The 60,948-nt window shown below is 39.8% G+C and overlaps 3 protein-coding genes across 4 annotated transcripts; 1 reads left to right on the plus strand and 2 right to left on the minus strand.

The window, feature by feature from the left end:
- Positions 1-1,988: 1,988 nt before the first annotated feature.
- Positions 1,989-5,415, plus strand: rcvrna (recoverin a). Its single transcript, XM_084743846.1, has 3 exons — positions 1,989-2,496; positions 4,247-4,358; positions 4,464-5,415. The coding sequence occupies exons 1-3, from the start codon at positions 2,116-2,118 to the stop codon at positions 4,580-4,582; spliced, it is 612 nt and encodes a 203-aa protein (XP_084599972.1). The 5' UTR covers positions 1,989-2,115; the 3' UTR covers positions 4,583-5,415.
- A 5,201-nt stretch (positions 5,416-10,616) lies between these two features.
- On the minus strand, positions 10,617-42,171 carry gas7a (growth arrest-specific 7a). Of its 2 annotated transcripts, XM_084744838.1 has the most exons (11): positions 41,873-42,171; positions 39,596-39,658; positions 29,206-29,295; positions 25,879-25,994; positions 22,201-22,275; positions 20,889-20,967; positions 18,089-18,220; positions 16,598-16,721; positions 14,325-14,404; positions 13,903-14,001; positions 10,617-11,440 (listed from the first exon to the last, which is right to left on the minus strand). In XM_084744838.1, the coding sequence occupies exons 1-11, from the start codon at positions 42,104-42,106 to the stop codon at positions 11,327-11,329; spliced, it is 1,206 nt and encodes a 401-aa protein (XP_084600964.1). In that variant the 5' UTR covers positions 42,107-42,171; the 3' UTR covers positions 10,617-11,326. The 2 variants fall into 2 exon arrangements, with proteins under 2 accessions (XP_084600964.1, XP_084600966.1); XM_084744840.1 differs by lacking the exon at positions 41,873-42,171 and having other exon boundaries at positions 39,596-39,915.
- On the minus strand, positions 42,073-58,838 carry LOC146309141 (growth arrest-specific protein 7-like). Its single transcript, XM_084744841.1, has 5 exons — positions 58,709-58,838; positions 50,648-50,774; positions 45,886-45,963; positions 43,709-43,794; positions 42,073-42,189 (listed from the first exon to the last, which is right to left on the minus strand). Exons 1-5 carry the CDS (start codon positions 58,709-58,711, stop codon positions 42,187-42,189), a joined length of 297 nt encoding a protein of 98 aa, XP_084600967.1. The 5' UTR covers positions 58,712-58,838; the 3' UTR covers positions 42,073-42,186.
- Between the last annotated feature and the right edge of the window lie 2,110 nt (positions 58,839-60,948).

Consider the following 60,948-nt stretch of genomic DNA (forward strand, 5'->3'; position numbering starts at 1 on the left):
TAAACAGAATATTGTACATAATAAATTATGAGTTTTTAACTAAACATGTATATCTAAGTGTACATAGAATATATTGAATAACAGAGTACCTCTGCATAGTTGATTAAGAAAATAAATGTTATGTTTTTTCTTATTATGTAATCTGCACGTGTTAAAAAATGCTACGACATATTGTGCGTGCACATGCAGCACAGCCTTCAGAATGTTTGCTTTCTTTGCCAGAAAACTGTTGGCATCCATAAATGTTGATTCATTGTCCAGTAAATTCATCTTTGAACCTGACAGCGGTACTCTGAGTCGCGGCCAGCATCTCACGGAGTAATTCCTCTGAATACAAAGAGATTACTCTGAACATTAGCTTTCATGTAATAAAAATGTAAAGACAGGACGAATGAGTCCAGCATTACACTTGATGAAGTAGTAAGCCTGTTGTACAGTGAATATTTCCTGGACTCATCCCTTTTTACATAATAAATACCCGCCAGGGGGGAAAACTCGTTTTGACAGAGAAAAATATAATAAAGTCAGAGTGCACGACTGACAGATGTGAGATTTGAACATCATCCTTTTCTGCTGGGCCTCAACATTCTGTGCATTTTATGACAAAACCTAAATGTTTAGGATGATTACGTAAAAGTGCATGATGAAACTACAGAATGACTCGGGGTTTCCTAATCTGATGTGGCAAAGGTAGATACGCAGATTATGTTCGGTGGCTTAGAGGAAAATAAAGTCACAGCATTGTCATTTCAGCTTAACTTGAGATCCAAATAAATTTGTATTAACTGTCCTTTAAAGTCGTCACATGTGTTGGCGCTCTGCAGGATTGAGCCATACGTCCGCACCGGCGTGTCACACTTAAGCTGTGGCCTCTTGGTCCCTGAGGCATGAGAGGCACTGATAGATTACTGTGGATTAATACTGATGCCAGTCACAATATCGGTCTCACACACATCTTGCTGGGAATTCTGTTGTCCTCTTACTTTTATCCTAAATAAAATATGTTAATGTGGGTCTTTAGGTCTAATACACCAACTTGACCCAATGAACTGGCAGCTCTGGTCAGCCAGCTGCAGCACCGGCAGTGAAGTGAGCACTGGTTAATTTAATTTGATTCGATCTGAAAAAGAGTAGTCCTATTCTATTCTACTTGTGATATTATACAGATGTGGAGGATGTACGCAGAAATTTTACTCAAACAAACTGTGTGAAATGTTCAGAATAAAGGATAAACAGATACGATTATTATATAAAAAAATGTACCTTTATCAACTGTGGATTTGCTGTAACCTTTGACCTGGCTCCACTGTAGGCTAACACTAATACTCAGGTACAATAGTTGATACATTTCAGTGACAAGTGTATCACAGTATAATAAATGTACTTGATTGTGTTGCTTTTTAAAATGTATTTATTTTGTTTTCTACTTTATTACTCCCTATTTTATTTATTTAGTGTATACTATTATTCTTTCACTTCATTGTCTTTTGTTAATTTTTTTTTTGAGTTTTTAACTTGCTTGTTCGGCAAAGTGAGTTGCCTGATTTACTTGCCCGACATGGAATTTTACTTGCCCTGGGTACGTGGTCAAGTCTTGCTATTAACTGGACTGCATTTAAGGAAAGTGAGACAAATTAAAGGCAAATGTACTTTGATAGCAGCTTCTATTCACAATCATGTTTCGTGTGCGATCTGGTGTAATTTAACAGCAGTGAGTTATTAATCCCAGGGTTGGTTGGCAGATGGGAGTGTAGTTTCAGCTTTAATGCTGTAAAAGGCATAAAAAGGTCCCCCAGATGTTGACCTTTACAGTGTTAGCCACCTGTTGTGTTTAATCCTCTGCTTATTTATACCTCCAGTATTTAACTGTGTCTTCAAAAAGGTGTCATAGTGGTGTGACGTGGTTATCCCCTTAATCTTCGAGACAGCTGTCTGGATTTAGGTAGTGATAACAATAATCCCATTTGGCACCTTGAGGGGCGGCTGGAGTGAACACGAGGCAGAGCAGCTCGGAGGAGTCAAGGAGAGGTTTTAACCCCAAACACAGGAAAGTAAAGGGGACAGAAAGAGAAGAAGAAAGGAGAAGTTTCACCTTTGTGAGAGTCAGTTTGCAGGATGGGGAATACTAAGAGCAGCGCTTTGTCAAAGGAGCTCCTAGAAGATCTGAAATCCAACACAAAATACAGTGAGGCCGAGCTCTGCACCTGGTACCAGTCCTTCCTGAAGGAGTGTCCCAGCGGGAAGATCAGCAAGGAGCAGTTTGAAGGCATCTACGCCAGCTTCTTCCCAAACGCAGACCCCACAGAGTACGCACGACACGTGTTCAGGAGTTTTGACACCAACGCGGACGGCACTCTGGACTTTAAGGAGTACATCGTCGCCTTGCACCTCACGTCCGGGGGAAAGACTCTGCAGAAGCTGGAGTGGGCCTTCGCCCTGTACGACGTGGACGGGAACGGAACCATCAGCAACAATGAAATCCTAGAGATTGTTAGGGTACTTAAACCTTCATCTTTCAACACGACTGTGAAGAAAGCAATACATAGCTGCTACTCACAAACTTAACCTTAATTATAGATTATATAATCAGTTCCATTCAGCCACTTTCCAAAAGTCTTTTGCTACCTTGATATGAAAAAATGCTGAAAACAAGATGGTATATTGGTCCAAACTTATTTTCTACTTGGCAGACAATCGCCTTATTTATTGATATTTAGGCCTGCAAAAATGTCTGTAATGTTCTAAAACCATTTCTTCCTTCCTGATATTGATTCCAATACCAGTGCATAAAAAATATACTATTTCTTAGTAGCTGTGTATTACATAAGCTTATTGTACTAACTTGAGGGGGTAAAAGGCTGTTTTTCTGAATTAATTAGATACTGTTTCATGAAAAAAGACAGCTCTGTTTTTCTTAATTCATTAGATTTTTTTTATTATTAAAAATGGCTCTGCTTTTCTGAATTAATGAGATACTTTTTCATGTGAAAAAATAATTTTTTGAGATACATCCAGTAGGTGCTCCAAGCCCAAAGCCAGCCATTCAGAAGACCAGAGCCATTTTTTTCATGAAAATTATCAAATAAATTCAGAAAAACAGAGACATTTTTTTCAAGTGAATGCAATAAGCTTCTGTAGTGCTAGTGTATGCTAATAACCCTGTATGGATGTAATATGATTACTATCATTGTTGCATGGCCAGGCTCAGGTAAAAAAAAAAAAATGGCGTAGAGGACGCTCCAGAGAAGAAGCAGCGTCCTGTTTTGGTGCTAATAATATTTTTCTTAACAGACCAGAGTACTCGCGACAGCTTTTCAGGCTGTATCAGAGACAACTCTGATATTGGGATCCACACTTCAAGTGTGAGTAAGTAATTAATGAACCCAAGTTCATTCATTTTAAACATGTAGGTATGTAACTCTTCTTTCTCTTTCTTTCTTTATTCCCCTGGGCAAACATTTGTCTCACAGCAGCAGAGATACAAAAGAGCAAGGGGAAAAAAACATTAAAAGTTATTTACAAGCTATTAACAATACTAATTCTAATGTAAGAAGATGGTACATATGCATGGTAAAGTGTAAACTGACAAGTAAAAAGTCAAGTGTAGAACAGTTCAAAACAGTGCAAGAGACAGTGTGCATAAATAACACAGAATGTATGAAACATTGTTTTTTTTTTGTTTTTGTTTTTTAAAAGCAGTGTAAACAAACCTGTATACAGCACAAACCCATGCCATGTGGAGGCAGTGCAAAAACAGTGACCACATGTATGAAATGAGATGTATAAAAGAAAAACAGCGCAAAACAATGGCAATATGTATGCAACAAGTGTCCAAATCATTATGAGCACAATAATTAACAGGCTTTCTTGAATAACCTTGAAGTCTAATTAATATAATCTCCTTTAGTCAAACAAACTGCCCCAAACCTCAGAATATTCAATTCACAGATATACAAAGCATCAAAAAGTGGTGTTTGGGAAACAGGAACTGACAGATATTTCCAATATTTCAACATATTCTAACTGGAACTAGGGTTCAGAGAGTAACTAATATCAGAAAAGCCAAAAATACCGGATTTGGTATTGGCAAGCATGTGAGTCTGGTATTGGATCAGTACTCAGTATTGTCCAATACTCAATCTTCAGGTATCAGAGTGAGTATCAGGAAAGAATTATTCTTTTGTGTTATTTTTGGATATTATTCTGTACTGTTCAGGCATTTTAAAAATATGTTTCTCTCATACAGTCAATATTCAACATGATTCCTGTTGAAGACCAGAAGAACCTCCCCGAGGATGAAAACACACCGGAGAAGAGGGCTGCAAAGATCTGGGAGTTCTTCGGGAAGAAGGAGAACGGTAACTCGTACTGATTAATTAACGCCATGAAACGGCCACTTCAAACCTTTTCTTTACCTTCATCCACACGTGTTAATGCGCCTCTGCTTTTTCATCCTTTCCCAGATAAAATCTCAGAGGGAGAATTCATTCAGGGTGTGATGGACAACAAGGACATCCTGCGGTTGATACAATATGACGAGCCTCAGAAAATTAAAGACAAGCTCAAAGAGAAGAAGCAATAGTACGAGAAAGGGTGGAAAAATCGCCCTTTGTGTGGTTTTAAGACTGACTGATTATTTTTCTGTTTACATTCTAACATGATCTGGCTGCTTGTTTTTATTTCATTCATTTATGGACTTTTTTTTTTTACATTTTTGTCTTTGTACCCAGAGAGCAAATCATATTTGATGCTATAAAACAGAAGAACTCCTGAAATGTTAATTTATGTGCAGTTACACTGAGGATCTGTATTAAACGTGTAGTAAACAGCATCATTACAGCCAAAACACAGTAACTACACTTTTGTTGAAAATTTACCAGGACACAACTTCTTACCTTAACATAGAAATTATAGTATTATACCAGTGAATGTATAATTTTTGAGAAAAGAACTAGAAAACAGAGACAGTTGCTGCACTTCAGTTGGTTATGGCTAGCTAGTAAGATAGCAAAAGCTAACTACCCACTTCTGTTGCTTTTACCTCAAACTGAAACATCAATTTTAATGCTCCACCATCTTAGTAATTGAGTTTGTTTTACCACATAAATTAGACAACAGGTAAATCTTAAATTGTAATTGAGAAAAAGACAAACCTGTACCAGATATACTAGTTATGCTAAATGCTAACTAGCCTAGCTAGCAGAGTAGCAGTTGCAGTGTCTGAGGCCTCTGGTTCCAGTGGAATTCACCTGATTTCATGTGCTTACACTACATTTAAATTACAAGTTTTTGTATTGAATTAAAGACACATTTAATTTTATTTCACCAGGATAAATGAGCCGAAGAAGAAACAAGAACATAATTGTGTGCATTTCCTGTGCTGTATGTTTTTTAGGTTTCATGTTAGAACTGTGACAGTGCTTGATAGGTTAACTGTTTAAAATAAATTAATTGAAATTAAAAATAAAATTAAATTTGCTAGGTGAATGTTAGAAGTTGGTTTCTAGATAAAAAGCTGGTGGTGCTTATTTTCCAGTTGGGTGCCATTGAACCACAGCAGAGGAAGAAGGTGCAACAGGATGACATCATTAACTGAGCGCCAGTCAAACTTCAAAGAGTCAGAGAAAGTAAAAGTGTGTGTTCTCTTATACTTCTGTTATAAAGTCCCAGCGCACTGCGGAGCTTCTTCCTGGCATCACCTCCTCTACGTGCTCTGCACTTTGTCACGCAGCGAATTAAGGGTTTATTTGGACCAAACCAGAGTTTGTGATTGATGGAACAGTAGGAAGGTGAACCAGGATGTTTTTGGTGAGTTTTATTTTGTTTCTGTCCAGTCTGAATGCTCCACGGTGCGCTGGGCTGAAGTGGCTGCTGCAGCGCATCACCTGCGCTCTGTTTCTATCACTCTTCTCCACTTCCATCACCGTTGATTTTGTGTTTTTTGGTGATTTAGAGACTTGGTTTGTAAAGTTTACAGCCTGTCACACTGTTGCGTTGCTTGGTGGACGATGATGCAGCTAAAACACAAGAGCTCAAACCTGCCAACCACTCGTTTCATCTTCTCTCATGAGTTAGTGCACAGATATAAAACTACGCTTCCCCTTAGTTCCTCATAGAAATGTTTTCCCTGTGCATTTTGTGAGCTTCTATCTAATTTTATCCTGTTTTATCCTGTAACGCACAAACTGTCAAAAGTAAGAAAAAAAAAGACTGTTGGATTGAAAGAACCTCACTGAACAAATGTTTGACTTTCAAGGAACAGCCCTAAAATACAGATTTCTCTGGGTTAAACACTGTCGGAAACATCTGAGATAATGTAAGTACACAACTCAACAAAACATATAGCATAGGTCTAGTTGTTTTTAGACATTTAATGTAGAAATGTTGCATATATTATACCTTTAAGACCCATGCTTCATGCACATCATAATTTATTTGCTATAGCCCTAAATGTTGTTTTCATCGCACTTTGTTGCTGTTCAATAAACCAACATTTCCACCTCAAAAAATCTTTTTTTTTTTTTTTTTGCAGTTTTTCAAGATTTTTCTTTAAAATTTTTCATTTTTCCACCCATTTTTTAAATGCATGAATTAAAGCTGCACAGGTGAATGTTAATCCATTTGCTGCTCTCTGGCTGTGTAAGGCAGTATCTATCCTAACTTGACGTCTGTACACATCGTACGCTCTCATCATGACACCTCCCTCCTCCCACCTCCTCTGTTTGCATACCAGCCTTTTCCAGGCAGCCAATTTACTCTGTCATGTCTGGCGGCAAACCAGCATGTTTGTTCACACTTGGATTCATTCATTAGGTTGATAGCAATAAAGTCGGGACAAGAGCTCCTTATGAGTGGAATTAGGCTCAGGTTAACAATCCGCCTGTATCAGACAATCCTATTAGGAGCTGAAGGTCAGTTGAGACAAACAACCTCCTTATTCAAGTGTCTCGAGTACGCTCCTCTGGATAGCTTGTATGCTTCACACAGTTTGACTTTGTCACTGATTTAAAAATCACTTTTGTTCAATTATAAATATTCTTCAACGGACCAAGTGATAATGGATGCATCAGTGCAAAAGATTAGAAGAAATAATCTGTTTTAAGCGTAAAATACGACAGCAGTGTGTTAGTCACTGTAAACATTGGCCCGCTACCACAAAGATGGGGGTAATCAGTGACAAGAACAGAAGAAATCTACATCTCTCATGTGCTTTGTGTGTTTCCTTGAGCCCTGCGAACATAAAACACGTGCAAAAGCGACTTTTGTACAAACACTGTAAATGGCATTTTGTTCACTCAGCTTAAACGTTTATTGGAAACAGGTTGCATGCAAAACTTGGTTGGAATAATTTGTTTAGTCTTATTCAAGTTTTGTAAAAAAAAAAAAAAAAAATCAGTTAACTTGAGACTGTTATGGTTTGCAAATGCATGACAACAGCTCAGGGGTGGTGAATATTAAAGGATGGTTATTGCAGGGATGAAAGGGGGATGGAGGTAGAAGGAGTTACTGGGTTAAGGCAGACGGCAGGCTGAGTTACTGGAGCTGAGAGAAAGCAGGTTGAAAACAGGACAAAAAAGCAACACAAGGAAAAATAGATCACCGGAGAAAATGTGAGGCCTGAGCTGTGTCGAAAGCAGCTGGGTTGATAAAGCGGCGCACTGACGGGGTGCAGGTGAGCTGACTGGGAGGGGTGATGAGATGATTCCTGCCAGGTGAGGACAGAGTAGAGGCGGGGAGGAGCCAGAAGACTGGAGAGGAAACACCACGCCCACAAGACCAAGACAGACAGGAGACACACGGAAGAGGGCAAACAGAGGAAAACACTGGGAGATAACAGGAAGCTCTGCCATGGCCATGACAGAGACCTTGTGTGTTATGTTGAGTGAACACTAGGCTTGAGCGGCATCCATTTTTTTCATACCTTCCTGACATTTTACTGGTGTATAAGATATTATGGGGGTATCTGTATAAAACTTGTGTTAAATGGCTCAGTTTGACTCAACTCCACTGCAGACCACACTCATAGCAATGTGCAAATGGGGTTAAAAGGATTTGAGTGGTGAGTAGAGGCCAGAAAAGGGGGAGGAGGAGGAGGAGGAGGAGGAGAGAGTGTCTTATTTGTTTTTTGTCCTTGTTTTTAATATATTTTATAACTAAGACAGAAAGTGAATAAATGTATTTCCCCAAAATACTGAACTATTCTTTTAACATTTGTGCAACAAATTAGTTGCTGCAGATTACTGGACAAATCTCATTATTGCTGCTTTGCTGAACAGGAGGTTGGCTTTTTCTTCTGTTGTCCTAAAGCCTGTTTTGGCTTGGTTTAATACAAAACACACTGTTTCAATGTCCGTCCACCTGCATTACTTTTCCCTCCAATCTATTCTTCCACTGGACTTTGATGAGCTTGTAAACTGACCTACAGGTCAAAGAGTTTCAGCTGATTGAACACAGGGCTCAGGTGGTCTGCCAAACACAATTGTTGAAAACCATGAAAATATTACTTCCCATTTCAGAAATCCTAACCTCCCAATGCAGTTACATAATGACACGCCGTGATATTTCATTTTCAAAGAGGAGATTTATTTTGGACACTGCATTCCACAGTACACCGTCTGGACAGAGGTCACCTATGATCAAACATTCTCAAAACATCGGGAACATCGGATTTAATGCACGTTATGAAAATGTTAATCACAGAAGGGCAGTAAACTCAACCGTTACGTCACCATGAAACTGTTGATTCTTGTCAAGAACATTTAGTTGGAACATAATAACTTGTTACATTTAGTGCACAACATTGACACACACTGATAAAACCTCTACAACAGATATGCTATTTAAACCTGCGCATGAAGCCTTTTAGGTTTAAAGCAAAGTCTGAATGTGCTGAATCCATTCACAATTCAAATAAAGATGACTTTTCTTTATTTAACACAAAAATAATGCAATGCACTTCACGCATTATTAATGTTGGCAATAAGGCAGGTAAGCATTTATATATTTTTTCATAGCAATTCTTTTCTTGTGCCTGGCAGCTGGATTGAATCTGTTATTTGATTGGCTTCGTGCTTTTGAGAAAAAAATGAACAGAAAGAACAGTCAGAGAAAGATTAACAAAATAAACCCAGAACAGATAGACCACAACAAAATGTAAAGACAAAGACAGACACATACATGTAAACACAGACACATACTGTACATGCAGTCTCTGATAAAATGTGTTTCATGTGCATTTGTGCAACTGAGACGAGTCAGTCCACTGGATCGATCAGCAACATCTGGGCCAGATCAATCCACATCACGAATTCACTACCGTATCTTATCTTTTTGACAGCCTGTTCTCACTCCCAACGTATTAATGCAGCAGCCTGGTCAGTGGCTAAAACTAAACTATGACACTGTAGGAACCCCTCAAGCAACATTTCTGGAGGCCCTTTAGCAGCCAACAATGTAAAAAGTTTGCCTTTCTTAATGTAACAAAACTCAATGTAATAACTGGCCAATAATGTAATAAAACTTAAATAATATAATAACTTTTTGTGCACAATTTAATGAATTGAACCATAGTTACTTTAACATGTTTTTCAACCAAAATAAGACCTCTAATTACCATTACCTCTAATATCACAGATCATATTGCAACTGCAATATCAGTCAAAATAATTGCAGTGGGTTATATTGTTTAAAACGCATGTATCTATCCTTGTACGTAAAAAGATCATACATGAGCCTTTAAGTGTTAAGCTAAAGATATACTTTGCTTTTTGACCATGAATTCTTGTACACAACTGGCTGCGTAGCAAAGCAAACTGCAAACCGTCACTGCATTCTGCCCCTAAGCTGCCCCTAGCATCTTGCAGACGTGTTGCATTAATCTCTGAGGATGTGCACAACCAAGGCTCCAACTGGACGCAAGATGCGCGAGGCAGACATCATCGTATGTGAACACGTAGTTAAAAGCAAGTATATCTCTGACCTTACATTTAAGACGACTCCTCCCTTGTCTTTGTGCCTAAACCTAACCAAGAAGATATGTGCCTTTATTTTGAAACTCTATGCAGATGTTGCATATTTATTGTTGGTAACTTCAGTGCGGAGCCCTGCATGTGCAAAACTTAAACTAGAGCGGTACCTACAGCGTCATAGCTTGAAGTGAAGGGCCACTGACCAAGCCGCCGCATCTGACGAGGTGGGAGTGTCAACGGTTTGCTTTTGGAAGATGCAATTTGTTGAATTTTGCTCTCTGCTGCCCCGTTTTTTGCCAATCAGCATCGCAAAGATACTCTCTGTACATTTACCAAAAATAAAACAAACAACGTTGTACAGTACAAACACCTCATCGGCCCAAAGATCTGGGACCTTTTAAACGTTTGACAGCAAAATACATCTAGCCTGTATGTACAAATGTACACTGATGCAGAGTAGAATATGTCAAGGACATTCCAGGTATATAACCGTTAGGCACTAAAGGGTGTTTCAGTGTAACTTGGACCACCTTCTTCCTCCGGACTGATCCAAAAATAGACCCTGGCCTAAATCCGATCGACCACGTGTTGGGACCTGTGGCGAGCGTAATCAAATTCACATTCCAAAACACTGTGTGTGTTTGTTTGTTTGTTTTCCAAAGAATTGAGGTTACTGGATATTAGCACTGTACATGTAAATTCTCATGTTTTTTTTTTTTTTTGTGAGAAAGCTCCTAAATTGATTCTGTCACCGCAGAATACCTTGTGTAAATTCAATGAACTACACCAAAAACAGCCATCATGGTTCCACAAAGTGTGCAGCTCTCCATATACAGTAAAAGCAAGATATTCAAAACATGCATTTCCACCAAAATGAACCAGCAAAATATGAAAATATATCATATTCATTCTAAGATCTCAATATGCTTCAATATCCGTATCTAAAATAAAGGTAATATCAAATAATCATACTTTTTTTGTTGTTTGGTTTACTCAAACTGGAAAAGTTTTGATTGAAGCTAAACTAAACGATTCAAAATACATTAATTTTTTTTTCTAATAGTGTCAACTTTACAACAGGTAAACAGCAGAATATGTTAAATGGCATTCAGTAAGCTAATATTGATTATGACAGGGTTAAAATTTCGAAGGAACATGCTGGTACTTTGATCCATTTCTGTTTCCTGCACTCAGACTGCGTTAAGTATGAACCTTTCCTCCTGATCTCCAGTCAGAGAGAGGATGAGCAGACCTCAGGAGTCTGAACATGCACTGTCCCTGGATCAGTGTTATTACAAGTGTTTCTGGGACTCTGCGGGTGTGTTTTAATACTGCAGACAGAATGGCCGATCCCAGATCTATATGTCCATGTCCACAGGCCGAACCTCGCCGGTTTTGTTCTCCTTCACCCACAGCTCTCTGTCTTTGGCTGGATCCACGTTCTGCAGCAGCTGGTCGACTGGCTCCACCATCTGCAGACACATAAACAACAACATTGACCGTCATGTAGGGGTCCCACAAGGCTCTGTTCTTGGGTCAGTCCTATTCACACTAATAACTTTCCTAATGGATGTCCTAATATACTAAGGGTCTGCAACAGGTGCCAATCCAGAGAAATATTCAGTTTTGACTTTTTGACCTTTGAAATAAACTTTAAAAGGTTTTTCCAAACTAAACTCCTTAGTTGAGATGATTTACTTTTCTTCTTTCTGAACTTGAATCTTTGCGTTTTTTGAGAAAAAAAATTGGTCACAGTGAGCTGTGAACCTTATTCATCATTATTTTGGTGTTAGTTTAGCTTAGTGCAAAGACTGGAAACATAGGCACATAACACTGCATAAAACAGTGAATTATTGTTTTAAAGTTTGTTATTTTTGCCGAATTAAACCAACAAGATGAAGTGTGTTAATTAGTGAGCTTAAGAGGAGCTGGAAGGCTCACTTTCTTATCTTTGGACTGAGACAGGCTGTGTCCTCTGTCCTGTTTGAAGCTAGCTAGGCAAGCTAGGCCTAGCTAACTGAGAAGTAGTTTTTGTGTGAAATAAAGAATTTATTGTTTCAAAAATCATTTAGTGCTTGTTGGATGGTTTGATACAAAGTGAAGTTGTTGGGTTTTTTTTTTTACATTCATTCATTAACACAGGCAGCATAACTTTCCCATCCTGTAATTTTAAGTTGCTTGTGTAAAATCACTTTGACTTAAAGCTGCAAGGGTTCCTGTAAATACTTTGTTAGTTTGTTTAATCTGAGATTAACGACAAAGTAATTTTCCATCCTGACGAGTAAAATTCTGGGTGAAACACTATGTTATGATAAAATATCCCCATTTCAGAAGAGATATATACCTTGAAATGTAACTTCTGCTTACAGGTCATCACATCAGGTTCTGTACTGTATGCATCATCTCTGAGGAATCTGTTCTGTCAGCTGACACCCAGAGGAGCTCCTTGTTGTGGTAGTTTCCCACAGCGCTGACAGAAAACGTCTCGTCAGATTTACAAGGTTTACCTCCTAAATAAGCGGCGTGTGGGTGGGTGTCTCCGAGGCACACAGCGATGACAGCGAGTGAGCTGGATGAAAGGCCGTCAGTGGCGCACCGAGGGCTCCATCTGTCACAACATCTACACTCAGCGACGGGCTCAGCTGAAGTGGCACGCAAATCATGTCAAAGCCACTTGTTATTACCGGTACTTCTAGCAATGGTTTGCTTCGTTTTTTGATGATTAATTTATCAGTTACGAATAAAAATTAGGTAAGCTACAGTGTCCAAGTGGGGAGTAGACACACACACATACGCACCTACTGCCATGTGACTTAGCTGTATGCTACAACTTGAAATTATTAATTATTTATGTTTTGGTAAATTAGCACTAATAAAAGTTGCCAAATTAGCTATTAGCCTTTAATTTTTGCAGTGTACTCATGCATGCGCAGACAGCTATCATGGGATGACTATGACACTGAAGAAAACAAAGTTATAAGGAGCGTCTTTTTATCTGTGATTTTTAAGCTGATTTATGTTAAACTGTGACTCTAAATAAATACAGTTCTGGTGCAAATGAAAAGGTGCTTGAAAATTAAATGGTTTTTAACAGGAAGCGGAAAGAAAATCTTTAAGCACCTAGATAATGCAAAATCAGAGATTCAAGTTTATCTAAAGATGAAAAGTATTTTATTTATATTATTTCAAAACTTAAGAGTTTGATTCAAAACTAAAAAATCTAGAGAAGGAAATTCCAAAGAATGTGGTTGAAGTCTAATTTATTTATTTCACACTTAGCCTCCCTCCTCCTGGTCTGATGCCATGTGTGATGGGATAAAACTTTAAGACAAGGTTTTAGAAACACCCTGAAAACCCCTTCAATCTCAAATTCTCTCCTGGACTTATTTTATATTAAATGTGCCAAATATTCCTTAAATTAAATAAAGATAAAAACAGAACTTTTATCTTGACTCCCTGCCTGTCATTTTTCCTGACACGCTGCACATTTCTGGGACAAACACTCGCACGATCTGAGACTTGGTTTGACGATTACTATTTTTACATCAATGCCTAAAAAAAAAAAAACTTGACAGCTTGAATTTGCTTTTTGCTGCACTGTAAAATATTCAGTGTTGCCTTTTTCTGTTATTTTATTCTCAGTGTCTTCTACAGCACATAACAAAATAAAGACATCCTTTTAACTGGACTTACAGTCCTTAAATATCAAAATGACAAATATGATCATCACCTTGCGTTTCTGGGATGTAAAGGCCACTATGACTTTAGGTTGTGTAAATGTTAACCTCAGCTGCTTCTCTATTTTTGATTAAAATCAACTTAAAGTCTTGTCACTGCTGAAATTCTAATTTTAAAAGATCAAAAGCACAGTGAAGAATATAATAATGTATCTTTAGTATCTTAAAAATGCTGGAAAAATTGAGCAGGAACTCACACTCTGGTTGAACATGTCTGTCTCGTGCCTCAGAGTCGTGTACTGGCGTAAATGTTGCTGAATCCACTCGATCCGTTCAACCTCCAGTTTCTCCAGTTCCTGCAGAGGGAGGAAGACAGTTTACAGTTAGTAACACAGAAAAACTCTCCTGTTGTTCTGTTGACACTGGATTTACCCCACTGACCCCCCTGCTCTATGTGTAGTAATAATAATAATAATAATAATAATAATAATATTTTTTGGATTTCTGGTTTTTGCCTGTTTCCCTATTTCAGATTAATTTTTGTAAGCAAATCTCATAAAATCAGGAATTGTCATTAAGTATAAAGGTGAAACAACAGTTAAGTGTTTCTTATGAGCTGTTAAAGTGGACACTAAGCAGGACATTAGGATTAATCTGCTCCTCAGAGAGAAGGTTTTACCATGCTGGTGGTCACCATCTCTTCAAACCACTTGGACTGGGTCTGGTTGTACAGATCCACACAGCGCATCAGGTCGTCTCCTGCAGAACAGACAAGACAAGAACAGGACAGACAGGTCTGAGCTCAGTCCTGAAGGAAACCTCAGTCTGCGTTCACAAGGTTATTTCTTGCACGTGGAGCAAAATCCCCAAAGGACCAGCAGAGGGCGCCGAGACATCAGATGATCACAGGTTAATGTGGACATGAAGCTGTGGTTGTGGTTTTGAAGACAAGACAATAATTTAATTGAGGATATTATTTAAAACATCCCTTTCTTGTGTGCAGGATACCAAAATTAATTAAGTTATAAATATTGTTGGAGAAGCTCCAGTGGTGGTAGATCTAAAAGCAATATTAATGAAATAGGATTGAATAATTTCTAGACAAAGAACTAGATAAAATAAATTTAAAAAAGACAAAACAACGTGAACAATAAAAACAAAATGATCAGACACCAGACACCTCTAAACCTTAACTCCTATCTGCACACACTCAGACAGGACAGAATGTGGAAATTAAATTGTTCATAATTTAATCTCTTTTAATTGAGTGAAATTAACTTGTTTTAAGCAAGAGCAATGCTTTTAAAATGTTATCTTAAAAAGTAAAAGTAGGATTTAATATGATCTATGAAATAAGACAGATTAAAGCATGTCAGAATCAGTTTTTTTGCAGGACTTCAACTTGTTGTAAAAAATTTTCACAGTCTGTTATTAGTACTTTTACTCCTGTAAATAACCTGAATATTTCTTCCATCACCGCTCTATTCTAATATCTCAGGATGTAACAAATGTGTCAGTCAGTGTCTTCTATTAAACTGAAGCACAACTAAAACAATAGTTTTTTGACGTCCTTTCTCTGACAGCTAAATCTCACTTTTGCCCTCTGTGCTGCACGTTTCTGTGACAAACATGAAAAAGAGCTCAGATTTGTTCGACAGGTACTATTTTTATATCCATGATCACAACCTGAACCGCTTTGAATTTAACTTTTGTTCTTCGGAAACGTGCACAGTGAAAGATTCTGTATTTTAGTTTTCTCCATCAAGCCGGATCACTGTGTAATGTTTGAATATTTGACATTTAGTTTGTTCTGTGCGCAGACGCCACACAAACCTCTACTCAAGTTTTTTATGGTCCAATCAGTTTCTGACTGCTGGTAAAACTCTGCAGAATATTTCAGCTCTGCTCATCCTGAACCGTAACCACGTATCAAACAGAAACATCACAGAAGCTCATTAAAATTCATTCAGTGAAGGTAAGAACACGTCCTCGTCTCCGGCAGCGAGTGCGCTGAGCCGTAATGACATTTGGCCCAACCTTGAGATGGCGGAGTTGATCACCGACACAAGGCTGACATCATTTAAATGTGCCTTATGAGCGGTATTGATTAGTGCTGTGGACTGTGACTAATCTACTGAGAGGAAGAGAGACACGACCAGATAAGTTCCTGCAGTGCTTTCTGTCTATTAAAGCCTGAGCACAACAGAAAACAGAACACCGCCCGACCAGATCTCCGTGAATTCTTCTGGATGCTCTTCAAACACTTAATCCCAGTGTCTTTATCATGCAGACTTTCTTCATGCATGTTTATTGTAAAGGGAAAACTAGCAGAGACTCCATGAAGTTAACATGTGCAAGAAACAGTCCACAACCTAACTGCAAAAGGACAAATCCTGAGGCTTTTGTATGGATTAAACAATTTAGATAGTGAGTTTTATGAGCTTTATTTGTGCCACTATGTGGATTTTCTTGGCTAGCTGTTTTTCTCTTTTCCAGTCTTTATGCTAAGCTAAGCTACCTGTCTGCTAACTCTCAGCAAGAAACAAAGAAGCATATTTTCCCAAATGTTAAATAATTTCTTACAAAAATGACAGGATAAACCAAACTGTGATATATCTACTGTAATAAATCATTTCATGTCAAATCGTTTCATGTCAATTAGAGTTCAAATGAATGCTGAATGTTTGCTGAGTTAGTTAGTGTTTGTTTGTGAGTCGTATGAAATCATTAATAATCTTTTAGAGGCAGTAGATGTTTATAACAGTTAAATTCAGCAAAATGTTAATGGAGTTTGGCAGGCAGTGAGACAGGCAGCCACTAAACTCAAACTGCAGTGTGTCTTTCAGAGCAGTGGGTTTTTGTTTTTAGGATAACAGGCTTAACTTTACACTGACAGACGACTGACAGTTACAAACAGCGACTGGCTCTTATTTGAGCTCCGTGACTTCTGACCTGCTTGTGTGGATTTCCGCCGGGCCTTCTTTATGTCCTCCTCTACCTTGTTGCTGAGTTTGATCTCCAGCTGCTGGGTCTTCACCTCCAGATCCTTCTGTCTGTCTGCCAGGGCTTTACGAGCCTGCGTCGTGCACACACACACACACACACACACACACACACACACACACACACACACACACACACACACACCAGGCAGAATGTGTGAAGTTAGAGACAATGAGTCATTCAGCATAATCCTCAGATTTACTGTACGTACATCTATTACAAGAGTCATTACAGCCTTTTCATGCTGGCTCCTGACATCTGTGCTCTGATCCTGGTCTCATCCTTTAATCTTTTCTTAATCCATGTGATTGAGTCTTTCCTCTTTTTCTTATGAGGCACCTTTTCAAGGTCATTGTGTGATAGTGTTTGAAAGGTAAACACAGCAACAGTAGTAGTAGCATAAGCCAAGAAAATATCTTTTTCAAGAGACGCGGCAAGAAAAAGGAAACATGTGGGATGGAGTCGGACTAAACCCACCGATAAGGTCACTTGCTGCAACGGAGCCAAACGTTTGTTTCTGGCTGGAAATCATTTTATTAGCAGGGAAAGCTTCAGTGATAGACTAAACTGTGAATGAAAAATCGGCAGGTCGCAGACGCTGTGAAAACCATGTTTGACTAAACCGTTCAGACAAGTGACTGATTGCTAACAAGACCATGAGTTGGAGTTAGTCGGCTAGAAGTCTTTTTCATAGTTGAGATAACTTGTTAAAATTATCAAATGTTAAAATATTTTGGTTGATGCGTTAACAGAGACATGAAGAAAGATATTCTTGTGTCCACTTTGTTGTCTTCTTGTCTTATTTCTGTTAGTGTAGACACATCATTCACATACTGTTGATACCTACAGTAAATAAGGATTTACAACATGGCTTTTTTTTTCCAGCCGATACGATAACCCATGATTACCTGCTTCACATGGCACATACTGGTAATATAACCGACAATTATACATTTTTGTATTTTAAGAAGAAGCTCACACAACGTGTAGTTCCTGCACAGCATTTTCCTAAGTATTAAAAAAAAAATACTTTGATATAATCTGTCAAACTGGCGCTTGTTGCACCAGAAAATGCCCTAAAATGAAAATAAAGAAAATAAAAAGTGTGTTGGTGTGTACACAGAGGAAACAGATTCATTCATGAAATGACTTTAGCAGGTGGGAAGCAGCAGCAGCAGCAACAAGGTATTTTATCAAGATATTTTAAGTGTAGGAGTTACTGAAACCGTTTTTATTATGTAATATATCTGATGTAAACAAACACTGAAGTGTAGGTTATTTTCTTGTGCCTACTATTTGCAGGTTCACTTTTGGAAATTTGTGCACTGTTTGGTAGAAAATTCAGGCCAACAGACTACAAATATTAGATGGGTCATCTGAAAACACATGGACCGCTGTGTCTGGCCTGAACGTTAATCTACAGGCATGCAGACTCAGTACCTTCTCCACACCTGTGTAGCGACTCGCCAGCTGCTTCCTGAGGTCGGCGATATGGTGGTCGTACTTTTTCAGGTCCTTCTTGAAGTTGTCGCCCCTGAATGTCAGTAAAGGTTTCTCTACCTCAGTGTGGAGCTGTGAAAACAAGTCGCTCATCTGTTAGTAATTTAACAATAAACCTTTCCAGGCAGCCATATTGATATGAAATAAAACAAATAATAATAAATAATAAACAAAGACAGAATACAATGATTTGCAAAAACTTTTTGATCTATATTTCACTGAACACAGAACAAAGACAAGATGTTCAGACTGAAAAACTGTGGACTCGTCAGACCACAGCACACTTTTCCACTTTGCGTCAGTCCGTCTCAGATGAGCTCGGGCCTCAGTGAAGTCTGCAGCGTCTCTGGATGTTGCTGATATATGTCTTTCTGTTTGCAGGGTAGTGTCTTAACTTGCATTTGTAGATGCAGCGACAAACTGTTTACCGACAACGGTTTTCCGAAGTGTTCCTGAGCCCATGTAGTATCTTTTATACAATGATGTGGGGTCAAAGGTCACAGACACTTTGACCCTTTTGTGCAGAGATTTCTCTGGATTCTTTTGATATTATTATGGGTAGCAGATGGTGAAATCTATGTCCCAACTTGAAACAAGTTGCAAGAATGAAATTCAGAATGAGTGTAAATTCATAAAACAATTCACTGTGTTAGTTTGAACATTAAATATCTTGTCATTGTACTGTATTCAATTGAGTACAAGTCGAAGATGATTTGCAAGTCAATGCACCATGCACAATAGCAGTCAATATCATCTGACCTGAATGGAGTGAAACCTTAATTACTTTGAGTGAATTCTGATGTTTAGGTAGAGGTTTACTCAACATTTACTTTGTCTTTTTAACATGTGAGCCAAAGCTTCTCTCTAAAATCAATACATTGCTTAATAAAGCCTGTTTCCTGTCCCGCAGAGTCACATCCATCACCATAAAGGGAGACAATTACACTGTTAGTCTCCGTTTCTATTCCTCCCACCAAACACTTGTCCAATAATAAGAAAAAGATTGTTTTTCATGACACTTCAATAAACTACAAAGTGCTCGTCAGCAGTGTTGGCTCTCCACACAGAATGCTAATCTAGTGCAAATGCCAAAGCTGGAAGATGGAGAGGAAATGTACGCTCTTAGAAATGAGGGTTCCAAAAGGGTTCTACCTGAAGGGCTACAGTTTCTCCCACAACCATTCGCTTCTAAAGGACCCCTTTTGTTAAAAAGGAGTTGTCCCTGGTTCTATGTAAGACTTCCATTAAGAACCCATTTGATCCAAAGAATCATTTATGGAAGAAAGATAGCTGAACTCTATTGTCAAGGGTTCTTTGTACTACAGTATGAAAAGGGTCTAGGTAGAACTCCCTAGATGAAACCCTTGGAATACAAAAAGGTTCTAGATGAAACCCTTGTGAAAAAGGAAGGTTATGATAAGGGTTGCAAAAGGGTTCTTCCTGAAGGGCTGAGGGAACCCTATTTTGAAGAAAGGGTTTGTCACTGGTTCTTTGGAATATAAAAAGGTTCTCAGTAGAAGACCTTGAGTGTGTTCTAGATGAAACCTTTAGACTAGAAAAAGATTCTTGGTAGAACCAACTGATTTTTTTTTTAAGTAAAACCCTTGGAACAAAAAAAACATTCCCAGCAGAACCCTCTCTGTGGGTTCTAGATAAAACCCTTGGAATATAAGAAGGTTCTTGGTAGAACCCCGTGAGTGTGGTCTAGATAAAACCTTGAAGTTTCTGAAAACCTGTAAAATCCTGAAGGTCTGAGACAACCCTTTTTTTGAAGACAGCGTTTGTCACTGGTTCTATCTATAAAAAGGTTCTCGGTAGCACCTCCTGAGTGTGTTCTAGACAAAATCTTTGGAATATAAAAAGGATCTTGGTAGAATCTCTTCAGAGATTTCACGATGAGTCTAGGCATATAACCCTTTATGTTGGGTTCTTGGTAGAACTCGCTGAAAGTGGAACCTTCCTAAAAGCCGAAGAACCTTTTATGGTTCTAATCAGCACCTTCATTCCTGAGAGTGCAGTTTATTATAAACTCAGAGAGAAAACCAAGCGGAGCTTCTGCAGCGTTGATAAGGCGTCTCATTCTCTGCGTGACGAGGTGTTCGCGTCTCCTCAACCGTCTCATAATGAAGCCGAGTGTCGGAGCGCTGGTGGAACAGAGGAGGAACCGCGTGGTGGGGGCTCGTCAGAACACGTAGCTAATTAATTAGACAACGGAGGGCTATGAAAAGCTCTGAGGCTGCTTCCACGTTATTTAAGGCTGCATCTGAGGCCTGTGTGCCTTTTCTGCATGGCCGGTAATCACATCGCGGACAGGTCATTTTCTTCGGTCAACACTGACAAACTTGAGGCAAACGAGCCCCGTCACCTCAGGATGTGGTCACATCACGTATCCATTACTTCAGGTGATTGAAAACACTTGACCTGAAGGTGCAGAAAAATGCAAACCACAGGCCCCCACACAGCGATGAAAGCAGATTCTCAAACGTTTGTGATTCAGAGAAAGAAAAAAATGCTAACGTAAGCCAATAATTTGATTTTTACACCTAATTTTATTTCAAAATGTATTTGTTTTGTCTAGAAAATGTCAACTGTCAATTTGAAAGCCTAAAGATTTTGAGTTTATTATATAGAGACAAAGAAAAGCAGCAGTTTGAGAGGCTAAAATCAGAGTGGTTATCATTTTTGCAAGTTAATATATACTATATGATTCCTTTCTATCAAGGTTCTTAGCAGATGTTACCTTGCTGGAGAACTTCAGGTGAACTTCGGCCTCATCATGAAGACTCTTCTTCAGCTGAGTCCAGGCTTCTCCAAGAGTCCTGACAAAAGAAGAATGTCAAGTTATTACACTACTTATAATAGTAAATATTTCCACTAATTATAATGCCATTGTACTCACCAAAGTAATTGCTAAGCTCTAAAATATACATGAATGATCAGAAAAGTTGTAAATGAGCTGACAGTTTTGCTAAATTAGTGCCACTTTACTTACAAACAGCTCTTTCCTTTCAAAACTTGTCTGCAAACTCAGTGTAGAAAGCTGGGTCTGTCAGCAGCAGCCCTGCAGCAGAAACACTGACTGTGTGCACAAGTGTGCAAGCTGCAGCTGTTCAGCAAGAACAGCGAGAAGTTTGTGACGGTGAATCATCACTTAATCTGAAGTTACACCTGTTATCTTAACAAAACAAAGGCCCACTGCTTTAAAATTCACATTCTGGAGTTGGAGCTCAGTGGCTGCCTGCCAGACTCCATTAACATTTTGCTCAATTTAACTGTTATAAGCATTTACAGCTTCTACAAGACTATTAATGATTTCTTACAACTCATAAACTGGCATGCACTTATTCTGTGAACATTCGGCATTAATTTGAACTCTAATCAATGTGAAAGGGGCATAAAAAAGAACAGTTATTTCTGCTCAGAGTAGGACTTTCAAAGGTGGACGCTGGTGAGAATTTCAACTTGTTGTTGTTTCCTTAATTGCTGATAATATATCATGGTAATTTTAGGATTTTGGTTTTGTCTTTTTGCATGCCATGTAATAAGCGGACTAATAGACCAAAATAGACCTCATCCTGATGGTGATGCAGGGTGACCTGATTCTATAATTATCTGTTATATTATATTGATTCTATATTGACCCTACACTGTGTCAACATTAGCCCAGTCTTTTTTAGTGTGTAGGACAGTTTCCTGAGAATGAATTTCTCAACTCTGCACACTTAATACACACTGGACTTTTCATTTTTATTGCACACAACAAAAAAAAAGTTCTGTCATTGTGGAATTTCCAGAGCTGGAAAGCAACCAACCTCTGCCGCTTTTCGAGCCAACCCTTATCTCCTCTGTCGACTGATTTTGTGATCTGCTCAAAGATTTCTTTGATGATAGTAACAATCTTTGATAGGTGCATCAAACAGACAGAGTTGTGTGGGGATATGTCTATTTTAAACACTCCTATCTCCAGACACAGTCCTTTTAATTACTAAACGTGCTGTTTTGCAGAGCTGCACGCGCTGTTTGGTCTTACAGCTTGTGTTTGCTGCACTCACCCTTCCTCCTGTAGTGCCAGGGGGCTCAGAGACAGCTTGGAGAGGTTCTTGGCATATTCTTCTTCAATCTTTATCCTGAAACACAGAGAGGCGAGATGTGAAACCCGGAGCAGCCCGGCTCAAAGGAGGACAAAAACTGCTTTAGTGAAGTGGAGGAAAATGCTTTAACACGGATCATTTCAGGGGTGCACTGCAGCAGAACCACAGAAACTTTGACTACTATTTGCTGCAAAGGCTGAACAGTTTATTTTACCCAAAGTGTGGGTCAACCTCACACAAACTGCAACATAATTAAACTCAACAGATTTTCTGTCCTCAATATGTTAAAAATGAGAGGAAAAACAGTCTTAAGGAATCGTATGAAGGGAAAGTTTTGAAAATAGAAAAACACCTAAATGTAATTGTACATAATTTTTTAGTACAGGCATTTTGTGAGAAAAATACCTGTACTTTTTTCTTGTTATCTCTTTTATGTCGTTTTTCATCTTGTCACATCTTTTATGTCCTTTTTGTTTTATTATGTCTTCTGTTTTATTGTTTCTTCTTCTTAACGTCTTTTGTGTCAATTTTTGCCACATAGTTTTTGTCTTATTGCTGTTTATTTCTTTGTTTTACACCTGAAATCAGTCTTGAAAATATATATATAGTGTATATAGGAGAGGGCTCAGATATCACTGCTAAAAATGATTAAAAACCCAGATATCAATACTAAAAATTGCCAAGAACCTCATTATCAGTGTTAAGTGTTTCAATTCTGAAAATTGTCTTTTTATATAGAATCTATACAGACTTTTGTATAGTTGTGATTTTTCTTAATATGCAAATCTAATTTTGACAACCTCTGTCTTGGGGACCACCTATGATTTTTGCCACCCCCTTTAGGGGGGCCTGGACCCCAGGTTGGGAACCGCTGTTCTAAGGGTTAAGAATTTCTGTTTGTACATTCACTGCACTGCATCCAGCTGCATGTCTCATGTAAAACAGTTTCTGGCTGATTGATTGTGGACAGCACTGCAGCCTTTGTATGCACATCAGACAAGGAGACACACATAAACCAAATGACCCTGACCTCGGCACATCAATAATCCCACTGTGCTTGTGAGAAATTCTCCAGCAGTCTTTTACAGAGCGGCTCATTTTCGGTGCGGCTGCTCTCATTTCCATCTCCATCTGAGAGATGGAAATGAGATGTGCTCATATTTGCCCTTAGGGGCCATTCAGCCAAGGTAGCCATGTTTGTGCCCTTTGTGACATTCACTTCCTCTGCCGGTCTCACATTTACCATCCACACCTGAGTAAATCTGTCACCTAAAGAAGGTCACACGGCCCATTCTTTGACTTAATGTTCGGATACTCGCTGCGCCGAACCACCCGGTGAAACAACACAGAAAGGTCAGCAGTGAATAGAAATCTACTTGAGGGATCTGGGAGATGGCGGCTATATTCAGAGAAGAATCCTCATTAACTTCCCACGACCCGAACCAGGATGTGAATGGAGCTTTTGTACAAGTAGGTGGAGCTAATTATATAGAGCGGCGTGAGATCGGATGTAAAAGTTTGAAGTGAAGTCCTACTTATTTATGTTGGGGTTTTTTTTGACATCCTGTTTCAGATTGAGGAAAATAAAAAGAAGGAAGGGACATTACATCACTACAGGTCATTGTGTGCTCTGCTTGGTGCCACTTCCACTGACACTTATGGGAGAAGCACACTATAAGGCTGGCTTATAAATAAATATACTATAAATAGTTAATACTATAAATAGTTACAGGTTGCAAATTGCATGAAACATATTTTCCATGCACATCAAAATATCACCCAACAGGTTTATTTAATAAAAACTGGCTGTCTGGTTGTTAATTTTTCATCCAGCTTGTTGTTTTCTTGCTAGTTTATAACAAGTGGGAAGTGTTTGCATCTTTGTGTCTTATTTCGTATCATTTTCTTGCTGGAAAATATCAGTTTGGATGTGGATCTGCTTAAGGAGGCTGATCTGATGAGCCTCTGGTGAGTGCATCTGCCCTTTGATTGAAGGGAGACGTCAGTATGAAATCGTAACTTGCTATATGATTGTTTTTTTGATAATCACTCTTATTTTCATCATAACTTTATATTAAAGCAGAGCTATAAGTAAGCTAGCAGTGACGTTTCATGAAGTGCATGAGAACAATCTCCTTCTGAAGCATCCAAAAGACCATCTTCTGTTTTATTCAGTTATTCATTTTGATTATAATAAGTTGTCCTCGAGCTCAAATCAGTGAATTAAAAGTCAGCTGGAATAATACAGCATCAAAGTTTAGTGTCATCCTTCTGACACGTTATCAACATTTTAATTGGATGTTGCTTGAAACTTCACAAACTTTGAGTTTTGCAACTGTTGCAGCTGAGTTTCAGGCGAGTTTCAAGTTGTGTTGCAGATGGGTTTATATCCTGCAACACAACTGCAACCGAATTTTACCTAAACTTCAACTAACTAAATTCACATGAAAGTGTAAAGCCAGCCTAAAACCCAACACATCTACGATGTATGACGATGCATGAAAAAAATAAGAAAAAGCACACTTCAGAGTGTAAAATGCTGACTGATTTTTGGCATAGCATGATTGATATTGCAACTCCCATAAGCTTAAATGGACCCAACACTAATGGCTGCAGCATAGACTGTTCTATAGTAATGTAATGTCTTTACCTTCTTTTTTTAGTTTCCTTGTTTCAGACTCAGCAGGAGCTCAGAGACCTGTGCATTTCCTCTATCCTCACTTGTTCCACTGAGATCTAAAGGCACTGTAATTACAGTACTGCATGCAAGCTTGGAGCCCTTCTCCCCTCAGATCTTCTCGTAAACTGAGCTCTCTCTGGACAGATCCTGTTTCGTACCCAAACTCACTCAGTAGGGCTGCACGATTTGTTAAAAATCTCATATTGCGATTGCAAACATGTTTTCTTTCATCTGCAGAACAAGATTTTTAAGCCAGGTCATCTCTGCAGCACTACAGTACCTCATTATACTGCTGTTTTCTCACAGATTTTTCCTTTTTCAAAAAACAACCTTTCCAAACAACAAACAGAATAATCTCTCTACATTGGTTACCTGCATGTTTTGGTACTGATTTTGAAATGTTAATGATTACTTCTAGAGCATGTTTGGAATTGACCACTAATTTTCTCAGTCATTTACTACCCCCTTATGAGCCTGAATGCAACTTGAGATCTTCCAGCAGAGGCCTGCTAATAATTCCTGTGTTGAAGCTAAAAACTAGAGGAGCTTTTTGGAGCTTTTTTGCTGCAGGAGATCAGGAAGGCTGGCTCTGCTTCTTCTTTTAAATCACTCATAAAAAAATTCATCATCAAAATTGCTTTTTCTCTTGTCATTTGAACTGTATCTCTGCATTAATTCTGCTCCTTTCTTTTATTTATTAAAAAATGGATGGATAAAAAGCACGACAGGTAAAAGGAGAAATATGTGTTTTTGATTTTGGTGTAATAATTAGCTTCCTGGCATTTTTATTCTACCTGAGCCTGCTTCGTGTCTCTAATAAAAGCATCTCTGGCTCCTCCAACGGGAATATTTCTGTCTCTGATGCAACTTTGCGTCTGACACTCATTCAATTAATTCATTTAAGCTGTCAACAAACAGTTTTGTTGTTGTAGCAGTGTGATCTGAGACAAAACCGTTACCTCTCGTGGATAAACTCGGCCATCTCTTTCTGCATCTGTTTGCCCTTCAGCTGCTTCTGCAGGAGAACCTCGAAGCCGGGCAGGGAGGTGGTCCCCGAGGGGTCTTTCTTGTCGGTCTGTGGAGGAGGAGGAGGAGGAGGAGGAGGAGGAAGGGGGAGGGCGTCATTGATAAACAGCAGCGGAGCAGTAAACAACCGCAGAGCGTGCAGTCACACCTCCCTGTTGTTTAGGTTTGAGAGTGTGTAGGGGTTTGTGAGAATGAGCTCTGAATGTGTGACTCACTCTTCATGTCAAGCAGGACATGCGTTGGTGTGTGTGTGTGTGTGTGTGTGTGTGTGTGTGTGTGTGTGTGTGTGTGTGTGTGTGTGTGTGTGTGTGTGCGTCAATCACTGGATGGGTGGATGTTTGTGTGTCTGAGCACGCTTTTAGAAATAAGGGTTCTTCCTGAAAGGTTCTACCCAGAAACATTTGCTTTTTTTTTGAAGAGAGCATTTGTCAAGGGTTCTTTGTGAGACTGAGGGTTCCATGAAGAACACTGTCATCCAAACAACCACTTTTGGAAGAAAGAGCTCCTCAAGGATTGTTGAAATCCTTAAAAACTCTTTCATCAAGGGTTCTTTGTACCATAATACAAAGAGGTTCTTGGTAGAATCCATTTGAGTAGGTTCTAGATAAAATCCTGGGAATCTAAACGGTTCTTGGTAAAACCTTCTGGGTGGGTTCTAAATAAAAAAATACACTGGAATATAAAAAGGTTCTCAGTAGACCTCCCTGAGTATGTTCTGGAAAAGATTATTGGAATATAAAAGCTTTCTCAGTAGAACCCCCTGGGTGAGTTCAAGACAAAACCCTTGAAATATAAAAAGGTTCTCTGTAGAACCCCCTGAGTGTGTTCTTGATAAAATTCTTGGAATTTCAAGGGGTTCTTGGTAGAACCCTCTGTGTGTGTTCTACATAAAAACCCATGGAATATAAAAATGCTTTCAGTAGATAAAACCTTTGAAAGAAATTATCAGTAAAATTTCCTTCATGGGTTCTAGATAAAACCCTAGATAGAATGTAAAAAGGCTCTCAGTAGACCCACTTGGTGGGTTCTTGTTAGCACCCTTACAAGTTGGAAAAGGGTTACCAACCTTTATAAAAGGATTCTACAACAGGGACAAGCCAAAGAACCTGTTACGGTTCTAGACAGCACCTCTTTTTCTCAGTGTCCCACTCTGTCTTTGTTAGTGACAGGACTGATGTTGGACTCCAGAGGTGTCAGGTTTATTTCACACAGCAGGTCTGAGCAGCAGGTCAGCGGACGCACAAAACATCACAAGCAGGACGACACGACAGGCTGCAAACAAGGAGCCAAACAGCCACAACAGAGAGGAGAAAACAGGCGTCAGGTTTCAGTCAGTTACACAGACTGAAGGCTTTTTCAATACAAATCTAATTTAGGATGGAAATGTATGGAAACTGAAAATTACAGGAGCCACTGGGGAGACATTTAAAGCAGCAGGATGATGATTGTGTTTGCAGAGAAGCCGGTCGATCAGCCGTCCACCTGCAATCCTCCTACTGCTACATGAAAGACAATTGTTTCTTTTGTTCAACGAGAAGCAGCGCGGATCCATTTAAAAATAGCAAAAAGCATTATTGACGGCTTCCTGCCGGAGTGCAAGATGAGTTTAGTCACATAATTTAATGTAAGCGCTTGGCTTTAAACTGCATTTTACATTTACTTTACCAGCAAAGATTTGTTTTAAAGGTCAACAACAAAACAAAATGTGTTGACAGGAACCTTCTGGAGTTTTTCTCAGAGGTGGGCAGTCGGACCAAACACACAGTGACAGAGTGAAAACACTGAAGATTGTTATCATACACTACACTCTGACAAAACAAGGTGCTAACTAGAACCATAGACGGTTCTCTGGCTTGTCCCCACAGGAGAATCCTTTTTGTTCCCTGGTAAAACCTTTTTATAAGACATTTCAGAAAGTTTTACCTAGAATCCCACATAAAGACATAGAACCATCTGTGTAACGTTTCACCTAGAATCCTCTATGAGAGGTTCTACAGAGACCACTATTATGGTGTAATGGTTCCACTCAAAACCCTCTCTGGGGGTTCAAGCCACAGTCTTTCCATCTTCTATTGGGCTTACAAGAACCAACCCAGGAGGTACTACGAAGAACATTTTTAATATTCCAAGGGTTTACCTAGAGAACACCCAAGGGGATCTACTGAGAACCTTTTTTAAAAATAGATATTCCAAGAGTTTTATCTACATCTCTACCAAGAACCTTTTTTGTTCCAAGGTTTGTGTCTAAAACACACTCAGGAAGCTCCAATATCCCAATATTAATATTAACTAGGCTATAAAACATTTAGCTAACTTTGTCGCTAGCTAGTATGCAATGTAACAGGTTGTGTTTGTTTGTTTGTTAGATTGTTTTTAATTTAGCGAGCTTGCAAACAGTGCAACATTTGGTTAACTATTTAACCAGCTAGCAGACAAATTAACATTTTGTTAACTTTTTATTTGCCTAGCAAACAATATAAAAAGCTTTTTCTTTTACTTTTTAGCTTGCTAGAAGACAATGTAATGTTTTGTTGACTTTATAGCTAGGTAGCAGCAGAGTTATGTGGAATTCTGATAGGGATTGTAATGCAAACGGTATAATAAATATCAGGAAAAGGTGAATGTACACACATTAAAATCCCAGACGAATTATGAGAGTCAATCATGTTGTATGAATCCATCCACATCATTTAATGCATTGATGACTGAGACCTATATAACCTGTAAAACTGACCTGCCATAAATTCTTACACTGAACACACAGGCTTTCAACACACAGTGTGATAATGGGTTTCCTCTGTTGCATTCTAAGTTAATCATGTTCCTGCATTAACCCCTGACCTTTACTCTAATATTTGCATTGATTTTAACTGGCCCTAATACGTCCTCAGGGCAGAAGGCTGGTAGAGGCTGTGACCAGTTGTCCGAAAACTGAGATTTTTCAGAAGCCTATCATGTGTGTCTCGATACGCATGGTGGATGGGTCAAACAAACACTGGACTTTGACCCAGAAGAACAGGGTTTGTGTCCTGTGTGAAACCATTTGATTCCTGCAACATGTTCCACAAGAAGTTGGGACAGGGCCATGTTTATCCTGCGATACATGACCTTTTCTTTTAACAACACTCAGTAAGCATTTGGGAATTAGGACACTAGTTGTTGAAGTTTCTAAAGTCAAATTCTTTCTCATTCTAGCTTGACATTATGACTTCAGTGAGTGAGAATGTGTTGAAAATATCACAAGGAATAGTTAAACTCACCCAGAAATAATCGCAGTAGCTCCATTCGTTGGGCTTCAGGAGCTGCTGCTCCGGACCTTCTCCAGGCAGAGGGAAGGTCACACAGTTGATCTGAAGCAAAAAGGAGAAGAAATATGGAGATAAAGAGCATTGACCTACCCGAGGAGTGAAAAACAACAACAAAAAAAAAATGACAAGAAGATCTGTGACTTGAGAAGTGGGGTTGAACGAGGTAACAGGCCTGGGTTTCATTTCATGCGGATGAGAGGAAAAAGGTCAGGCACGAGTAAACATACAAATGTGGTGATGTTGACCATCCAGAAGGTGACCCATAAGCCTTCAGGGGGAGAGAGACACATAGAGAGACAGACAGAGAGAGAGACAGAGACTATGTCCAGTCAGATACAAAGAAAAACCTTTTGTGCTCCAGTGTCTCCCTAAAATTGAACAAACAAACCTAATCCTCTTGAGAATATGTGGTGTTGCAGATAAACAGCCAGCACTCAGCCTGAATACAGACTCCATGGTCCACAGCGTCTTCAATTACTCTTGGGGCTGCAATTATGTAATGTTCACCATCTGTGAGCCCTCCCTCCTGGCACAGCAAGATGCCCTCTGTGCCATGTCAACCACTGCTGCAAACTACATGGGCACCCAGACAGGATGCTTCATCTACAAACATACAAAAACACACTGAGTCACAGTGTGTGCTGCATGAGCTCACCACTGTTCTGCTGTCACACAGACTCAAGAAAAACATGCAGCATTTACCAGCTGGCTCAAGCCAACTGCTTCATTCTGTTAATGTTCAAATTTCATGTAAAGGTGTGAGGAATCATTTGGAGTCTTTGAACAACATGATGTCAGTTAAGTGCACACGGGGCGTTTGCGTTCACTAACTCTGATCATGAATACTGAAGGGAACAACTGTACCTGGCCGCACCTTCCTCTTTAAAAGTCCTGCCCATTGGCGCACAGACTGGGTGCAAGTTTATTTGATATCTTGTAGACGTGGCAGAAAGGACAACTGCATCAATGTCAGACAGCCGGTTACTGATGTAACGTAACTTTACTTACGTAACTGAATTTATATCATATATGTAAAATAACTTATGTTTGTAAAGTAGCTAAGCTAAAGTTCTTATTTTAATCAACACCATGATTTTTTTCCTAATCCTAACCAAATAGTTTTGATAGTTATTAGTAGTTTTCAGATAATTATACACTAATGAAAACTGTGCCATATTTTGCCAATAGATCCCTGTAGAGCTTACACATTGTACCTTTAATAGAAACTATTTGTCTGCTTGGTGCTGATCAGTCGGTGCACAGTGCAATCAGCTACAGTCTATTTAACATGTTGAAGTTGATTAAAGTGGTTTAACTCAGCCAGACCGTGAGTAGCTGATCAGGCCTAGTTCCCAATCACCCCCCCCCCCCCCCAATCACCACACCTGCTGGTCTATATTCACCTGCAACCAGCCCTTTTACACATCGCACTGAATAAAACAGAAAGGAGTGCATGGAAATGTGCTCTGAATAATCATCCAAACGGAGGCATACACGGACAGCTGCAGACACCACAGATGCATGACCTACTACCTTGCACTTGGCATTTATTATTTAAATTTCAACCGAGGGTGCAAAATATCAAACTGAGGGTGCAGTGCATGCTTTTGCACCCTTGTAGAACAACGCCTGTAGCTGATGAACCAAAACACAAAACTGTGAGAGACCAAAAGACTGTGTAGTCCTGCAGAGCTGGTGATAATTCTCAGTGTGCTCATGTGCAACACACATCACACACTCATCTGATTTATTTTTAAAAGTAAAACATCTCTGCTGCAGCCTGGCTGTGTGATTCATGATGGGAGGTGTGCGGTTCTGCATAAAACGCTTGCATTGAGCAGCCATAAACAAATATTGAGCATGAAAAAGCCGAACTTCCAATGAACACTCCACATTGACCTCTTCATTCTCTGCACTGCCACCGCAGCACTCCATCTGAACGGCTTCCAATAAACAACTTCAAAAACAGATGAGTAATACTCCTTCTCTGTTATATAATCACTAACATCCAGAGGAAATACTAATATGGCTTCTTGCCAAACGGGTGTTCCGATATACGACGGGAAGCAACTACAACAGGAGAACTGAAACGACATGCATACATAAACACATTAACTCACAGTAACACTTTGTAATGTAAAGGCACGCCAGGCGGTGTGATTTAGTCCGTGTGCAGACCAGTCACTTTGTTCATTTTCTGCCTCAGAGATCATACTGATTGTCATGGGCACCAGATTTTCCATTACACTGACTCCACATCTATCAAGACTGTTGTTTATCTGCCTTTCACATCCAGCAGAAAATGAGACCATTTATCTAAAGGAAGGCTGTCTGGCTAACTTACTTCTCCTTTATGGCTGCTTAGTGAGCTTCTCTGGGGCTGGGAATTAAATATTAATATAGATTACCTTTGTGACACAGTGTGTAATAAATCCTTCTGAGCGACCTGAAGACATTCTGGGGATGTTTGAAGGCCAGCTGTTGTACTTAAAGGGACAGTTCACACCAAAATATCACATACTTTTCCCCTGGCCTGTAGTTGCAGAGTTTTGAAGATATCAGATGCAGAGATGTCTGTCTTCTCTCCAATATAATGAAACTAGAAGACACATGAAAGCGCCAAAAAGAACTTAACAGCGATGTCTCTTTCCAGAAATCATGACCCAGTCACTCAAGATAATACACAGACCTTGTTTCATGAAGAAGCTAGTTTCTTTCTACCAAAACCAGAGACGGAAGCATGCATCTACTCATGAGATGAGAGGTTACGGCTCAGCTGAGGAGGATGCGCTGATGTTTTCCAGTGTTGTGCATGAACGGGCTAAAAGAGGGGCGTTCACTGAATGTGCTCATGGTTTTGGTGAACGGTGAAGTGAACGGATCAGTTTGCAATTAATTTATATAAGAGTGAGTGTTGTTCATTCTTGGAAGAGGTAACATCATCAGTTGATTTTAGAAAAAAGGTGATCTCAGCAGAGAGAGCGTACAGATATGGACATAAATATTGATGTGATATAAAACCTCTGCTGCATCATGCAGAATTACATTTCTAAACTGCAGACTGGAGTCTCTGTTACAGTGAGAAACAGGCATAGAGCTACATTACATCTTCTCCTCTGTTTCGTCTTCTCTTCATCTCCTTGCAGCGCTCATGGATTATGGTGTGTTCACTTGAACTGAAAAGTCTGATTTTCGAGCTCCCACATCAAAATATTAATGGTATGTTCATGTTTGCCGTAGTGTAAAATGTTCTCAAATTGTTGTAATTTGTTGTTAATGACTATAGATGTACATAATCCTGGCCATTCAAATCACAACATGAATACTGTGCACCATTTAGTAAGACGTCATTGTATATACTCCAGCATCCCTGCGTGGTGGTTCAGTTGGCAGGTGTAGAAAGAAAACATTTCCTACATGAAACTCACCACAAAGTCTGTTTTGTCTGTGTACATTAGACACTTTTATTTTTGGCAGCTCTTCCAAGCCCCAAATCTACAAAAAGAGCCATAATGTTAGCTAAAGAGTTTAGTTAGCTAGAGAAGAGAGTCAAAGTCCCTCTTGTTCCAGTGTACCACCACAGGACCTTAATTTAGAAGAAATATGAACATTGGTCGATGGCAGAAAACCTTTTTTTGGTCCCATTTGAATTGCACCATGAATTACACATGCTATGTTTGTCAGTTTTATGTCATAAAATGGTTGAAGCATCAGACTGTACAGATTCGTAATAAGAAAGACTATAAACCCAGAAGTCGCATAACTGACGTCATGTTGTTTTACCCCCAAAAGCTATTGTTAGCCAAGGAAGCTAAGAGGACCAGGAATTGCTGGATCAAACACTTCAGGTAAGATAACATTACAAGGGACATAGTCTCTCATATGGTGGAAAAAAACAGGAGGCGAGCTCTGGTATTAAACCGACTGCATCACTGCAAAAGAAAAGGTTGTTAGCTTGTTTACGATACCATTAGCATCCCAGGCGCTCGTTTGCCATTTTCAGTGTCTAGGTCACAGCTTGGAGGTTCTTCTTGTTTCCTGTGGAATTTGAAAACGTAGATAGCGGACGCTGCAATGCCGCTTGAAGCAAGCGACCAGTGGCATGACTTATACCAACAGTGTGCATCCACAGTCAGACCACAAGTATGGAGCTATATTGGGGTCAAAAGTTTTGAACTTGAAAAAATAAAATTTGAAACTGAAAATTCAAGTTTTGATCTTGAATTTTGAAAAATACATTAGCGTATTCAAAATAAAAATAAGTGCACAAAAATTTTTTTCAGGTTAAATATAATTATGATTCACTCTGGTAATTCTTTTGAATAAATTATTAATTTTCATTTTTCACTTTCATATGTTTTGATGTTTGAGATCTTATTTTTTTCAGATTCAAATCTTATTTTTTACAGTTTCAAAAAAATTTTTTTCAGTTTCAGATCTTTATTTTTCAGGTTCAGATCTTTTCTTTTCAGTTTCAGACTTTTGACCCGAATTTCGCGTGGGGGGCGTGGCATCAACTGAGAGGGGTGTGGAATCATGACAGACAGCTTAACAAAAAGGCTGGGGACCTTCCCCTATCACGTTGCCTTCAGGGAACGTAGGAACTAAAACAATTCAACTCAACACTTCATGTAGGCTACACCAGGTGATTGGCAGTGAAAAAACTGATGTCAGTGACAAACTTCCATTTGCACGGCGTGCAGGAATAAATCTGTTTTAATTTTCTCTGTAGGTCTAAAGCTGCTAATATGTCACTTTATATACGTTTTATATTCTTTAATACGTGGTAGGTTTGTCCAAACATCGCCTTTTTTGAAATTTAATCCGACGTTTTCGGAGATGTGAGATGTGAAAGCTGTTTTAGACAGTACTGAGGACCAACTGCAGAAGCGGGGGGATAAATTATGCCGGATTGTTCACTTCAACAGACACACTTTAATGCTTTCCACGTAGTACTGTGAATGCAGCACAGTGTCCGCTCGTAATGATGGCGTCCGGCTCTGCAGGCCGATCTGCTGGAGCAGCACACAGGTGAGACATGTTCAAAATGAGAGGTCGGTTTGTGACAACATGCAATGTTTCTGGTGTCTTAAGTGGTGAATTGGCAAAGCTGGAAGTTAAGCATAGGGCTAAAACACTCGCACTGACACCATGCATCTATTTGCGATATAAACTCAGTAGGACTCGCGATCAACAACTAGCCAGAGCCCCGTTTCCCAGAGCCTTCGTAGCGCTACGTGCGTCGTAAGTCTCCCTTAAGGTTGTCCCAACTCTGGGAAACAGCCCATAACCTTAAGGGAGACTTTAAAATACAACTTACGACGCACGTAGCGCTACAAAGGCTCTGGGAAACGGGGCCCAGAGCCATACCAGCTGCGGTTTTGTTTAGCGTTACCATAGCAACCGTTTATCGTGTTCTTGTTTATTTGCATGTCGCTAGCTTTCTTCTTTACACTCATAGTGTCACTCATACACCCACACACTCGCACACACATCCCGTGTCCCCCATTTTGATTTATTATTTGAGGGTTGTTGTTTTTTTTTTGGTTTGTTTTTCATATTCGTTATGTCACCTGTAACACATAAATAGCAGGGCATCAGATCAGTCTAATTATCTGGTAACCCCATTTGAAGTCCTGACCCAAGGTTGGGAACCACTGCTGTAAGGAGTACACTTCACAAACACTAGCTGATAGCATTAGGCCACATTCATCCTGTAGCATGGATCAACATTTTCCACCGCAGGCTGCTGCATGGTGTCAGTGCGAGTGTTTTAGCCCTATGCTTAACTTCCAGCTTTGCCAATTCACCACTTAAGACACCAGAAACATTGCATGTTGTCACAAACCGACCTCTCATTTTGAACATGTCTCACCTGTGTGCTGCTCCAGCAGATCGGCCTGCAGAGCCGGACGCCATCATTACGAGCGGACACTGTGCTGCATTCACAGTACTACGTGGAAAGCATTAAAGTGTGTCTGTTGAAGTGAACAATCCGGCATAATTTATCCCCCCGCTTCTGCAGTTGGTCCTCAGTACTGTCTAAAACAGCTTTCACATCTCACATCTCCGAAAACGTCGGATTAAATTTCAAAAAAGGCGATGTTTGGACAAACCTACCACGTATTAAAGAATATAAAACGTATATAAAGTGACATATTAGCAGCTTTAGACCTACAGAGAAAATTAAAACAGATTTATTCCTGCACGCCGTGCAAATGGAAGTTTGTCACTGACATCAGTTTTTTCACTGCCAATCACCTGGTGTAGCCTACATGAAGTGTTGAGTTGAATTGTTTTAGTTCCTACGTTCCCTGAAGGCAACGTGATAGGGGAAGGTCCCCAGCCTTTTTGTTAAGCTGTCTGTCATGATTCCACACCCCTCTCAGTTGATGCCACGCCCCCCACGCGAAATTCGGGTCAAAAGTCTGAAACTGAAAAGAAAAGATCTGAACCTGAAAAATAAAGATCTGAAACTGAAAATTTTTTTTTTGAAACTGTAAAAAATAAGATTTGAATCTGAAAAAAATAAGATCTCAAACATCAAAACATATGAAAGTGAAAAATGAAAATTAATAATTTATTCAAAAGAATTACCAGAGTGAATCATAATTATATTTAACCTGAAAATTTTTTTTGTGCACTTATTTTTATTTTGAATACGCTAATGTATTTTTCAAAATTCAAGATCAAAACTTGAATTTTCAGTTTCAAATTTTATTTTTTCAAGTTCAAAACTTTTGACCCCAATATAGCTCCATACACAAGGGACAGTGATATTGGTGACATATGTTGTGCACGACAAAAGATGTAGTTCACTGAGCAGTTTCACACAAAACTAAACTAAATTACAACAAACAGTGACTTTCTAGACTTGCAAAACTATCTTTTGGATGGACAAACATCATATGTCTAATTTGTGACACAATTCAAAGGGAATCAGAAAATGATTTGTCTCTTGCCATTGACTACAGTTTATATTTATTTTACAAAGTAAGGGCAGGAAGTAAATAGTGTTGACAGGAGGTAAACAAACATGCACTTAAAATGGTTATATGCCACAAGTAGAGAAAAAAAAAACTACTGAACCAATTCCAAAACTTTTTGCATGTATCAGTCATTTAGACCTTAAAACAGGACACAAAATTCGTACCAGCCACATGCACTTGTAATATGGAAATGGGTGGTACATTTGTTCCACTGACCAAACGAAGAAACAACGGCAATCTGTTTAGCGACTGGTTAAATTTGAACATTCACTACAAGTTTCACCAGTGGACAAAAAAAGTTAATATTGCACCCTGCCCTTAAATATGTAAAAATAGGACCCAGGTGTAAAAAAAAAAATCTGAAATTACCTTTTAAGAAGTTGCAGCAGGCTGTGCCTTCATATTTTTTTCCTCCTTGAATGTTTCAGTTCAGCACAAAACAACGCTGCAGGCACCGTACAACAGTACCGATTTGTTGAGCGAATTGGGACATTTTGTCCTCACTCAGCATTCATAAACATTGACTCTCATGAGAGTTTTGTATCCAGGCTACAGGCAGTGGTTGTTTCAATGCACATTATAATGTTTTATTTATTTATTTTGCTGTGCTGAATACAGGGGGAAAATATCATGACACAGTCGGAGGAGAAATGGCCCATGAGAGACGTAAAAAATAACGCTTTGGCAGTCGAACAAACGGCTGAAACACAGTCACTTCCTCCCTCTCGCATCCATTTCTGAGCATGAGACTGTAGGATGCTCTGCTGCTGTTGCTAAGCGACAAATTACTTTTGCTGTAACAGACCCCACATCCGTCCACACACGCACACGCCTTCCCATAACAAAACAATCTCAGACTTTCTTTCTCTATATTCCCATTATTGCCTTTTCATCCCTCCATTCCTTTCTTCTCTTCCAATCAAAATGCTACAGCCGAGTCCCGCCAATGGAGCCAGATGACACTCTCTGCACACGCACACACACGCAGCACAGCAACAAGTCAAGCCGCACGTGAATGAATGTTTAATAAGCTGAAAATGGAGGGCTGAAACAGAACGCATTTGGTCACACTCGCTGCTGAAGGTGAAAACAAGGTTATGGCGCGGCTCATATCCCCTCTATCTGATGATGTGTAAAAGCCTTGGTGTCCTGCAAGGGTCCGTTTTTTGCCAACAGTCATGGATGTGTGCGTCTCCATGACAACTGTGGAGGGTTGTGTAATGTGAGGTGCACCATCCATGGTGAACAAAAAGACACCTTTGTTGACTGACGTCATCCACAGCTTCATTATATACCTGTGTTGTCTTTATCAGCTGCAGCAGGAATATTTCATGTTTATGCCTGATTCTTGTCACCAAACACAGATTATTTTATTCCATTTATCGGCTGTATTGTCAGATATTAACCTCTATTTCTTAAGATATAAAATTGTGCCAAAATACCAAAATAAAATTGCTTCATGCCTCAACACTGCAGCTACAAAGCGGTGAAAGGCCCTGCTGCAAAGAGCAAAGAGGAGCAAAATATCTTTTTTTTTTTCAAACACTATGTCTTCAGTGAATATCTGAATGGCGCCCCCCCCTTCTTTGCCAGTGTTTTCCATTTCAACACCCATTAATCAGTGCTATTGCTTTTGTCACCATGGAAACTGGACTTGCTGCATCTCCTCGCAGGTCTGCCGGGGTGTTTCACAATAGGCAGACTGACGGCTCCCGTGGCTGCAGCAGGTCAGCGAGCTCACCGAGCGCAAAATCAGAGCCTGAGAGACACAAAACCACCTTTCTCTGTCTGTCCGTCTGTCTGTCTTCGCCTCACCATCAGCACCACATGTTAACCTCATCACGACTCCACCCCCCACCCCTCCACCCTCACTCATAACGATGGGAGATTATATAACCACAGCTACTGTCTGGACATCTTAAGACTACAGAATATATCACATTTAAGCTCTGCTCTGTGTTCTGATGCAGAGGACTTGCAGTGAGCAGAAGGAGAAGTTCCTCTCAGTGTTCCCAAAACGCTGCTGCTGTGACCTACACTGCCCCGTGGATTAGACGTGCAGCCCTTTGAGGCAGGAAAAGAGGGAATACGGTATCACGCTGGGCACCAACTCGATGGTGAAAACGCTCAGAGATCAAGATCTTCATCTGTCAGAGTCAAGACTGCACGATGCTAAAAATACCAGCAGCGGCGAGCGGTCTGCAGGCGTACTTTTCACCCACTTCAGTAACATTTCAGCACGGTGAAAACTGCAACGTGAAAAGGGGCATTAATTTGTCACTGACAGGCATTAAATCAATATTATGGATCGAGGCCGGTTCTGTCAGCGAGCACGAGACTCCTGGACAGCTTCCTCATTCAGACTAATGTGGTTTCCAGTATGCAGGGAACCCCATGTTACTCCTCCAACACCCAGAATGCATTATGATGTCAAGCTGCGAGCTTGAAGACAATGTCAACAGATGATTATTAAATTGATCGCCAACTATTTTGATAAGCAATTGGTCGTTTTGACTCTTTATTTTTTGACAAAAAAGATTTTATTGACTAAAAAACTGATCCATCAATTGAGAAAATGATTGACAGATAATGAAAATAAAGCCCTAAATCAATTATTAAACTATTTTGATCACCAATTAATCATTTTTTGAGAAAAAATAGCTAAATTCTCTTACTTCACCTTCTAAAATGTGAATATTTTCTGATTTCTTGACTCCTCTAAACTCAATGTCTTTGGGTTTGGAACAAAACAAGACATTTTTAGGGATTTCTGAAAATGTGATCAACATTTATCACCATTTTATCACTATTTTTTGTGACATTTGATGTACTGAACTACTAATCAGTTAATCGCAAAAAATAATCAATAATGAAAAGAATCATTAGATGCAGCCCTAAATTGATTATTAAGTTAATGGCCAACTATTTTTATGTTCAATTAATTAGTAGACGAATTAGTAGAGAATTATTAGACTCATTTATTTAAGAAAAAAAGTAAAAATTCTCTGATTCTAGTGTCTTAAAGATTAATATTTTCTGTTTTTTTCTTTGTACTCTTCTGGTAGTAAACTGAACATCTTTGGGTTGTAGACAAAAGAAGACATTTGGGGACGTCATCCTGAGATTTTTCACCATTTTCTTACATTTTCTAGACTAAACACCAGATTGATTAAGCAAGAGGATAATCAACAGATTGATCATCAATGAAAATAATCCTGAGTTGCAGCCCTACAGATGAAGAAAGAAAAGAAAATGACTTGTTTTCATCAGACTCTCAGAGGATGGAGATGGAGGAACAGAAGCATGCAAGAAGAAGAAGGAGAAGAAGTTGGAGCTCGTGGTGGGTTACTCACAGTGATCTTGGTCTCCTTGACCTCCTTGATCTGCCTCTTGGCCGGCGATACGGAGCCGGGGGGCTGCGGGGCGAGACAGGAGGGATCGTCAAAGCTCTCCTCAGTGTCAAAGCTGGCTTCCATCATCATCCCTCTCACCTCCTCCTGCTTCTCTATTCTGGGAAAGCCTCACACTCTCTCCTCTCTCCACTCTCTCCCTCTGTGTGTGTGTGTGTGTGTGTGTTTCCCTCCACGCATCGACCACTGAGTCCTGCCTTCAGTCTCACAAAGCTACGGAGTGACTGGAGAAGGAGTCGCGCTTGCATGGAGAGGAGGGGAAGGGGAAGGGAGGGGGGGGATGTGTAGCGTCAGGAAGGTGGTGGTGTTGGTGGGGGGGGTTTGCAGGGGGGAATCGTTGGCGGCGGCTGTGGGAGCGTGACAGAGCCTCCGGTTAAAAAGCTGCTGCTGCTGTCACATGAGTTTTTAAGGGTTGAAGGGCTGCGAGGAGATGGATGCTGCCTGCGAGGGTCTCTACACCCCCCACCCCCACCCCCCCACAACCTCTACCTCCACCCTTCACCCAACGGTGTCCATGCAGAGAGAAAAGAGCAGTGAGTCAGTTCATGGATGATGCTGGAACAGAAGATGCGAGGATGCAAAAGCAGAAAGAGAGAAAGAAAAAAACAGAGTTGAGAGTAAGAAGAAGAGGGGGGGAGGATGAGGAGGATGAGGAAGGGGGATGGGGGGTGTTTATTTACATGATCCCTGGCACACCTCCCTCCCCAGAGAGGCAGATAGTGAGGGAGGAGGGAGCAGCAGTGGTGGAGGTGGTGAAATGGTTGAATGATGATCTTTAAAAGACTAATTATGATGGGGAGGGAAACGGGAGAGACGGAGGAGGAGAGACGGAGAGCAGGAGGGAAAACAGGCAGCCAATCAGACGCTGCCGCTCCGACTGTGTGTTTGGAAGAAATGTGTGTGAAACATCATCGACCGTGTTAGAACGAGGACTGTGCACTCTGAGAAATGAAGCTGCTGACCAGAACCGTACAGGGTTCTTCAGCTTTCCCCTTTTTGGTTCCTGGTAGAACATTTTATAAAGGTTATAAAGGTTTTATAAAGGACTCTGTTAGAGAGTTCTACATAGAACCTATCTACCTATCTACCTACCTAGAACCATCTGTGAAAGATTTCACCCACTACCACCTATGAGAGGTTCTACAGAGAACCTTTCTGTACTGTTTCCACCCAGAAGCCTCTCTTGGGGTTCTATCCAGAATCCAGCACCTTCTAAGGGTGCCAAGAAGAACCCATCAAGGGGCTTCTACTGAGAACCTTTTTTGTTCTAAACAGTTTCATTTAGAATACACTTAGCATGCTATGCTGAGAATGTTTCTTATAAGTGTTTTATCAAGAACCCACCAAGGGGGTTCCACCAAGAACCTTTTTTGTTCTAATGGATTTACCTAGAATACGATTCTGTAGGATTCTAGTACAAGGGTTTTACCTAGAACGCACTCAGAAGGTTCTACTGAGAGCATTTTTAAAAAATGTTTAAGGGCTTTATGTGATAGCCATCCTAGGGTTCTACTGAGAACCTTTTTATATATATTCCAAGGGTTTTATCCAGAACCCAACCTGGGGTTTCTACCAAGAACCTTTTTTTAAAAAATGGGTTTGATCTAGAACCCTCCAAGTGGGTTCTATTGACAACCTTTTTTCTTCCAAGGATTTTATCTTGAACACAGAGCGGTTCTACCAAAACCCTTTTTATATTCCAAGGGTTTTATCTAGAACCCACCCGGACACCTTTCATATTCTAAGGGTTTTGTCTAGAGGTTACAAAGGGGGTTCTACTGAGAATCTTTTTCTATACAAGGGTTTTACCTTTCTTATGGTATAAAGAACCTTTGATAAACCCTTGAATGTTCTTCCAAAAATGGTTCTTTGGAGGAAAGTGTTCTTAAAGGAACCCTCTTACAAAGACCCCTTGACAAACCTATTCTTCATGAAAGGGTTCCTCAGAAGCAGAACCGTCATTTCTAAGAGTGTGTGTCAACATACCGCACTGAGATGTTTATGTGTTTATGTTTGTCCAATGCGACACTCATGTTTACAGTAAGTATGCGCATGTGAGGCGTCAGCAGCTACATCTTCCTCATGCGACAGCGCTTCACCCGAGGTTTCAAACACAAGCTGTGTGCAGAGCGGAGCGGCAACGACGCCTCCACACCTTCTCACAACATCCACCTGGTCCAACAACACCATCACAAAGGAGCACAACAACCACGTTCTCACCTTCGCTGCACAGAACATGGCGGCGGGCAGCTCCAGCCACCACAGTCTCAGTCCAGGTTTCGTGATCCGTTGCCCCCAGTGCTCCCAGCGTGAGCTTTGACCGTGTTGGCTGGCCTCCTCTGTTAAACCTGACAAACTCTCTGACGAGTGGAGTCCAAATCTCGGCTGTCCATATGGCCCAACTGTCTGTCCATCTATACTCTCCTGTGTGATCATGACACGGTATGCCCTCATCGGACTCGTAATTAGTCACGTGGGTTGGCATGTAATCAAAGTTGGCCCGGGTTCATCGGAGCTGCGGGAGCGGCCCTGCTTCACTGGACAGAGCAGCAGCTTTAGATCACAGACTGAAGAAGCACCATTTGCAAGTGTGGCCTCTCAGGGCAAGAAAACAGAGGTTGTGACCGCGGAGGACGAACTACTTAAACCATTAATTATTCTTTCAAATGATCATTTATAGAATATTGTGAAAAACAAAGCTGGTTCAAAGACCTGAGAACAGCTGGAGAAACAAACTGCACACAACCTACACACAACCTAGGCAACTGGGCTAAATTAAGAAACTTATGAAATATCCGTGCAGTATTAAAACGAACATTAATAACAAACGGCTGCCTGTCTAATCCAAAGAAAAGGAAGAATGCAATGACTGTGTGGGTGACGTTTGTGGTACTGGGAAAAAGTGGCAGGGCGAGACCTCACTTTGTGCTAATGAGCAGCGAGACCATGTACGACTGTCATCTTCAGGCACATCTCTACTTTTATCCGTCGGTCTGTAATCAACACCGTGCTTGACATCAGAAACGCTCTCTGCCTCAGCTCCAGATTATCCTTCCCTGTGGTGGACATATAGGTGAATGGACTCAAGCTAACATGTTAGCTGCACTGGCTAGTTAATGAGCAGCACAGTTATCTCTGCATGTCATCGTGAGATAGTGACAGTGACCAGCGTTATTAGATCTAGATATAAGCATGCTGAGAGCTTATTTGCTCCCTGACGCTGATTAAATTTACTCCTTGGGTACTGAAATTTGATGCAGACTGTCAAAGTGTTGTTCAGTACTCAATAGGTACCATAAAAATATTGAAGTTCGGTACTCACTCATAGTGAAAAATCAATCCCAAATTCCCAGAAGATGCTTAAGGCGATTTTTTGTCTGATCAAAGTTCATATCCCAACAATTATTATTTTAATTTACAAACAATTTAAAACAGTGAAAAACTGCAAAATTGTGACGCTGAAAACTGGGAATGTTCAGCATTTTTGCTTTGACACATGACTGTAAATCCAAATAAGTTAGCAAGACTTCAAAAAAATTGAGGCCATCGGTTGCCACAACTTTTTTGAGTTGATCAAGTTAAAATTTAGAGGTTATCAGAGCTTAAACATAGTTAGAGATGTAGTTAAAGACAAATCAGGTTCATATAATAGTGAACTATTTTAAAATACGATTTTTTTGGGTTCTTTATAAAACGCACAAGATTCAACTTTAAGAAGAAAAGTAAATTATCTCAACAAAAGATTATAAGTCAGAAAAACTTTGTTTAGTTTAGGTAAAACCTTTTTACGGGACATCTCATTAATTTTAGCAATAATAACATTTATTTCATGTTCAGTATAGCTTAAAGTTTACTCTACATATTACAATTAATAAATGTGAGCACTTGCCACACAAGCAATTATACTTTCCTCAAACTTGTGACCATCATCTATGTGTATGTTATATTTATGCTGTTATTGTAAGTATATATTATGAGCCAAATGAGAGACGAGGACAGCAGGGGACACATCAGCCACTGTCTCACCTGTAACAGTTCATACTGTTCGACATGTACCTGTTTGTTCATGGAGGGTTTCCTCAGGGCAACGTCAGCGACCTCTGTGGGCTGACTGGTCTTTTTACTGCTGTGGCATCCGTTAGCTGTGGACACACAGATAATAAACTGAACATTATTGAGGACGAAGAACTTATTTTTGTTCAAAAAAAAAATTGAGCAGGTAAGGGGAAGTGAGTTAATTGACTCTATTACAGCGAAAAGGTCACATTTTTACTGTAAGTTTGATGTGTGACGTCCTAATATTGGTGTGTTGAGAGCGGACAGATTTGTTCTCCTTCACACCAAAACAATTACCAGCAATTTGAGGCCAAGATGGGTATTTGTTGACTGTTCTTGTCACTGAATTATCCTTCGTTCAGTCCTCTTCTTCCCAGATCCATATTAAAGGAATGCCATGACTGAGCCTGACCCTGCAGGATTCACAGCTCTCTAGTAACGTCCCTGGTTTTCGTCCCATCAGCCCTCAATGGTTCCTCATGGCCCGTGATTCATGAGCTGTCTGCTCGTTGCATATCAACTCGTCTCATCTCCAGCTGAAGGTAAAACACGTGAGCCCGGCAGAGTGTGACCCCTGAGGCCACACATCACAGCCGCGGACGCTGGTCAGACCGGGACCAGGGACCCGCCTGCAGAAAAACGAGTTGACTCCAAAAATAGCAATGACGCTCATTTTGCTTAAAGGGACATTAAGAAGTCTCCGGCCTTTGTTGACCTCTGTCGGAGACCAGTAAAATTAATCACTGTCAGGTCTCTGACACATTAACTGTAACTGTAACATGAATAGAAGTCACAAAACAGAGCAGAAAGCCATCAGAAACAGATGTAATATTTCAACTTTGAGGACTTAATTATATTCATTATGCCTTCTCATTCGCTTTATGATGAAAATGGTATTCAGCCTTCACAGAAATGTTTTGCCTGTGGCCCAGTCCTTCGCAATTAAAGGAGCTGTATGTAAAAAAAATACTCAAAACATTCAAAACATAATCAACAGAATTATCATGTGAAAAAAATGACAGTTTAGAACTTATGTCAAAGACACCTACGTGTTGTGTTCAAGGTTGGGAATGATGTGTTAGTAAGTAATGTATTATGGTAACTAATTATTTTGCTGTGCTCTGGACTTTACCAAATCAAAACATCAGTATTTTATGTCCTGGGGATGAGTGACCAAGGATGATGGTGCATTTTCTGGTGCAAATCCTACTGATTTTACCTTTAAGAAGTCTAAGGATTTTTTTCAAGCTGTGCAGGAACTTGCCGTTTATCAGAAATATGCAAATGCAAAATAACCAAACTTCAAGATGCATGGTTTTCACTACGGAGGGGGGTAAAAAAAATTTGAAAGTAACTAGTAACTAAAGCAGTCAGACAAATATAGTGGAGTAAAAAGAAAAATATTTACCTCTGACGTAGTGGAGTGAAAGTATAAACCTGCATAAAATGGAAATGCTCAAGTAGAGTACAAGTACCTCAAATCTGTACTTGAGTAAAGAGGCTGATCAGATCAGATCCAAACCTGGTCTTCATTAAACTTCTTCCTCTCTAAGGAGGATCACACTTGTCTGGTTGAATGCTGACAAACTCCCCTGCAGCCGACTGCCTCCCCGCTCGATTTTTCCCCTGTAAGTGTGTTTAGGCCACATGCCAGCAGAAAGAAGAAAACCATCTGCTATCTGCTCAGATGTCGTTAGTGAGGATGCTGGCAGCCGTGGAACATAATAAGCCAGTCATTAAGAAAATGTAGGATTTCCAGTAGTAGTGAGCTTCATGATAATGTAGGACACAGCAGAGGGATGTATTACAAGGGATTTGTCAGAGTTTTTTCTAAACCTTTTGGGAAAATGTGACTAAGTCTTTTGGAAATATAGTGTGATTACTTATTGTGTCAGTTAGAGTCCTCGGCTGAAGGAATGTGCTCTCAGGATAATAAGCAGATTACTACTGCTGATGACTGATTGCTAAAAGGCTTAATCTGTCTGACAGGACAAAATTAAATCATGACCTGCAGCTCCAAATGGAAACAATCTTCACAGAAAGAACAATTTACCCAATGAATACAGATATTATCAGCTCTCTATCTTTGCATTTCTCTGCAAAACTCCTGTTTCTCATTCCTCCGGCGTCTGTTGTTTTGTTTCCTACACGTTCAGAAATGGATGGCTCAGTTTTACCATATGGTGAAGAGTTGTGTGGTGCCAGTAGTCTCTGTGGGGCCTCAGCAGACAAGGAGGGACGTCGCCATGTTGTTTCTGGAACGATGCAAGCAGAAGGAAGGAAGACGGTTGAAAAAAAGAAAATGTGGCGTAATTTCACACAACATCAGCTCCTTAACAGCTAAATCTGCATATTCATATTTCTTGGCACAAACTTCATCTCCACTTTTGATCAGTGATTTTAGATAAATTTCCTGAACATGTTAGTGTGAATATTTCTCATTGTTACAGAACATACATATACACTGACACTAAACACATTAGCTAACACTAGCTAGTAAATTTTGATGGCTTGTTTCTTAACTCTCTATGGCACAGTGTTACCTGAAGGGAAAATACACATTTTTGCTGTTTGAAACACAGATGATTTGTCCTCAATTATGGTGCAATACTTTAAAGAAGAGTCAGAGCCCGAAGGAAACCAATAGCAGTGTTTTAATCCCTTTTTTTTTTTGCAGCCTTCCACACATGGCAAGATTGACATGTTTGCATTTTGGAACATAAAATAGCAAACTTAAACTCTCAGCAATGCATCATGGGAAATTATGCTAACAAGGGCCATTTCTCAGCCTTTCAGCTGCACATGTGAAGCCTGAGTCCTACAGCGCCACACAGTGGTAGATGTATTTTACATTAAAATACACAATTTTAAATATCTAGAGATTCATGTTTCTTAGAGGATAAATTTGCTCCAGTTTGGATAAATGTTTTCTAGCTTCAGTCCCAGATCAAAATGTCATCTTGACACACAAATTATGTCCAAATGGCTGATTTTCTAAACCTACACCCACAAATTCTTTGTGCTACATGCAGGACATTTTGTCTTTTTACTGTAACTGTCATGGTGTTGGATTTTGTTGGTTATTTCCTGTTTTATTTTGGTAGTTTCTGTTCCTCCCTCATGTGTCTAGTCTTTACTTCCTGTCTTTGTTCTTTTTCCTGGTCTTTCACCTGTTTACCCACCTGTGCCTTGTTAGTTCCCTCTGTTTAGTTCCTGTGTTCCTCAGTGTCTTTGTCAGTTTGTGGGTCTGTCTGCCTGCATCCCCTGTGTCTTCCTCCCGTGTTTCATCCGTGTTATTTTTCCCCTGGCTTGTTTTTTGAGTTTGCCTTTTTGGATTCTGTTTCGTTGGACCTTTGGATTTTTACCTCCCTGAACCACTATAAGCCTTTGTTTCTTTGTTCCTGTTTTAGTTCATTAAATCTTTTTGAACTGCTCCCCATGGTCCGGTGTCATCTGCATTTGGGTCCTCCAACTTGTTAAACTCATTGCTGCTTCTTGTCAGTACAAGTTTTCCTCAAACTCTTTTAGATATCATTCAGTAACAAACACTGTTTAACCTTGCTGTACCAGAACTTTGGGAAAAGGTAAACTTTATTTCCTGAAAAATGAAACAATAAAATTCTTGTCCATCTCTGAACCTTTTGGGGGAAAAAAAAACCCCAGCTGGATCATTTGAACATGTCTCCTGTATTTTAGCTGTCTATCACTCGTACTCACAAATCATTCCACTTGGTAGAGCAGGAAGTCCTTTACGCAGCTGTGGGTGAATCGAGCCGCTTCTTCTAATACTGGAGTGTTTACCAGCACAGTGTTTTGGCAGTGCTGTTACGATGATGGCAAGAACTCAAAGTGTGTGTGGATAGAAAGCTGGAAAGATTAATTAACACCAGTCACTAAATATAACTATGATGCATTTTCATGCTAATGCCAAGTTTTACAGTCTGATAGATACATAGACAGATAGATAGATAGATAGATGTGTTCATATATCAAAATCCAATTATGTTTTCTTCCTGTTTTCTTTCTTTCCTGGTGCAGAGCTAAGATTCATGAGTTAGCTAGCTAGCAACAACATGGTACGCTGGATTATCATACGCCCACTTTTCAATGTTTAAATCATATTTCTCTCAACATTTTGTTTTGACTAAACCAAGATTTCCGACTTGGTTTGTGTTCTTTAACATTAGTGACTGAAGCTGAGCAGCAGTTCTTTTTTTGGTCCAAAAACAATCTAATCATTGATTTGTTGAATGCGTTCATGTGACTAAAATCATCTAGTGAGATTGTCACATAAATGTGTGTGTCATTTGCATAATTATAGTAAAATATTTTGTTGTTTCCTATAATATGAACTAGTAAGAGTATATACAAGTTGAACAGAAGGGGCCCAAGACTGGTCCCTTGGGGAACTCCACTTGCCATTTAAAGTAAAAGTAAACCTTCAAGTAAAGCACTTGAAACTAAATTTTGGACTGCCCATTTTTCCTGTAGTGTAGGGCCAGTCTTAGCTGATTCAGCTTGTACTGGGAGCTCGGATCACTGGTGGAGCATCGGTGGTCACAGCTGGTGGGGAGCAGCACAGGAATGGGCACCAATACTCTACTTCCTGTGTTCGAACTGGTGTCTGAGTCTGAGATAACCACACCCCCTTCATTTGAATATAACCACTGGAATTAAAAAGAGCTGAGAAATAAATGTGGCATCAGGAAATAAAAGTTCTTAGAAAAACATAAACAACTATTTATTTATTGCCTATAAAGTAATTATATTGACACATTTACATTTATTTCTATATTTATTATCCTTGGCAGGTGTGAACCTGGATCATGTAGTTGCTTCTGTGTGTGAGTGAGTGAGTGTGTGTGTGATCACCGGACCTAAAGCTTGTCCGCAGCTGATCTCGAATATTACTGAACCGATTAACCTAATTTTTTTTGTGCACTTTCATGACTGTATGCTGAGGGACCTCTATGATTCACAGTTTAAAAAAAGAAACTTGAAAGAACTTTTAACTGGCCGTCATGTTTTTATGACCACAGGCATTATGTTTTCTGGGAGTCGTGTCAATGTTGGCAGAACTTTGCAAATCTCTGCTGGTTGCATCTGGCAGTTGTGGTGGCATTGCGGTAAGTGCTTCACCATCTATTGCCTGGCGGGGATCAGCACTCTGATGAATGCACTTTTCTAGTTTATGCATGTATTTTGTTATTTATTTAATATGGACTTAAATGTAATTCCTTAGACTACAACCCAGCAGGTCAGTTTGTAAGCTGACTTCAGGCTGATTTTAAATTGTTTTCGTGTTTCTGTAATATCAGCTGCTTCTTTCTGCAAACAAATGATAACAAATGGCATCATACACAATCACATTTTTTAAGCCTTAGTTCCTTGTGAATCTTTCTCATCGTTCCAAATCCCACTGTCATATTTGCAACTCCAGAGGGATTAAGTGGAAGGATTTCGACTGATCCTTGTTTGTGCACCTCCTCCGTTAAATGGCACAGACGGAAAACAACAAGCAGCTTTCTAATAAACACTGTAATACACACTGGCATCTCTGTGACACAGACTCAGTCTCACTGGCAGCTTTTTGAAGCTCCTTATTCAAACAACAACAAACTGTAACAAAATAAAAAAAGTGGCGGCTGCACCATATGGCTGCTGAATGTAAAAATAGCTGTTGGGTGTGTTTTATTTCTGCTGTGTGTGTGTGTGTGTGTTTGTGTGTGCTGCCACAGTAAAATCACTGCCAGAGTTGTTGTTGATGATGCAGCCTCAGTCTGTCCCGTGGGAGCCCGTCCTGTCTCCCTGGATTCCTTCCCAAATGAGGTGTAAAACACACACACACACACCGAAGCAGATGTTTGTGAAAGGTCACCTGCCTGCCAGCCTCTGCATTAATATAACTCATCATCAGTCTGTAGTCAGGTGGCAGAAGACAACACATCCCTCCACCTCCGGATCCACAGATCTCACTGGCTGAGATACTCGGCCCCGGAGTGTTTAAGATAATCAGATTAAAGTGGATCGAATCTGCGGGCCTGTGTTCACATGAATGGACTGCTGAGACACGATGATGGGGAGGAATGATAATGAGTCCTCGTACTTCACCGTGTTAAGGCAGTGAGGGCTGAATGCCACGATAAGCAAATGAAAACACTAGAGGAGGTGATGCTCGGTTCAGTATTCAGCGCGTTCACACGGTGGCAGTTTTTCTTTTGATGTCAGTGAGGGAAGCTCAGATCCCGTACTGCTGTGTTTCGGCTGACAGAGGAAAATCTGGAGGGACACTGGGCCATATTTCAAGCTGAGTTAGTGTTGATTTCAGATTGCTCAACAACAAGATAATGAGTTTAGAGCCACGCTAACAGGCTGTATGAAGGTGCTGCCTGCTTACAATAGCAATGTTTACAATGTTTACTATCATGGTTGTGCACAGACTGTCCTCACCAGAAAAACATGCATGTTGGTCATAAATTTAAACAACTTATTCTCACTGATATGTCTGCTTATTGTGGGCATATTAAAGTCCATATTAAAGTCCAAGTCCAAAATTGTCTGATTTTTTTGCAAAATAAGTTTAGATATCTTGTTAAAATTGCTTACATATCATTGTAAACCTTGCAATCATTTAGTATTCGAGGATTCATGAAAATATATTGTATTATATGAAACACTTTCCGATCCATCTGTTTCACAGCAGGACCCCATTTTCTGTGAGCTGTGTTGATCAGTGTCCTCAGAAAACTGAAAAAAATTAAAACGTATTGAGTCTTACAGAGCTCCACTAACACTTCAGTTACAAGGTTGAACTACTTCTCTGTTTTACTTATTTGGTCCCATGACAATATGATCATCTTTGGACCATCGTCTCCATTCTGTGAAACTAAATACAGCCTTTTGCTAATATGAGTCCATGTTTTCAGGCGTGGCTCTCACCTTTACTGGAGCTGTTGACGTAATACCTCTGTCCCTCAGGTGACATGTAGCTTCTCCATCCTGGGGGAAGAGGTCGGCTGTCAGTCTCCTCCCTGGGTGCAGCAGCAGAGCTCACGGCCGCCGGCTCCTGTCATCAACAAACACTCAATTTTACCACCACATGAATTAAGCAAGTTTTCTTCCTGTAAAACATGATCAGACTTTATTTAAACTGGGGCTTAAAATCTACATTTCCAACACAAAAGCAGTGAAGTTGATTCTGTTGTGAGTTTGTGTTTGGGTTGCATTTTACAGGATTATCTGTTAAAGGATGAAAGTACTTCATTGCACAATATTTGACTGATGTTTACTGATAGAACAAGTTCTGTTGCATGAGAACAATCTGTTCTAATTAGGAAAAACATTCAGTTGATTAATCCAGAACAGAAGTGGAGCGTAAGTACATTTGGTCAAGGGGGTATTTTCTTTCCTTCCATTTTATACTTCACTGCACTCCAGGCGGAAATATTGTAGTTTTTACTTCATTCCATTTATTTGACAGCTTAACGGTAAATGTCCCAGTTAAACTCACCAAATCCACTTTTCAGACATTTTTAATAAATACTGCCCCAATTTAAGCAAGAATGTTTTAGTTAAAATGAAAATCTTATTTCTTTTATCAAGTGTCAATAATTCATTTAAACGGATTTCCAATGGTTTTATCTTGTAAATTTCAAAAATCTGTCAAAAGTCTGACATGGGCTTAATGGTACCTAATATACCCTTTCATCCCATAGGTGTTCCAAGTAAGCTCACTCCATGAATTGTTGATTAAAAAAATATATAAATTAAAAAAAAAAACAAAAAAAAAACTTACATCCCAAACATATTCTCTTCAAATTGCTTTCAGTAGCTATTTTGATTTTGTCTCCACTCCTCTAAGTAAAACTTAAAACATGTATTTGGAACACTGACAAAAAACAACAATTGTTTAAAGGACCAGAGTGTAGGATTTAGAGGCATCTAGCCGTGAGGTTGTAGACTGCATCCAAACAAAGACGGCTCGCCTCACCCTCCCCTTTCAAACACTAAAGGTTGATAAGAAATTTGTCCCGGACTTACCTCGAGGTAGGGCACAGAGAGGCAAAGTACAGTGCTACAACCACTATGTCTTGTCTGCCTGGTATACAAATGGCTGAGCTACATTTAACACTGGATTGAGCTACGTTCATAAACTACATGATTCACAAACACAGATCCGAGCAGTGCGTCACACTGAGGGTAGAGGTGCAGCTTCGTCAGGTGCCATATGAAAACAATTTTTTACGCTGATCTGATGTGTGGGGTCCTTAAGAGAAACCACAGTGAAATCATGCCAAAAAAACTTAAAAGGCCTTATCTTACTTTTGTTTGTATGGTGAGCTTACATGAACACGCCGTGTCAGATTCACCAAATGCTATTAAATTTAGATAAATGTGTAAATGATGGGCATATTTGAGTGCACATGCACAAGACATGTAAATTCACATAATTAACGCCCCTATAATACCATGTAAGGCTGCACTTCCTGCCCCATATGTCAGAAACATGCCATCAAAGAGTAAAAAGAACTTTCCAAGTTCAGAGGTTGAAGTCCTTCATACAGAGATCCATAAACAAAGTCTACAATTTTAGCAGCAACAACAGTGGACTTAAAGGACCTGTTGAAGCCAAAGAATAGGAAAATCGAGTGCTGTTACCTGAAGGTTGTACTGTCAATGAAAATTAGGTAGTCAAGGGGAATTTTACACATTTTTTTGATTTCCAAACTCAAGTCTTCAAAGTAGTCAATCATTAGTGAAACACTTCAGCTTGAATAACAGCAGAGTAACTGCACATGACTCCAAGAAAGGTCTGGAACATTGACTGTAAATAAAGATGGACGCCATGGCTCCTCTTCCTCCCACTGTAAAATGAAGCCAACCTAACCCGAGTGTGAGCACTGCCATCTTGCGTCGGTGATGTTGTTTAGAGCCAGACTCTGTGCAGTAATGAGGGAGTCATGCTTTCGAGGTCCCACCCACGCTGCTAGCTGTCAATCATGACATTAAATCATCTTTTTATATAATCAAATGACTAATTAAAATCAAACTGATCAGAAAAATGAATCTGAGTGTGATGAATGCTATCTGAGCTGTCATCTCTTTTTCTTTGAGAAAAAGATTTGACGTGTACTTTGTTGTTTTAGTTTGGCCCATGACACTGGGGAGGCAGGTTTTATGACCTGTGCTGCAGCCAACCACCAGGGGGCGATCAAGATGTCCTAGCTTCACTTTTTGGGAGCTCTCATGTTGTCCATTTCATGTCAATGGCCTAGACCACTCGAACGTATTATCTTAGACAAAATTCAAAATATGAGAAAAGCCGTAAATGCTGCAAGTTCTCCTAAATCACTTGAATTTGGAAGGAATCTAACTGGCTCTTACAAGAGGCCCTTTGATTCCTATCCTTAGGTGACAATACCCGAGTGAAAACACACCTATGAATATTAATTTCTGCCATATTCTGACAATAAATCCCCATAAATCTTGAATACTAGACCTGTAAATGACCTGAATACTTAATATGTAGCTGTATCTATAAATGAAGACGAATTAACTCATATATTCTGCTATGATGCTGAATAATGTGGACATTTACTATCGAGGATCCTTAGGGCTGTGAAAATGGATATTTTAATTCATCCTGAGAAAGGGAACCTTAAGCAGAAGTAGAAGTGTATAATGTGATGCAGCTGCTTCATTAAAGTTTATGTTGACTAACAACATTTCCACAAGCTTGCATATACAGTGAATGTAAATGTAGGAGCCATGACAGCCTCTGCAGTAAGTGATCTTATTATCATCTATTTCCCATTTTGCTTTTCAGCAGCTCTCAGTTGCTAAATAATTGTGTTTTTCATATGGTGAAATATGATCGACTAAATGGATAAATAATGATAAATGCCCGCTCCACCTTATCAGCAGTCCCCAGGAGCCTGCACCACAGACCATTATATACAGCCTGCCTTGCACACTGTACTCTATACTGGGCCAGAAATTACTGCAGTGTGCTTTACAAGGGAAAAAGGAGTGTTTTAATCTGCAGGGATCGCTGGCTGGCTGTTCATTTTCAGACGCAGCGGTGCATGGCCTGCTCAGATCTGTCTGCTGCAGCTGACAGAAGGCCGGCTGAACTTCAGGACGGTGCACTCCAGTCAGACATCTGAGGAGAGGTGGGCGGACACGATTGGACAGATATATAAATGGGGAGATTATTAGCAGGATGATAAAGGAGTCATATCATGTTCCTGTGCTCGCATGGGCAGTAGGGCAGAGTGGGTGGATAAAGGCGATTGATGTGCAACATTAAAGGGACTCATTGCATCTTCTCTATCTCTGCCACTGGTGTAAGTTTTCTGTGAGGGCAGAAAAGCAGATAGCTTCAGCTGTGTTGTACTGCAGTATTTTAGCTGCTGAAGTCACAGAGGAGATGTTTGCTGCACAGAAAAGATAAGTGACATCCTGACAGGTAACAGTGACCCATGCACTGTAAGGTCACCCCATCTTAATTCATGCTCCACAATATAATTGGGGAAAAAATGTAATCTTCATTCGTTATTGCTGACAGGATCATGTATCTCTTATCAGACAGAACATTCCAGCTAGCCCATCCTCACCAGACAAACAACCATATATTTTTTCTGTCATATATTTTTTTCAATCAGCTTATTATGAACTATATTTGCGTTTATTGTAAGGTAGTGACTTCTAGTGGCCATAGTAGCCTAATTATCACAGGAACAAAAGAAGAAGTCAAGTGATGTAGTATAAAAAGTGACAATATCTGCATATGGAGCATGGATGTATTATCAGACCTGAATATGGTGCATGGATGTATTAGAAGACCTGGATATGGCGCACGGATGTATTATAAGACCTGGATATGGCGCATGGATGTATTATCAGACCTGGATATGGCGCACAGATATATTAGAAGATGTAGATATGGCGCATGGATGTATTATCAGACATGGATATGGCGCACGGATGTATTAGAAGACCTGAATATGGTGCATGGATGTATTATCAGACCTGAATATGGCGCATGGATGTATTACAAGACCTGGATATGGCACATGGATGTATTACAAGACTTGAATATGGAGCATGGATGTATTATAAGACCTGATGTATCACATAGATATGTTATAAGACCTGATATGGTGCATGGATGTATTATAAGACCTGGATGTGGTGCATGGATGTATTATACATCAGAACAGCACATACGAGTACAAAACGTTAGGTTGCCAGACACTGCTAATGCTGAATTACCAGATATCGCTGTCTGTAAACAACAAAACCTGTAAATAGACAACTGTTAATCTAAGCTAGGCTGAGATATAGTCACAGTGGTCTACAGTACCTTATGACTGATCTCCAGCAGCATCACACTCAAGCTAACAAGTAGTTAGTTACTAGTTAGTAGTAACAATTACCGTTCCCTGGAGGCTCATAAATTCTCACTGCTCTCCTTTTTGGATCTTTTCCTTTCCAGGAACAATGAGGAACCAGAGATCGTGATGGATTTGTTTGTTTATTGATTTTACAACCTGCTACACAGCAGCTTCTCTGCAAACGGGTGTAGTGATTATTGAATAGTCTCTCAGTCAGTCACATCACTGGCAGCAACGACAGCTCTGCAAATGGAAAGCTTCACTCCAAGAAAGGAGATGGACATGGTTCAGAGCGTCACAACAACATTACAACAAATCTGCACCCACACACAGATGGAATCTGATTTTTGCTCAGGTGGTTATAATAACAACAGAAATATAAAATCAGGATTACACACATGATCATGCTGTATAGCAGAAAACTATAAACTCACAATTGAGACAATAAACTCATCAGGAAACTTACTTTACTCAGGTCATACATCGCGTAAGAAGTGGGATCATTTTTATATTAAACTTAATACAATCAGACTTCTTCTTGCAACCGGCGGAGTTGCCCCCTGCAGGCCATTAGACAAAATGCAGGTTTAAGGCACTTTTGCATTGGCTTCAGTTTGCAGACCCAGAAGCTCCATCCACTTCTTCTTCGACTATCTATGGTAAAATGCTACTGGACATAAACTAAATAACTTAAGCAGAGGAGTTTCATGGCAATGCAATTTGTAGGAGACAATGTTAAAATTTAAAATCACGAAAAAGCATCAATACTACAATTATTTTACTAGCATGAGCTGTAGGTTTAAAATGAAACTTTTATAAGAATTTCACCTGTTCTCTGGCTCTCAAGGAGAAAGTTGGCCAACTGAGCATTTATGGTTTTAAGAAACAGATCTGTAAGATATCCATGCCAAATCCCACAATCCTCTGGGGTGCTGCTCTCAATGTAACCCTGAAACTAGGATCTCCACTCCACTCGTGTTAGCTCAGTTCTCTCTGAATAGGAGGAAACTAACAAGACAGGCTGTGTCAGACTCCCGCAGAAGGGAGGATGCCTCTCGCTGCTTTACTGAGCCTCTTCATGAGGGCTGACAGGGGAAGAAAGGAAGCGTCGAGATTCCTTTCTACCTGGAAAATAAGATTAATGAACCTCAATCTTCTTATGGTGGTGCAGGAGGAGAGCTGATGTTTACATTTTTGTGCTTTTGTCCACCGTTTCTGCACCTTTTTCCACAGGCTTTATATGATTTCACCTGCATCCATATCACCCAAGAAGAAGAAAAAGGGTTGTTTTTTTTATTGAGGATGAGAGACATAAGCTAAAAAATGGGACATCTCATCACAGTTTTTCATTATCATAAATCTATTTTGGAATCTAGATTCACTGTATGAATTATCAAAAAGAAAAGGCGTCCGCATGTGTCATTTTGGATGCCTACAACAAAAGCTGATGCTCTGTTTCTGTTCCCCGAGGCTGCAGCTGCTGAGAGTTTCAAACAACAGCAATTATAGAGAAACAAGAGGAAGCCTTATAGAGGAATGTACAGTCACACAGGATGCTGATAAAAATAATAAAGTGGAGGCCATGAAAAAAAAAGCAGGGAGGCCTTTATTCTCTCAGAGGCTAAATAAACATAGCAGCACATTACTCAGCCTGTTGGCAGGTTGGCTTTTGTTCCTCTTAGAGAGGCAGAGCTGTGGTGAGGATGTAAATGAGGAGAGTCCTGTTCTGACCCCGGCCGCAGGAACGTGCACAGATGGACCCCAGATGGTGCTCAAGCACCTGCCCTTTTGGTCTCTGACCAGACAAGTGCCCTTTTTTACAAGACATTTTCTCATTTTATATTTTAGTTTTTAAATTTGGACCATAAGTCTCCTAGATCTCCGACATGCTGTTCACTTGCATTTGCACACCATCACACCACAGACACCCAGTTCAGACCGTTTGCACAAAAACGTGAACATCACACCAAGCTGAGGATCTACAGTGTCTTTCAAGTCATCTTGGTGTGACTTGGATTACACCGGATGAGCAGTATGGAGGCAATTTATGTATTTTGTTTCGGTTGTTTTTTTAACATTTAAAAACTGGTCACAGTTCACTTCAATTGTTTGAGAGATTCTGTTTTCCTGTGAAACTCCAGCAGTGTTTTGTGGGCTAAAAAAATTAAACCCGACCTTTAATTGACATTAGGGTGAGAAGATAATGACTGAATTTTCATTTTTGGGTGAACAATCCCTTTACAACATCTCAATACAACCAGCTGTAATCAGGAAATAGTGCACCCTAAATGTGTCCTCTAGTGTGACATAATAAGATGAGAGAGATTTTTCTTCATTATATAGTGTTATTTATTTAATGTTAAATTATGAATAACACATTGTTTTCCCCATTACTTTGCTGTCATTCTCTTGAAACTGCTGAAAATTATACCAATTTATATAGTGATGATTATTTCTCCCCTCCACTGATCTGATATTTTGACATAAAAAATACATTTTGGTACTTGTCACAGGACAAAGTAAAAATTCTAACTTTGAGTATCTCAAAGAAGAAAGATTCTTTTCCGATGAAAACAAAATAAACCATATATTTTTTAAGACAAAATCAAAGCAGTTCCTTCTGCTGCTGCTGCTGCTGCTGCTGCTGCACACCACATCTCTAAAAGTTTTTGTCCTCCTGAATCAGGTAAGTGTGAGTTCTCTGGGAGCAGAACAACACATTTCACATCCAGCATCTTTTTGTTCACTTATCACAAACTTTAATTGTGAATGAACCTGAAGAACCAGGCTGTGTTTGCTGATAACTTCTGGAGTGATGTGGGGTGAGATTTGAAGGTTTCTTGTGTAAAAATCGCACTCGGAAAGAGAACTGAAAATCTGTACTCAAGAACAAGTCCTGTTACATTAGTAAAAATATTACAATTACAGGTAAAAGTATTGGTGTTAGTAAAAGTACAAAATATTTGTCCCAAAAATGACTCAGAGTATTAGTTACTTTTTAACCATTAATACATTATCAATAGCAGATATTCAATCAAGTGTGGTTTCTGTTTTTCCAGATCTTCAGTCTTAATTACTCACAACTAGTCACAGTCACCTCTACAAACTAGGGTTGCAAATTTTGTGCATTTTCCTTAACAGATAATTTAAAGCACAAACAATGTCAAAAATAATTCCTAACATATAAAATGCATGTTTTCCTTTCTCGTATTTTTCTCATTTTAAGATTCTGTTTTTCAACAAATGGTTCTGCCACACAAAAAAGTGTCAAATGAGGTGCGATTACTGATTAGTTACTGATTAAATGTTGATTTATACCTTTTTAATTGGTTAAATTCTCAATGGCGATTAATCTTAATGGCAGTTAATCATTAATGATGTGCCTGTTTCTGATTAGACAACGTTATTGGCCAATTGTACAGTTTTAAAAGTAACTAACAAGAGCAGAAAAGACTATTTCTGAATGTTTTTTTTATTTACTGCTGCATGCAAACTGAAAACAAAGTCTCACATCTTCTCACTTCATTGTCTGTAGTTACTTGATACAGATACAAGCCGCTCACTTCTTTAAATAACACATAAGGCAATTAAAAGAAGTTCTTACCATGCTGCTACGCTGCTGAGCTGCAGAACTGTATCAGTCAACCAGCCACTGGAAACATGAATGAAGAGACAGACGGGATTATTGGATCTCATTACTGTCCAAAATGATCCAAAGCCTGCAGTGTCACAGCTCAGGACACAGAGGGGATGGTGAGACACTGACTATCTTTCAAGCTAAGAGAGACATTTTTTCCATTTGTTAAAAAATAAAAGGGCTGGCAGAGAGACATGCTTTGGTTTTGATCAGTGCAAGACGTTTTCTATGAGTCTTTGTTGAGCAGAAATGTCCAGCGGTTCTCACTCTGTGTCACAAACACAAAAGAGGACACTGTCACACAGAGCTGTGATGTTCTGGGACACAACAAGGACTTTTCTGTCTCGCCTGCTTGTTCTGCTTTTGCTAAATCGAATTGACTCTGCACACAGTGAGTGTCAGTCTGCTCGTAGTCCGTTCAAACAGATGAGGTCTGTCTCTCTCAGGAGAATGAGGCCACTTGTGATTACGCTACAGATCCGGGCCGAGGCGAGGCAAGGCGAGGCCTCCTGGGTCCACAGACAAGATCTGAGAATTATAGTTTACTTTCCAGTGTGCAGATGTGCAGTTTAGGGCTTCAACTAATAGTAATGCTAAAAGACACATTGGTCGGATGGTGAAATACGGCAGATATAACTACATGATAGATGACAGAAATACACTCATTAACGTGGGAAAAGGAAGCACAGGAACTCAATTAGCGCAGCAGACTTTGAGACAGGTCACCCAAGACCACTGTCGCAGAATAAGAGCTAAGCTAACCCGGCTCAGACCTGAGACAGCAGGCCAGAGAGAGATGCATCGTCATCGACCCACTTTTTTTGAATCTGCGTCAACCCACAGCCCAAAGTTACTGCCGCTGGTAAGCTAGGGTTAGTTTGCCGGACATGCTAACGTTTGCAGCTTATGTCAGAGCAGATGAAGACAGAATTTAATTCATTCACCACACATGTGCTCTCCTGATTCACATTTTTGAGAGACGTCACCGTCCAGACTCATGAAATGATGAGTATCGTTCTTCTCAGAGCCTCCTGCACACCTTCAACATGCACAGAAATGGAAAGCTTGACAGTTATTGTTGCTAAGCTATGATTGGTCAACTGCCATTTGGAGGTGGAGCTTAGCAAAGGGCCAATTAGTAGTATTTCTTATTATAAATTTGTTCCCAAGAAAAAACATATGAAGGAAAATGAACATCCTGTAAGATGTAAGGATTTTCTTGATGTAGGGGAGCCCCAGTGGTTCATATTCATTTTCATTTTCAGTAGGTTCTAATTGCTGGAGTCAGGTTGAGGTTTGTGATTTGAATGTGAGAGCAAAAGAGATGTTCAGAGTTTTTCACAGATGCATGCATTTACATATTAAACACATGCATCTGGACCAACTTAGAGGGTTAGGAATTCTACCCCTACTTAAAGCCCCCCAAACAACATTTTGCACAGTGTTCCCAAAAGGCTAGAAATAGCCCTGTTTGTTTGCCTGGCAGTCTGCTACACCTGTACAATTCAAAGGGAAACACTGGAGGAGCCCTTCAGTGAATTAATCCATTCTTCAAACTGGACATCCTGGATCATATTTCATTTTCTCACCTTAAATAACACACCCCACGAACACAGCCCCCTCTGCTGGTTTAATGCAGGACTGTTTTTGGTTTAAATCTCCATTTATCCCTCAGGCTGACTGAACTACACTGTGAGACAATGATCCAAAGAGACAAAATGTTTCAGCGTTACTGTTTTTTTTTAGGTTTTATTCTAATTTGTCTAATTTTTGTTTACTTGGCTGCAAACCAAAAAAGGACTGGGACACAATTCAACAAATCACAACAAATAACAATCATCATTAAATTAATAATCTGTTAGTAATTAGTCCGTCTTAGATGTGAGGGATTTTGTAATATTAGTCACAGCAGAGAGCGGAGGCTTTATGAGAATAATTATTTATTTATCACTCAGCCTGTTAAAGCTTTGTTGTTGTATTATTTTCAGACAGAACTGGTTGCAATAGTCAGAAGATCATCTGTGTGTTTCTCTAATGTGTGTTTTCTCCTCCTCATTCTGTCAAAGTAGCTTTGTTAAAAAATAAAAGCATTGAAAGAAGAAAAAGGGCAAAACTAGGTTATTTTTGTCACACTGTCCACTTTTTAAAATGTTGGATCAAAAGCAGTTGGATGTCTCACTGGAAAGCAACATCTTTGAGGCACAAAT

This window comes from Lutjanus erythropterus, chromosome 19, assembly GCF_056507025.1.
Source record: "Lutjanus erythropterus isolate fLutEry1 chromosome 19, fLutEry1.hap2, whole genome shotgun sequence".
Classification (NCBI taxonomy): domain Eukaryota; kingdom Metazoa; phylum Chordata; class Actinopteri; order Lutjaniformes; family Lutjanidae; genus Lutjanus; species Lutjanus erythropterus.

What these genes read in the sequence shown, in the direction of transcription:
- LOC146309141 (XM_084744841.1), bottom strand. An exon ending in CGTCAACAGCTCCAGTAAAG is followed by an intron (nt 45,964 to 50,647) that starts GTGAGAGCCACG and finishes GCATCGTTCCAG; the next exon opens with AAACAACATGGCGACGTCCC. An exon ending in ACACAACTCTTCACCATATG is followed by an intron (nt 43,795 to 45,885) that starts GTAAAACTGAGC and finishes GTGTGTCCACAG; the next exon opens with CTAACGGATGCCACAGCAGT.
- rcvrna (XM_084743846.1), top strand. Translation starts at nt 2,116, where the DNA reads ATGGGGAATACTAAGAGCAGCGCTTTGTCAAAGGAGCTCCTAGAAGAT. An exon ending in AAATCCTAGAGATTGTTAGG is followed by an intron (nt 2,497 to 4,246) that starts GTACTTAAACCT and finishes TCTCTCATACAG; the next exon opens with TCAATATTCAACATGATTCC. An exon ending in CTTCGGGAAGAAGGAGAACG is followed by an intron (nt 4,359 to 4,463) that starts GTAACTCGTACT and finishes ATCCTTTCCCAG; the next exon opens with ATAAAATCTCAGAGGGAGAA.
- gas7a (XM_084744838.1), bottom strand. Translation starts at nt 42,106, where the DNA reads ATGAGGGCATACCGTGTCATGATCACACAGGAGAGTATAGATGGACAG. An exon ending in ACCTGAAGTTCTCCAGCAAG is followed by an intron (nt 18,221 to 20,888) that starts GTAACATCTGCT and finishes TTGTTTTCACAG; the next exon opens with CTCCACACTGAGGTAGAGAA. An exon ending in CAGACATGTTCAACCAGAGT is followed by an intron (nt 11,441 to 13,902) that starts GTGAGTTCCTGC and finishes ATGTGTCTGCAG; the next exon opens with ATGGTGGAGCCAGTCGACCA.